General features: G+C 34.3%; 2 protein-coding genes across 2 annotated transcripts; both read left to right on the forward strand.

The window, feature by feature from the left end:
- The first annotated feature begins 15,263 nt into the window (after nt 1–15,263).
- LOC133796035 (coatomer subunit beta'-1-like) lies at nt 15,264–17,641 on the forward strand. Its single transcript, XM_062233516.1, has 10 exons — nt 15,264–15,417; nt 15,656–15,679; nt 15,805–15,866; nt 15,955–16,009; nt 16,114–16,150; nt 16,248–16,573; nt 16,666–16,797; nt 16,882–17,030; nt 17,117–17,185; nt 17,283–17,641. Exons 1-10 carry the CDS (start codon nt 15,415–15,417, stop codon nt 17,374–17,376), a joined length of 951 nt encoding a protein of 316 aa, XP_062089500.1. The 5' UTR covers nt 15,264–15,414; the 3' UTR covers nt 17,377–17,641.
- A 28,477-nt stretch (nt 17,642–46,118) lies between these two features.
- On the forward strand, nt 46,119–48,691 carry LOC133796036 (coatomer subunit beta'-1-like). The gene is made up of 10 exons (XM_062233517.1): nt 46,119–46,243; nt 46,529–46,552; nt 46,659–46,720; nt 46,811–46,865; nt 46,986–47,022; nt 47,131–47,456; nt 47,549–47,680; nt 47,765–47,913; nt 48,014–48,082; nt 48,167–48,691. The coding sequence occupies exons 1-10, from the start codon at nt 46,241–46,243 to the stop codon at nt 48,240–48,242; spliced, it is 933 nt and encodes a 310-aa protein (XP_062089501.1). The 5' UTR covers nt 46,119–46,240; the 3' UTR covers nt 48,243–48,691.
- Nucleotides 48,692–72,089: the final 23,398 nt, after the last annotated feature.

Below are 72,089 nucleotides of genomic sequence, written 5' to 3' on the forward strand. Positions count from 1 at the left end.
GCACAAAAATATTCAACAAATCAATCAAACATGCATAATTATCATATTACTAAATCTTAAAAAAAATTGGGCAGCATTTTCTATATTTCTATCTTATTTCCCAAAATTTAAATAAACATATATTCATCACATAAATACAACAAACAAATTAATCAATCAAACATGCATAATTACAGCCTTATATCACCACAACACATAGTCTCAGAACCTATCTCCACTATTTTATAATTCAGACATTCCATTAAGTTCAATATCTTAACTATATATTAAGGTTTAAAATATTATCTCTAATATAAAATCCTCCAAAGCTTGATCTCACCAACAAAGTTGTCAACAAAATACCTACTCAAATATAACAATAAACATAAAAATAATAAAAAAGTTGACAAAATATACAGAAAAATATTTTAAAGCTATATTGTAACTAAATAAACAATAAAGTGCTTAAAGAAAACAAATAATTTGTTATATGTACTCATTTAAATACTTAAACCCGAAATAAAATATTTTTTTTTAAAAAAAAGTTAGCAAATCACATAAAGAAAAATCCACTATAAATATCATAACTAAATCAATAATAAAATACAACTTAAAGAAAATAAACAATTTAATATATACATATTTAACCAATTAAACCCAAAATTTAAAAAGTTAACAAAATATAAACAAAAATTTACTCAAAATATTCAAACTAAATAATTAATAAAGTGAAACTTATACAAAATAATTACATTAATATATATATATAATCATTTACATAAGTAAATCCGAAATTAAATTAAATTTAAAAAAAAATTGAAAAAGTTAACAAAAAATAAAAAAATAAAATATTAAAATGCAAAGTTTAAACCTAAAACAATTACATAATCATTAATATAAAACTATCCAAAAATTAAAAAATTTGAAATATAATCAATTTACAAAAAAAAAAACAAAAATTAAATTTAAATCATAAAAAATAATAAAATTGCACTTATTTGTGGTAATTGAGCAATGTGGGTTCTTGAAGTAGAAAACCCAAAAAAACTAAGAAAGTTTATGAGTTTTCAAACAATAATCTTCAAAAATACAGAATATATACAAAAAAATTAAAAAAAAACTATATATAAGGCTCATAAACATATATACATCATTATTTTTACATTAAAATTAAAATAAAATGATAAAAACTTACCAAAATGAGGGAAAACCGAAGGGGGCGCCGCTGGTTTTCTTCAGTTTTTTTTGTTTGAAACTTGTTAGGTCAATGTGGCTGTTTGGGACGAAAGGGGGGCTTAATTCACTTAACGCGCGTTTTACTTTGGCGTTTGCGTCAGTGCCCCACTGACGCAAACGGTCCCGTTAACAGCGCCAGTGGCCTACTGACGCAAACAATCCCATTCAACGCTGTCAGTGTATGTTATGACGCAATTGCCCCCGCATTTGTGGCAGTGCCCAACAGCTACAAATGTTAATTCTTGGTCAACAGCGTCAGTCAACTGCGTTGACTAATGTGTTTGACTGACACAATTGTCCTTTTTTGTAGTAGTGCTCTCTTTATTTTTTATCTTCCACCAAAACGTTTTTTTTCTCAATTTGTCTGTGTCTTCTTTTTTTCTTTTTCTACCTCTGCCTACAAAGAAGGTGATTAAAAGAAAAAAAAAAAAGGCTAATATGAGGGTTTATCGAGTATCGTGCATACATATCCAATAAAATAATGATAAATTTATATCTTTTCTATATAAAAAGTGTGTAGTTAACGAAAATTCCTGATTTTAACGGTTTATTCTTGGACACGTGAAGCAGATTGGGCGGACCCCCCCAACAAGTTGGTCGGTGTAGACCTACAGGGTATACGACAAGTTACTACTTGGCATGCCATTTCCAGAGGCTCAGGTTCTCGGCAGGACCCCCAGAAACTTGCTAGTCTGTATGACAACTATAATGCCCCAAATTTCCTAATAAGGTTTAGGACCTTGATTAGGAGACCGGGAGGGCCATAATTGATTTAATATGTTATAAAATGAATATATGCATGTTAATGTGAATTATATTATTATATGATGATAAATGCATGCGTATGGGAGTATTTAAAATGATAAGGGCATTTTGGTAATTTGGCCTGCTGAGGGCATATTTGTAAATTGGGTGCATATTGTAATATGTGAATGAGATTTCATTATTATGGAGATATATTCGAGCTATTCGACATGAGACGGTCATATATAATGGATTAGCGGTTTTGTCATAACGGGGTCAATTTTGGGGTAATAGAAATGTTATTTGGTGATAGATTGGGAATATTTGAGATCAGGGTGAAATTTTGGAAGTTTTGACTATAGTGTCCCCGGGGGTGTTTTCGGGACCCCGAGCACTAGGTTTTATTTAAGGTTACTTAAGCTTGAAGTAGCTTGACAGATAAGAACATACGTTAGAAACTTCTCGTTCTCTCTCAAAACAGTCTGTTTTACCGTTTGAGCCTTTTTGAGGAAATCTTGAGTTCTAGGAGTCGGAATCAAGCGAGGGTCGAGGCATAGCGATCCCAGGAAAGATTAGAAGCTTCTTAACCGAAGGATTTGACGAGAAACAACCCAATCGAAGGTAATCTAAGTTTGAAGTTTTAAGTTTTTAAAGTTTTAAAGCTTAGAATTGGACTTTGTGAATTGTTGAGTTTTTGGTTGGTTTGAGCTTTGGGTTTTGAGGGTTTTGGAGTATTGGGAAGCTTGGGAACTTTGATTTGATGATTGGGGAATGTTTGGGTATGTTTTTGGAAGATTTGGAGTGTTTAAAACGCGTTTGGGAATGGCCCAGGGTTGGGGGCCGCGGCCCTAGTTCGAAGAAGCAGGTGTCAGGGAATTGTCCTTGCTGGGCGCCGCGGCCCTAGATGGAGGGCGCCGCGGCCCTTGCCTCAGAGAACCCTGGGGGCCGCGGCCAAGGTGCTAGGGCCGCAGCCCTTGCCCTGTTTTCGCCCCGTTTGCTCGTTTTGACCCCGGGAACTTAGTTATGGGCCTCGGGAGTGTCCCTACTACTTGGATTAGTTTGGATTGATCTCTTGGGGGCTAGATATTGGTGTGGAACCTTTGATTATCATGTTATTAATGGTGTTCCATATATGGTTATGATTAGGTGACCGCTAAGGACTTAAAGGTTGATCGTTCTCAAGGATCGTTCTTATATTGGTACTAGCTCGAATCTGAGGTAAGAAAACTGCACCCTGTGTATATGTGACATGCATGGCTATCATGGATGCATGTTGGTTGATTATTGAGCATGACATGCATGGCTATTATGATGCATTTTGATTGGCTATTGAGTATGACATGCATGACTATGATTGATGCATGTTGGATGTTTAAATGCAAACATTGTTAGCATAATGAATGCTTGGAAAATCTTGCCCATTTGCATATGACTGTTGTTGAGGCATGCTGGATAATTTAGTGTGATGCATGTAATGCACGAGAAACATGTGATAGGGCATGCCATGAACGATGAATATGAGATTGGTCAGAGCTTGAGTCTCTGAGTTTGTGCATGATCATGACTGTGCTAGAAACTGTTTAGTAAGCATGCTGAATGCCCTATTCTTGGATAACTGGCATATGATACATATTGATAGCATTGCTTACTTGTGTATGGACTGAATACAGAATCGACAAAAGTGTTAGTATCAGCTGTGAGGTTGTGACTTACTTGTCAGGCTCGGCAGTGTTACTGGACACAGGTCAGGAAGCGCTGACTTACTTTTCAGAACGGCCTTAGCGTGAATCACGCAAGCCAACAGAGATTAGATCTAATCGATTACTAGCATTGAATGACTCAAGGAGCATTAATGCCTGACCGACCCTGAGGGTCGATGAATAAACAGAGCCTGAAGGCTAGTGGCTTACCTATCAGCCACTCTCTTGCTAGAAAACAGAGCTTGAAGGCTAGTGGCTTACCTATCAGCCACTCTCTTGCTAGAAAACAGAGCTTGGAGGCTAGTGGCTTACCTAACAGCCACTCTCCCGCTAGAAAAGAGAGCTTGGAGGCTAGTGGCTTATGTAACAGCCACTCTCCCTCTAGAATCATGTGATGTGCACCCATTGGTTTGAAAGCTTTATATTCAGTGTGATTATAATGATAATCATTTGATAATGTTTATGAAAAGTGTTATGTTTTCTTGCTGGGCTTCGGCTCACAGGTGCTATGTGGTGCAGGTAAAGGCAAGAGGAAGCTGGACCACCCTTGAGTTGGAGAGCTTAGGTGATGACGTGTACATATGCGGCTGCTCGACCGCCGCGGTCGAGGTTTAAATTGGAACTAGGGTTGAACCCTGTTTTGCCGCTTAGAACGGCCTGTTGTAAATATTTTCTGTAATAAACTCTGAATTATATTTTCGGGATCCCAATGTGTATGTTAAACGTTCTAGTGAAACGTTATATCTTAACCAAAATGTTTAATCCCTAAACCGCTAATCATACTTAGATCATGATTTTGGCCAAATGTCTCGATTAGCGAGTTTAGCACTTTTTACAAGGCACACCGTAACGGTCCCAGGAGTTGGGGCGTTACAACTTGGTATCAGAGCGAGCCAAGGTTTATGGTTCCTGAAGACAAGCTGGGCATGTACACTCATCACTGAAGATAGCTTCACTCAAGGAATGGTAAATATTTCTGTAGCTATGTGTATAGCTGTTTGAATAAAATGTGAATGCTTTACCTGTACATTGTATTAGGGAGCATGAGATTCTGATAGAGCCTGGCTCTTGACTATATGATTATATGCTCCGTGAATATTTATATGACTGTGATCATATGTTTGCCTGCTCCATGAATATATAATTGTGTTATTTGCATGCTGGGATTTGAGGCATGGTTTGAGTATTGGAAGAGCAGGGAATATGAGTAAAGTATGAATGCCATGGGCATGTGTTGCAACACTGCAAGTAGACTATGATTGTGGTGCGGTAAGATTTATCCCATGGGGAAAGCCCTTGATATGGTTATTGTGACTAATGGGTCAAGTTATTGACTGCAGATTCAATCAGCAGGTTTATATTCAAGGCAGGTTATGAGGCCTGGTGATAGTTATACAGGGGCTGGGAGTTACAGCCAGGGTATTAGTTCTTCGTCTGCATCTCTGAATGTTCAGCAGACGCTTGCAGACTTGCAATTAAGATTGCAGAGGCAGGAGGAAGAGATCAGGTATTTGAAGCAACAACGGAGTCTGTTGGGTGGTACCTCTTCCTTTGCTATGCCAGGGGTGGCATCAGTTTCAGCTCAGCCTAGGGTTGAGAATAGATGGGAACTTATCTGTGAAAGATTCCTGAAGTTTTATCCTCCAATCTTTGAGGGAGGCCTAGATCCATTCAGAGCTGAGCAATGGATGGGCATGATCAGCTACATTCTTAATAGTATGGGACTGGTAGGTCATGATAGGGTGATCTGTGCTACATGTGTATTGCGGGATGATGCCCGGACATGGTGGGAGGTAATATCCCAGACACGGGACACAGCTGTGATGGACTGGAAAGAATTCAGGCAGCTGTTCAATGAGAAGTATTATTGTGATGTAGCTAAGACTGCCAAGATGAATGAGTTTCTGAATCTTGTTCAGGGAAATGCATTAGTGACTGAGTATGTTACTGAATTTGATGAGTTGGCCAAGTTTGCCTTAAGCATGGTACCCACAGATATGGTTCGAAAGGAAAGGTTTATTCAGGGGTTGAATCCTGGAATAGTTCAGGGCATTAGAGTTGCCCCAGTGCATGAAGTCTCTACCTATGCTCAGGTGGTAGAGAAGGCTCTTGCTGTTGAGAGCATCAGAGATGAGGAAAAGAGTGCCATGAGGCATGGAGCCCAGATAGTGGTACCTCCACTTATTGGAGCAAGTAAGAAGAAAAGCTGGCAGACTCGTCCAGTATGCACGCGGTGCAAGAGGCGACATTTGGGGGAATGCCGAGCAAGGTCATGTTTTTCTTGTGGCATGCTTGGGCATTTCAAGAAGGATTTCCCAAGGCTAAGAGAACTTGAGCGAAAGGGGATAGGCAGCTCGATTCCAACTCGAGTGTTTATTCCAGGACAGTCAGAGTCTGAGACTGAGACTGGTTCCTCAGGGATGGCAGGTTAGCTTTCTGGTTCTGATTTCTAAGTTATGCTGTTTGGCTTTGGTGCCATGTTGTTCTTTTGTTGATGTGTATTTAGAGAAGGGTATATTGATGGTATATGTAGATCACATGGTTATGTTGTGATGGGAAAAGGTAAGATGGTATTGGCAACTTAAGAAATAAGTTGGGTTATGGCAAGGACTCATCGTTGGTTTAATGAGTTAGTTATGACTGGCTATGGTTGACCTAAGGTGTGGATCGGTTACACAATTTTAGAACAGTTTTGAATAGCAAGGAAAGTATAGTAATTCTTGAGCTTGTGAGCAGAAAGTCTCGTGACAATTGGCACTGTGCATGGATTCAATATATTTATGATACCGGATGTGAGGGCTGAAGTTTGTGCAGGGAGGTGCATGAAGCTCTTAGCCAGTGTGGTGGATACCACCTAGATTGTGTTAGTGAGATCAAGACAGATTGGATTAGTCTGTGGGTTTTTAAATGTGTTATCAGATGGTCTGTTAGGGCTTCTTCTTATAACAGGAAACTAGAATGGTGATTGGTTTAGTGCCAGAAGCAGAATGAGATGTAAACACAGTTTTGAGTGGCTCAGTGGGGTTGTAAGAATTAAAGAGTTAGTTGCTGAGTAAGATTGAATCCTTTAGGGTGGAACTTGGATCTGGTTAAGACCAGTTATAGATCAGAGTGAGAAAATTATGTAAAGGATTGTGCTTGTATCAGATTAGAGCACTGTGAGTGCTGAGTATATTTTGGGAATTGGGTTGATACTAAGTGTTTGTGAATAAGATGAATAGTGCATTCAAGGGTGGATTTGAATGGGGTTTGTGATCGTCTTGGACGATGGTTTAGTGGTGTTTTCTCTGTGGAGAATTGCCAAGAGTGAAAAGTGCCTTGGGGACAGGAGTGTCCATGAATTGGAAAGATACTTCAGGTGCCTTGGGGAGAAAGTGCTGGGTCTTTATAGACCAGGACCAGTTAGTGGGTTGTTATGACATCCTAGTGGCAGAGAAAAGGTGATTGCCTATGTAACATGTTGATTAAAGAATCAGACCAGGACTGGATAGAGTTTCTGGCGGGCCGAGTGGCCAGTTCATTGTGTGAGATTATTATCTCAAGAAGGATAGAAAGGAAAGATAGTTGAGTGAGCCACAGACGGGCAAGATTGAATGGAAAGCTTTAGCTGGATTGGCTAAGGGTTGTGTAGCGACAGACGTGGATTTATGGTGGCATAGAGATCGGACTAGGGATCCGATGGACATTGAGATTAACTGGGAGATTCTGGATGAATCTCATGCTATTCTTTTATTCGTTTCATTCAGGCATCGTGAAAGGGTAACATGATATGGGAATTTTATAGTGATGGCCTGAGATGAATGGGCATATATCGAGGCATGTATAAAGTTCTTAACCTGTTAGCAGGTCGAGACAGTGTGTCAGGAAACAGCAAGGCCATTACAGCCTTTGGGTGTTTCATAGTGGGAATGAGTGAGCATCGCGATGGGTTTCGCGGTGGGATTCCCAGGTTGATGGATTGAAATGATTTAGCATTAAGTTATTGTGGACTGGTAGTCCAAGTGAGTCTAGTGTATCAGTAAGGACAGGTGAAAAGTATAGCTGATCTATATTTGAGTCTCTTTGTGAGAAGAATAGATAGCCTTCATGAACTCAAGGTCTATCTTATCAGATGAAGACTCTAATGTTACTTCCAGGTTACGGAAGGGGTGAAGGGAAGGCAGTGAATATATGGGTGGAATTCAATGTAGTTCATTAGTCTCAGACTGATGATAATCAGAGGGAGAATTGTCCAGAGTTGAAAAGGTACCTTATGAGATAAGGTATGGCGGAACATGTTCGTCACCCTTTCACTGGAGTGAGATGGGTGAGATGTTACATCTGGATCATGAGATGGTCCAGGGAACCATAGAGATTATTAGAGGTTGGAGCAAGGATGCTCACTTCTTAGATTGAATGGAAAGTGATACTAAACTGAAAAGCAGGAACATGGAGTTCCAGGTAGGAAGTTATGTCTTCCTAAAGAATCACCATGGTAAGGGGTGATGAGTAAAGGCAAGTTGAGCCTAGAATGGTATGACAGTTTAAGTCCTGGATAGGACTGGTCAGATTATCTTTTGTTGGACCATAGTTTGGGTTCTGATAGTTGTACATTGTTTTGTGCATTTCCATGCAGTGGACATGGGTTGAAAGAACTCATGAGTTGAGTTATGAGGTTCTGAGGAACAAAGTATACCTTGATTTAATGTATGTTGCAGAAACAGTGAGGTCAAGAGAATGACCTGGGAAACTGGAATTGGTTGTGCGGAATTCTTATTCCGGGCTGTTCAGATAAATTTCGAGGACGAAATTTCTGTAAGGAGGGGATAGTTGTAATGCCCCAAATTTCCTAATAAGGTTTAGGACCTTGATTAGGAGGCCGGGAGGGCCATAATTGATTTAATATGTTATAAAATGAATATATGCATGTTAATGTGAATTATATTATTATATGATGATAAATGCATGCGTATGGGAGTATTTAAAATGATAAGGGCATTTTGGTAATTTGGCCTGCTGAGGGCATATTTGTAAATTGGGTGCATATTGTAATATGTGAATGAGATTTCATTATTATGGAGATATATTCGAGCTATTCGACATGAGACGGTCATATATAATGGATTAGCGGTTTTGTCATAACGGGGTCAATTTTGGGGTAATAGAAATGTTATTTGGTGATAGATTGGGAATATTTGAGATCAGGGTGAAATTTTGGAAGTTTTGACTATAGTGTCCCCCGGGGGTGTTTTCGGGACCCCGAGCACTAGGTTTTATTTAAGGTTACTTAAGCTTGAAGTAGCTTGACAGATAAGAACATACGTTAGAAACTTCTCGTTCTCTCTCAAAACAGTCTGTTTTACCGTTTGAGCCTTTTTGAGGAAATCTTGAGTTCTAGGAGTCGGAATCAAGCGAGGGTCGAGGCATAGCGATCCCAGGAAAGATTAGAAGCTTCTTAACCGAAGGATTTGACGAGAAACAACCCAATCGAAGGTAATCTAAGTTTGAAGTTTTAAGTTTTTAAAGTTTTAAAGCTTAGAATTGGACTTTGTGAATTGTTGAGTTTTTGGTTGGTTTGAGCTTTGGGTTTTGAGGGTTTTGGAGTATTGGGAAGCTTGGGAACTTTGATTTGATGATTGGGGAATGTTTGGGTATGTTTTTGGAAGATTTGGAGTGTTTAAAACGCGTTTGGGAATGGCCCAGGGTTGGGGGCCGCGGCCCTGTTCTTGTGCGCCGCGGCCCTAGTTCGAAGAAGCAGGTGTCAGGGAATTGTCCTTGCTGGGCGCCGCGGCCCTAGATGGAGGGCGCCGCGGCCCTTGCCTCAGAGAACCCTGGGGGCCGCGGCCAAGGTGCTAGGGCCGCAGCCCTTGCCCTGTTTTCGCCCCGTTTGCTCGTTTTGACCCCGGGAACTTAGTTATGGGCCTCGGGAGTGTCCCTACTACTTGGATTAGTTTGGATTGATCTCTTGGGGGCTAGATATTGGTGTGGAACCTTTGATTATCATGTTATTAATGGTGTTCCATATATGGTTATGATTAGGTGACCGCTAAGGACTTAAAGGTTGATCGTTCTCAAGGATCGTTCTTATATTGGTACTAGCTCGAATCTGAGGTAAGAAAACTGCACCCTGTGTATATGTGACATGCATGGCTATCATGGATGCATGTTGGTTGATTATTGAGCATGACATGCATGGCTATTATGATGCATTTTGATTGGCTATTGAGTATGACATGCATGACTATGATTGATGCATGTTGGATGTTTAAATGCAAACATTGTTAGCATAATGAATGCTTGGAAAATCTTGCCCATTTGCATATGACTGTTGTTGAGGCATGCTGGATAATTTAGTGTGATGCATGTAATGCACGAGAAACATGTGATAGGGCATGCCATGAACGATGAATATGAGATTGGTCAGAGCTTGAGTCTCTGAGTTTGTGCATGATCATGACTGTGCTAGAAACTGTTTAGTAAGCATGCTGAATGCCCTATTCTTGGATAACTGGCATATGATACATATTGATAGCATTGCTTACTTGTGTATGGACTGAATACAGAATCGACAAAAGTGTTAGTATCAGCTGTGAGGTTGTGACTTACTTGTCAGGCTCGGCAGTGTTACTGGACACAGGTCAGGAAGCGCTGACTTACTTTTCAGAACGGCCTTAGCGTGAATCACGCAAGCCAACAGAGATTAGATCTAATCGATTACTAGCATTGAATGACTCAAGGAGCATTAATGCCTGACCGACCCTGAGGGTCGATGAATAAACAGAGCCTGAAGGCTAGTGGCTTACCTATCAGCCACTCTCTTGCTAGAAAACAGAGCTTGAAGGCTAGTGGCTTACCTATCAGCCACTCTCTTGCTAGAAAACAGAGCTTGGAGGCTAGTGGCTTACCTAACAGCCACTCTCCCGCTAGAAAAGAGAGCTTGGAGGCTAGTGGCTTATGTAACAGCCACTCTCCCTCTAGAATCATGTGATGTGCACCCATTGGTTTGAAAGCTTTATATTCAGTGTGATTATAATGATAATCATTTGATAATGTTTATGAAAAGTGTTATGTTTTCTTGCTGGGCTTCGGCTCACAGGTGCTATGTGGTGCAGGTAAAGGCAAGAGGAAGCTGGACCACCCTTGAGTTGGAGAGCTTAGGTGATGACGTGTACATATGCGGCTGCTCGACCGCCGCGGTCGAGGTTTAAATTGGAACTAGGGTTGAACCCTGTTTTGCTGCTTAGAACGGCCTGTTGTAAATATTTTCTGTAATAAACTCTGAATTGTATTTTCGGGATCCCAATGTGTATGTTAAACGCTCTAGTGAAACGTTATATCTTAACCAAAATGTTTAATCCCTAAACCGCTAATCATACTTAGATCACGATTTTGGCCAAATGTCTCGATTAGCGAGTTTAGCACTATTTACAAGGCACACCGTAACGGTCCTAGGAGTTGGGGCGTTACAACAACAGACATATACCTGCTCGGATGAAAGCAGTTACACTCTCCTTTAGCACTCTGCAAGAATCGTCTAACCACCCACAAAGAGCGCCTAACAGCCCTAAAAACTTTCTCAAGGTTCCTGAAGAATAAAATAGCAACTACCTGCGAGAATAATGAGATATTTTCCCCATCAGTTATGCTAAGGCGCTACCCTTGGACGAGAGAGACAGTATACATACAAACTCTCCACCACAGTGGAGGGGGTTCAGAAAAATAGTCTACCGATCAGCACCAAGAAAATACCGAGCAGCTTGGCTTGGTACTCAGCAAAGATTTTTTCATATTGTATTGTCTTTTACACATAGAAATCTACTTGTAATCCCTTGTGATCTTGTGTAAACCTTCAAGATTAATACAAATCTAAGAGCGCGTAGGTCATTATCAATCTTTGGGGCCGAACCTCTATAAATCTTGGTATTCTCTATTATTTATTGCTCATTTTTACTAGGTTTTTGGCTAATTTATGGTGTATTGATTGTCTAATTGAAAGCTCTCTAATTAATTATTTGACTCCGCGTCAGTTGGCTAAAAAACCAGTCAACAATAATAGATAGTAAAAATTATCATTTATGTTTAAACATGTTATCATATTATATATATTTAAAAAAAATCACGAACAATATTTTTGTTTAATTTTTCATTTAATATGTTTATTTCATTCTTTTATATATAATATTGTTTATTTATTTGAAATGTATATCACAATAGTATAAATTTAATAAAAATAATTAATAAATTATATAAATAAATTATATCTAGTATATATATAAATATATTCTATATATTTGAGATTATTAGAAATTATTTCTAACCATTTATTAAACCCTTCTTTTGCTGTATTTTTTTCCTTTTCTAATGTTAATCCAATTAAACGACATTGTTTTTAAAGTATTACGTAAAAAGACAATAATTCGAAAAAACGACAGCAATTTAATAACTCAGCAATAAGTCAGAACGACATCATTTTGATAAAACGATTTTAACTAGAAAAACGACATCATCTTTAAAAGGCAACTATAATATCAGAAGAAGTAGTCCTGCTTTGCATCAAATCTTGTGCACTGTGCAACCTCAAATGACGGACCACGTTGAGTATCATAAATTCTATTTCTATCCAATAATAATAAAATTAAATGTTGAATTCATATTACTATGCTATCCAAACAAACAAAAACTATAAATGAAAATTTGCACAAAATAAAAAAAAGATAATAACTCAATATTAGAAGCAATCGGGAAAAAAAATTGAATATATAAAAGATATAAATAGTAACAATTGTGAATGCAAAAATTTCATTATCTATAATATGAGCAGTAATTGTGACATGTTGTTATGTTGTTTTAATTAGATGTATATATTTTAAATGAAACAAATTATCCAGATGAATGATTATAAATATTTTTATAACGTCAGCAAATATAATTTGAGTATAATTTAAAAAATATATGTATATATAATACAATATTTGTGTTTATTCTCTCTATACTAAGAGCCTATATACCTTTCTAATTGAAAAAAAAAATCGTCTAATCATTTATTCTATTTCCAATCATATCCCTTTTTTTGTTGCTTACTTTGCATAATTTAATTATTTGTATAAATAGTAATAATAATATCTTATCAAGTTTTTTTTTGTCGTTTAGCTCATCTTTTTTTTTTTAAGATTTAGCTATATAAAATTTTCAATTATTAATTAAATCAAATATTTATATATTTTGGTAGTTTGAAATATTAATAGGTACTAATACTAACTATTACTATTTTAATAATGCATGCATATATCCTTTCAATCTTAACATTTTTTTAACTCATTTTTTCTGTAGTTTTAAAAAGTTTTACGATAATTAATTAAAATTTGATCAAATTAAAAATTTTAAACTTTCTCAATATTTTATTAGATTCAAATTCATAAGTATGTGGTCTTAGAAAATATATAATTGTTTACTTTAAATTAAAACTCACTACATATAACATATAAACTACAATATAAATTGTTGACGCCGTTTTTCGTCAACTTAAAAAGGAGAGCAATTAAACAAAGATATATCAAAAGAAATAAAAGAAGAAGAAAACATGATCTTTTTTACGTAGTTGCCCAGAGTTTTCTCTCAAAATCTCAGAATTTTTGTAAGTTTTCTTCTTTATTTATAGAGAAGATTTCAGAATTCATTGCCACATATTTCGGGAAAATATTTTGTGAATCAAATAATATAATGTCATTTAATGCATTATTTCCTAAGTACACGGGAATATCCCATAAAATGGGGGATTGGATAACAAATTATATAATATCCCTTAAACATTGGGATTTTACAACAATAAATACATTCATATGTAACCGATTAACTCAGATACGGGGTCCATTTCAACTCTGAGACTATCTGTCAATCACAAGCTCGTTATCTTACTTCGCATATGTTTATAGAAAGTATCCATTGATGAAGTCATCACATTCGAGCTTACACTTACCAAGCTCGAACCATCTCATCTGAAGATGAGAGATGCATCAAGAAATATATACAAGTGTTGACCCATGGTTTTTGCTAGCTGAGAACATAATCGAGGCTACACTCTCTTTGAGCTTCAAGGTCATTATTTATAGCAATACAGTCTGACTAAAGGATCATATGACGACCATGCATATTTCGAGCTTACACCTAACGAGCCTAGATTTCAGGATCATAACTTCTCATGCTCGAAATCTGGGTATAGCATAAACAAATACCAAAACTTAAATGCACTATTAAACTTAAAACTAATGAACAACATCACACAATTTATTTTTTAAGCAATAAACAAATTAACTAATTTAAAATTTAACAAAAGAAAAACGTGTTTTAAAAATTTTAATGCTATGAAAAAGATAAAATAAACTTTTTTATATTTTATGTTGTATTATTTGGTTTGATTAGTACATATTACACCTAAACTTCAAAAATTATTAACTAAACCATATATCTAAAATCTTATTTTTTTTTTTGGTATAAAACCAATCACTTTAAACTAATAAATTGTGATTTGGTACATGAATTTTTTTTACTTCAAAAGTATTTCATATTTGTTGTTCTTATTTTAACCAAAGAAAAAAAAAATAAACAAACCAATTTCCACATCTATATTTAATACACAATCAAGATTTATTGATTCATATAGTGATTTCAATATTGCACCTATTCTCCACCACAATCTTTTTTAAAATATTTTAAATTTTGCTTGAATATTTGTGACAAACACCTACATGTAGGTCTTCTTATTATAAATGAGATCACAATCATTATTTGTTTTGAATTTTCAATTATTTGTATATTATAGCTATCTAGTTTTGCCAATTTTTGAACATATTCTTTTTTTCTTTATTTCATGTAACTTTGTCATTGTATTCAATTTTAGTTGCAAATAACTATTTGTATAGAGAAAATTATGTAATAGTTATTCTAATATAAATTAAATTTTATCATGTACTTTGCTTATTATTATTTATATATTTACATATTTTTTTGTCTATATAAATATATTTTTTATCATAACAGCAGCTCATGCCTTGCATGAGCTTCAATCACTAGTCTATCTAAAAACTAAACATTAACATTTCATATAAAAAAAATCACCAATTAATTCAAAATGGCCAATATAACGTATGTAAATCTGTCTAATTAATTAATGGATTTATTTATTTTTTGTCAGATTAATGGATTTAATTGCCACAAAATAAGAAATCAAATCTATTAAATGTTTTTTTTTCTTGGTCACCCACGTTGGGACAATCCATTAAAAATAAGGATGCTATAATAAAAGGTAGTCTAAGTTTAACGTATGTTGTTGACGCGTTGAATATTCTTCATTTTGTAACTTAATATGCATCTCACAAGTACCTTCTTGGAGCTTTGAATACTCTATCCAACGTTTTATTATTTCTACGCACATCCCAATCTCATTATATTATCTTGTCAAACTAAATGGATATTTGATATTAACTTGTCGAGCCATCTCCACCGTTCATTCTTGAGCAAGTAAATGAATCGACGGTAGGCAAGCCATCCAATGACACCATGAAAATTTTCTGACTCTGAAGCCATCAGGAATCTTCCATATAATTCAAAGATGATCACTGAACTTGTTTTCTTAACTAAGAAGCTTTTCGATCTATATATATTCGTATGACAAGGTTTTGATCTCGTAGCCATCTCCATCAATTTTCAGCATTAACTTGTTCCAAGTTCAAAAAAAAAAAAACCCCTTAGCTTTGCTAATCCAAACTCAATCACTAAAATGGTTAGTTATTCTTCTTCCCTTAAAAAAATTGTTATTTTCATTTCACTGATGTTAGTATATATTTTGCTAAGTTTTACATTATAACTTATGTGTAAACTCTTTTTCAAATGATTTTTTTAGGCAATTAAAATTTGTAGTTAGAGATAATAATGTGGTAATCACACTTATTACAATAAGAATTTGTTTAATTGGAACTAACAAATTGTGTTTGTCACTGACTTACATGTGTGGTCTTCAGGAGAATCTAGCACTAAAAATTGAGGTACTGCAGCTGTTATTTTATATTTTAATTTTATAACTTTTTGAATTAAGAATTTCTCTGTTTTAAATATATTTGTATTGTTGAATGCCTTGATAACTAATCTACTGATCATTATTTTTTAATAGAAAGAATTTACTCAAATCTCTGAGAGAGTGAAATCAGTAGATGTGCATCCAATTCATTCATGGTAATTACACACACTTATCTTTGAGTTTTAAACTACATATTCATAAATATTAATTGATTACAAATGGTTAGTCTTGCTTTTCATGCAGGTTTTTAGCAACTTTATATTCTGGAACTGTTTCTTTATGGAATTACCACTCCAGAGTAAGGGGCCAAACAAGGCATTTCCATTTATTACTGAACTCTAAAACCTACATAATTTTACTTTGTTTAAGCATACTTCTAATAACTTGTGCACACTGTTTCAGAAATTAGAAAAGTCTCTCAAAGTCACAGACTCACCAGGTACATGTTACATTAGTAGTCATTACACATTCAAAACTAAGTGAATTTTTCAAAGGAGTACTAATTAAAGAGATTTTTTTTTTGGTTGCACATATAGTGAGAACAGCAAAATTCATAGCTAGCAAAAACTGGTTTGTTGCTGGATCTGACGACGGATTCATTCGTGTTTACAACTATGAAACAATGGAGAAGATCATAGAGTTCGAAGCACACAAAGACTACATAAGATCTGTGGTTGTCCATCCAAATCTACCATACTTGATATCAACATCTGATGACAAGTCTATAAAGCTTTGGGACTGGGAAAAGGATTGGATATGCACTCAAATTTTTGAAGGACATTCCCATTATGTGATGCAAGTGGCCTTCAATCCAAAAGACTCTAATATTTTCTCTACCGCCTCGCTTGATGGAACCATTATGGTATTACTTCACAGAACACAGAAGTCAAGGTTTAGTTTGTCTTCATGTTTTTTTAGCTGACAAATATTCTTGGTAATGGCTCATTTTGACAGACATGGAATATTGGCTCATCTGCTCCAATTTTTACCTTGAATGATCATTTGAAAGGAGTGAATTGCATTGCTTACTTCAATTCTGGCGATAAAACATACTTACTAAGTGGCTCTGATGACTTTACTGCTAAGGTTTTACAACTATATCAGACTCTCTTTTTATAGACATTCAGTGAGTTTAAGAAATGTAGTTACTTATAAAATTGATGAAAATAGGTATGGGACTATGAAACACAAACTTGTGTTCAAAGCCTGGAAGGTCATTTGAATAATGTCTCAGCAGTTTGTGCTCATCCAGAGCTTCCTATAATAATTACAGGCTCTGATGATGGAACTGCTCGTTTATGGCATGCTGCTACTTATGAGTAAGTTTTTTCATATTCAATCACATATATTTTCGACTTGCTGTATATATAATTCTCTCTCTCTCTCAATTCATTTTGATTTACAGGCTAGAAAACACTCTGAATTATGATCTTGGAAGAGTTTGGGCCATTGGATGTATCAAAGAATTGAATCAGTAAGCTTAATATTTGCTTTTGTTTCTACTTGTTAATTTCCTCCTACTTTTATGGTCTCATCACATGTACTAACATTACTTCTCCTTGCACTTGCAGGGTTGTCTTTGGTTGTGACAATGGATTTTGCATTGTCAAAATGAATGGTGGAGATTCTGTAACAGGGCCAAGCTTAGAAGGAAGGAAGGAATAAATAATATTGTTGTGTGTGTGTGTTTAAAGTTGTTTGTCAATTGTTGTCTCGAACTCGGTATATGTTGTTGTGTGATATGTAAAACTTACTAGAAATAAATAATATTTCTTTCTGATGTATCTTGTTGTAATAATCTTCTAAGAGAATAATGTACAATTTTTATTTGACCAGACTGCTAAGCCTAAACTCTAATACCTGTATTAGAGTGTAATGCATGTGTAATATGTTTTTTCATATAAATAAATTCAAGACAATTACGTACCAAGTTGCATACCACCATATCAGCATCAATAAATTTCATTAAAGATAGTTTATGTCGTCGGCCAGCTTTTTCATCATTTTTGAAAGTGAAGAAGGAAAAAGAAGAAATATATCAACTGGCAAGACAGATCCAAATCAATTAATGACAGTACTAATACCTCATAAGTTGGATTCTTATTTATGAGAATCCTTGTATATTAAAGACTCTTAAAAGATAGGTATGGTAAAATCACAGACAAACATTGAATTTCTTGAAAGGAGATTGATTTATATGTATATATATTAGAGAGAAACTACTTCAACTCAAACCACATCAGCGAAAAGCAAATTTTCTAGGAAAGTAAGAAAGAAAATTTAGAAGTGTAGCAAATAAAGGCATTCAAATGTGTAGCTTTTCTTCTCGTATAAAAGTCAATAAATGTATAAAATTGATTTTGCAATTTTTTTTAATCCATGGCTGTTTTGAATGTTTTAATATATATTTTATTTCATTTCTTTGTAATATTCTCTTTTAAATAATAATTAGGGATATTTGCGACGAAAGTATCTTAATTATTGTGTTTGTAGTACTTAAGTTATTTTTTTGACAGCAAAAGTAACTTCCATCAAGTTTTTGTGCAATTTCGTGCATATGTTTGTTTGTTTTACTGTAAAGTACTAAATTTCATCAAAACATGGACAAAATGTACTTTCGCCGTTAAAAAAATAACTTGAATACTGAAGTGCTAGAAACATAATAAATTAGATACTTTCACCACAAATATTCCTAATAATTATAATTGAATTTCCCTTCCCTTCCTAAAGTCCATTGCTGTAATATGTTTCAATGTTTTTTCTGTTAGGAAATAGAATTATACAGTGTGTACATAATCATTGTATTTAATGCATTGATATACAATCTGACAGCCTATCATCAGTTTGTTAGAGAATCCCTAATTTCTTGGAACAGTTTTCTTCTATGTGCTGTCATTCTCTAGAATGTTCTGCATATTGTATTTTGGCTCTATAAATATCAATATACATAGCAGCCACTGTCACTGTGCTGCAGTTACTAAAAAAATACTGTGTTATATCATTTTTTAAGTTGGTATCAAGAGCCAGGCCAGACGTTAGTCATGTCGACCGGCGAAACTACACCACCCAGCAATGGTTCCGCAGCTGCTGGAACAACCCCACAACCACAGTCCTCAAACACTACCCAAACTCAGACCCCAAACATAGCCATACCTCATTTCAGAAGTGCCCTGAATCAACCCTTTGCACTTAAACTTGATCGAAACAATTTTTCACGTTGGAAGACAATGGTATCTGCCATTGTTCGAGGACACAAACTTGACGGCTACCTCAAAGGAACCAAAACCAGACCAATGGATTTTATCAAGATGTCTACAGACGGCAACGATGGAGAAAACTCAAACGTACTGGAGGTGAATCCAGAGTTCAAAACCTGGATAGTAAATGACCAATTGCTACTAGGGTGGCTCTATGGCTCAATGAAAGAAGGAATCGCAACAGAAGTGATGGGATGCGATTCATCCGCTGCTCTTTGGCGTGCCCTTGAAGCCCTTTATGGCGCACACTCGAAGTCAAAAATGGATGAGTACATAATGAAGATTCAGATGTCAAGGAAGGGAGCACTCTCAATGGCTGATTACCTAAGGCAGAAACGAAAATGGGCTGATGTACTCGCCCTTGCAGGTGACCCATACCCTGACGCACAGCTTGTAGCAAATGTACTCACTGGTTTAGATGCCGAATACTTGCCTATTATTGTTCTAATTGAAGCTAGGCAGTCCACCACTTGGCAAGAACTTCAGGATATACTTTTGAGTTATGATAGTAAAATGGAAAGAATCAATGCTCTATCTGGATCAAAGACTCTCAATGGCCTTGCTAATCCTACTGCCAACTATGCCAACAAACCAAATAATCTAGGAGCAGGTCAAGGATACTCTCAAAATGACAATGGATCTGGCAATAGAGGAGGCAGCAGCAGTAACAGAGGTTGTGGCAGATCCAGAGGTCGTGGTGGTCCCGAACAAACCTGCCAAATCTGTGGCAAGTACGGTCACTCGGCAGCTCACTGCTACAATCAGTTTGATGAGAGCTTCATGGGTTCAGGTCCATCTGCTGGAAAAACTCAGGATAAAGGACATAATGCTTCAGCCTTCGTGGCTACACCTGAGATGCTAGATCATGAAGCTTGGTATGCTGATAGTGGGGCTAGTAACCACATTACTGCTGAAGGAAGCAAGATGCAATCTGTAACGCCCCGGATTCTCTGTTATGGTTAATGGCTGGATTAGTAGGCCGGGAGGGCCTTAATTGTTTAATTATGCCATTAAATGTGTTTATGCATGTATATGTGAATTATATTATGATATGATGTTATATGCGTGCATGTGGGTCCACATTTAAATAATTATGCTATTCTGATAATTTGGCCCATTGAGGGTGAATTTGTGTGTTTGGCTGCATAACTTGATTTGTGAATGAGATCCCATTATTATGGAGATATATTCGAGCTATTCGGCATGAGACGGTCATATATGATGGATTAGCGGTTTTTTCATAATGGGGTCAATTTTGGGGTAATAGAAATGTTCATTTGATGATAAATTGGGAATATTTGAGATCAGGGTGAAATTTTGGAGGTTTTGACTATAATGTCCCCGGGGGTGTTTTTGGGACCCCGAGCACTAGGTTTTATTTGAGGTTACTTAAGCTTGAAGTAGCTGTCAGATAGATCGTACGATAAGAAAAACCTCTTGTTCTCCCTTTTGATAGCCCGTTTTACCGTTTGAGCATATTCGAAGATATCTCGAGTTCTAGGAGTCAGAATTAAGCAAGGATTGAGGCGTAGCGATCCTAGGAGAGATTAGAAGCTTCTTAACTGACGGATTTGACGGAAAACAACCCAATTGAAGGTAATCGAAGTTTAAGTTTTGAGTTTTTCCAAGTTTCTAAGCTCTGAATTGATTTTGTGAATTGTTGAGTTTTCGGTTCGTTCGAGCCTTGGGTTTTGAGGGTTTTGATGTATGGGGAAGCTTGGGAACTTTGCTTTGATGATTGGGGAATGTTTAGGGATGATTTTAGAGGCTTTGAAGTGTTAGAAACGCGGTTGGGTTTGGCCTAGGGTGGAGCGCCGCGGCCCTGTTCTTGAGGCGCCACAGCCCTTCTTTGAAGAAGCAGGTGGAGGCTTTGTGCTTGCTGGGCGCCGCGGCCCTTGATGGAGGGCGCTGCGGCCCTTGCCTCTGGGAACCCTGGGGGTCGCGGCCCAAGGTGCTAGGGCCGCAGCCCTTGCCCTGTTTTCGCCCCGTTTGCTCGTTGTGACCCTGGGAACTTAGTTTTAGGCCTCGGGAGTGTTCCTACCACTTGGATTAGTTGGGATTGATCTTCCGGAGGCTAGTTATTGGTGTGGGAACCTGTGTTGATCATTATTATTAATGATATCTCATGTTTGGTTTTAATTAGGTGACCGCTAAGGGACTAAAGGCTGATTGCTCTCACGGGCCGTTCTTTTAATCTTTCTAGCTCGAATCTGAGGTAAGAAAACAGTGTATGAATACAGTTGCACCCTGTACAGGTATATGACATGCATGGTTGGATATTTGAGGCATGTTGGTTGGTATATGTGGACATGGATTGCATGTTAAATGCTAGTGAATGCTGATTACCTGCTTGAGACACTGACTAGTCAGGGACCGACTCTAAAGTCGATGATCACGCGTTGAATGACTCTATGGCATTAATGCGGGACCGACCCTAAGGTCGAAGAACTTATAAGCGCTTGCCTGGTCTACAACCAGATGACTATAGCCAAGGTGTATGACCCCGGTGACCGTTTGTCACATGGCTAAGGGACGTTGTCCATAGTTTCGACTCTAGAGTCGTGAGGAAGGTTATGTTGGTGACTAATCACCATGCACCTGTCCTGAACAAGCTTATGAAAGAAATCACCTATCAGTTAAGCCCTGGTGACCCTATCGTCACTTGGCTAGAGGGAGCGATGCTCATTATTGTGACTTTTGGCTATTGTCACCTATTTGTTGGACTGATAGTCCTGAATGGTTATTATGATCGTTGTTGATATTATATCATGCTTTATTGTGTTTTCTTGCTGGGCCTTGGCTCATGGGTGCTATGTGGTGCAGGTAAAGGAAAAGAAAAGCTTGGCCAGCCTTGAGTGGAGAGCTTGGGCGATGTGATGTACATACAGGGCCGCTTGACTGCCACGGTCAAGGAGTTCTCAGAGGAACTAGGGGTTTACCCTACTTTTGCCGCTTAGGCCGGCGGGGATTGTAAATCAGAAACTGTAGCGACTCTTTTGTATTATAGACATCTTGTAAACGTTTTAAAAGTCTCATGAGCAGTTTGTTTACTTAATAAAATGTACCCTTTCCTTTTACTGGTTTTCACCTTAACCTGGTAATAACACTTAGATCACGTTTTTAACCAAAGGACTCGGGTAACGAGTCAAATTTCCGGTTCACCGTTCACCGTAACTGTTCTGGGGTAGCCAGGGCATTACACAATCAAAGGTCGAGTACAATGGTAAGGAGTCTCTAAGTGTGGCTGATGGTAATAAGCTAACTATCTCACATGTTGGAAATGGAGTATTGCCAACACAACATCCTAAATCTCTTTTATTGAATGATGTTTTGCTTGTACCTAAAGTCACAAAAAATCTCATTAGCATCTCCAAGTTGACCTCAGATAATGGATTGTAGAATTTACTTTTCATTTCTGTTTTGTGAAGGACAAGGCAACAAGGAGGGTGATGCTCAGATGAGTGCTTAAGGATGGACTCTATCAACTTCTTCCACCTATCAATAAGTCAGCTACATCAGCCAAACACCAGTCTCAGTCGTGTCTTTCCTGTTCTTCTAGTTCTTCAATTCCAGTTAGTTATCATGTAACTCGGCCCATGGCTGAGAAGTCTTCTTCTGTTTCAATCAAGAATAAATGGCATCAAAGATTGGGTCATCCATCCAATAGAGTTTTAGAACTAGTCTTGAGTCAATTGAATGTAAAAAATTTCAGCAATAAAAATGAGTTTTTCTGTGATGCTTGTCAGCTTGGTAAATCACATGCCCTTCCATTCAAAACTAATCATTCTTGAGACGCTTTTCCTCTTGATCTCATCCATACTGGTGTGTGGGGACTAGGGCTGAGCATTGGGCAGGATGGTCAGGTTACAAGAAATTTTTACCCGTCCAATGTCATAATTGGGTTAGCAAAGGTGACCCGTAACTTGCCCAATTAAGATTTTTTTTAACCCGTCCAATAATTTGGGCGGGTTGGTCGGGTTAACCCGCCCAAACTGAAATTGTATTTTTTTTTGGCGGGTTGGTCGAGTTGGGCGGGTCAACCCGCCCAAACAAAAGTGGTATTTTTTTTTTTAAACATTTTTGTAATTTTTTTTCTTTTAAATACTAGTACTAATAGTGTGAAGTTTATATTTTTAAGCTTAAAACAATATTTTAAACTTATAGTAAAAAAATTAAAACAAAACTTAATTAATTTATCTATTTATTTGAATATATTAAAAATAATAAATTCTTAATTGGGCGGGTTGGGTTATATTGGGCGGTTTAAATTTTGGTCGGTTTATTCGGGTTGCGTTTTTTGGCGGTTTTTTCGGGTTGGTTTGGGCGGTTTATTCGGGTTGTAAAATTTTTTGCACAGCCCTAGTGGGGACCGGCACCAATCATGTCTAATACAAATTTTCGTTTCTATATTCACTTTGTTGACGACTACAGTCGCTTTACTTTGATTTACCCCTTACGAGCCAAATCTGAAGCCTTAAATGCCTTTATTCAATTCGAGACTCTTGTTGAAAATCAATTTGATAGGTGTATCAAGAAACTTCATACAGAATGGGGTGGTGAATACCAATCCTTTACTCGCTTTGTTCATGAAAATGGCATAAGCTTTCAACACTCATGTCCACACACCTCTGCTCAAAATGGTAGAGCAGAACGCAAGCACAGACACATCGTAGAAATGGGTCTCACTTTGCTTGCTCAAGCTGGTGTTCCCCAAAAATATTGGTGGGATGCTTTTCAAACATATGTCTATTTAATAAATAGACTTTCTACACCAATCCTACTCAACAAATCCCCTTTTGAACACCTTTTCTCTAACACAACCAGATTACAAATTTCTCAAGGTCTTCGGTGCTGCGTGTTATCCTTGTCTTCGTCCCTATCAAGCTCACAAGTTCCAATATCACTCCACCAAGTGTGTTAATCTCGGCTACAGTGACAGCCACAAAGGATATAAATGTCTAAGTAGTACAGGTTGACTTTATATTTCTAGAAATGTGGTATTCAATGAAAATGAGTTCCCTTTTAAAGCTGGTTTTCTAAACACTCACCAACCTGAACAATCCATTTCTGTCCATATCCCTTCCTGGTTCATGTTTCCTACTCTAGTTTCCTCCTCTCCACACACTCCATCTTCTTCAGGTGGTCAAGTTGATGGTACTTATCCGGAGCATACCAACAGTGCATCATCCGAATTGGAACCTCATACTCCACTAAACAGTCAGGTAAATTCCAATGAACACTCTGCTCCTAGTTAAATTTTTTCCCATGCATCTAGTAGCTCTTCTACTGCCTCAAATACGACTCACATCCCACCAGGTGCCACTACATTTGACACAACTACTGACCATGAGCAGCCAGTGATCCAACCTAATGAAGGGGCCTCAACACTTCCCATGGTGACAAGATCAAAAGCTGGGATTTATAAACCAAAAGTGTACCTTGGGCAATCACAGTGGCAGCGTATTAGTGAAGAACCGCATTCAGTAGAAGAAGCTCTGTCTCATGAAGGATGGAAACAAGCTATGATGGAAGAACATAAGGCACTAATGGATAATGGGACTTGGACTTTAGTTCCAAAAACAGCTCATATGAACATTATAGGCAACAAATGGGTATTCAAAGTAAAAAGGAACTCGAATGGATCATTTCAAAGGTACAAGGCACGACTTGTAGCTAAAGGGTTTAACCAAAGACCCGGAATTGACTTTGGTGAAATTTATAGCCCCGTGATTAAAGCTTCAACAGTTCGGGTTATCTTAACTATAGTTGTTGCAAAAGGATGGGATGTGAGACAATTGGACATTAATAATGCCTTCTTGAATGGACATCTTGAAGAGGACGTGTTCATGAATCAACCTCAAGGATTTGAAGATAAAAACAAAGATGGTTTTGTGTGCAAGCTGTCCAAATCTTTATATGGCCTATGACAGGCCCCTCGGGCTTGGTTTAATAGACTAAAAGCTACACTCATCAGTTGGGATTTTAAGAATTCTAAGGCTGATCCATCACTCTTTCTCTTCAAGTCTTCAACACTGATTATTCTTGTGCTGATATACTTGGACGACATCATTGTAACTGGTAACAACACTGCCAAACTTAAGCAATTTACTGAGAAACTAAATCAGCCCTTTGCCTTGAAAGATCTCGGTCCCCTTCACTATTTCTTGGGAGTAGAAGTTAAACGAGATGAAACAGGGATGTACCTAACTCAAGCAAAATATGTAGAGGAATTGCTACAGAAAACAGGAATGCTACACCTTAAGTCATGTCCCACACCTATGACAGTTGGTAAAGTTTTGTCAATCACTGATGGAGAGCCTCTTCCTAACCCAACAGACTATAGGAGCATCATTGGGGGCCTACAATATCTAACACACACCAGACCTGATATATGTTATGCAGTAAACAAGTTAAGTCAGTTTCTCAAGGCACCAACCACGACACACTGGAGTGCAGCAAAAATAGTGCTGAGATATCTCAAAGGGACACCACTTCATGGACTGCACATCAAATACAATGAGAGGCTTGGCTTGACCGGATTCTCAGATGCAGACTGGGCGTGTTGCCCAGATGATAGACGTTCTATAGCTGGGTATTGTGTGTAACTCGATGATACTTTGATCTCGTGGTCCTCCAAAAAACAACCAGTTGTCTCACGCTCAAGTACAGAATCTGAGTACCGAGCCTTAGCACAAGTGGCAGCAGAGATGTCATGGGTTCATGCTCTACTCAAAGAACTTGGTTTTCCTCTGCCATCAATCCCAGTAACTTGGTGTGATAATATGGGTGCCAGTGCTCTAGCTTCAAATCCAGTTTACCATGCACGAACAAAGCACATAGAACTAGATGTTCATTTCATTCGAGACAAAGTTCTAGACAAGTCCTTGGATATCAGATACATTCCTTCTTCAGATCAGATTGTCGATTGCCTAACCAAGAGCTTGTCTCATTCTCAATTCAATTTCCTTATCAGTAAACTTGGAGTGGTTCAAATCCCACTCAGTTTGAGAAGGGATGTTAGGAAATAGAATTATACAGTGTGTACATAATCACTGTATTTAATGCATTGATATACAATCTAACAACCTCTCATTAGTTTGTTAGAGAATCCTTAATTTCTTGGAATAGTTTTCTTCTGTGTGCTGTCATTCTCTAGAATGTTCTACATATTGTATTTTGGCTCTATAAATATCAATATACATAGTAGCCACTGTCATTGTGCTGCAGTTACTCAAAAAATACTGTGTTATATCATTTTTTAAGTTTTTCAATATATATTTTTTTCATTTCTTTTATATTTCCCTTCGCTTTGCTTTCGTCGTTTTGAATCTGTTGCAATGAACAAACAAATATCCTCGTTTTTTATTTAGTGTTGCTTTATTACTAATGTCGTTTTCTCCATATAAAATTCATGTCGTTGTTCATAGTATTGTCGTTTTCGAATAATTATGAATATCTAAAATAATATTTCTTTTATACAAATAATGTTGTTTTTCAAAATTATTGTCGTTTTACATGATATTTGTCGTTTTTTAGAAATGATGTCATTTCTCTCTCACTTTTTTTATTATTATTTTTTTAATGTTGTCTTTTTTTTTTGTGAGGATTCTTTTTAGTGGTCTTAATTGGATTGGAATTTGGAAATCGTGATGCTCGTATGTGAATTTGCGCACGAAAAAAAAATTGCTGACGAGATGGTTTCGCATCTTTATTAGATATATGCTAGTGAAAATGATACACGTAATGGATTAAAACATTATTTGTTGACGCTAATTATAGAGTAATATTTACGAAAGTTTTTTCACCCTTTAAACGAAAATAGCAGTGTTTTGTTTATTATAAATAAGAAAAACGTAGCTTTAAAGGGTTGTGGGACGAATTAGAATATACATTAATTATAGTGATTAAGAGAGTATTTTTTCACTGATTAAACGAAAATAGCAGAGTTTTGTTTATGATAAATAAGATAAAAGTGCTAATTTTTTAAAGAGAAGTGTACATAAATATGGGAAATATATATATAGTTTCTAAATTTATGGGAAAAAAAATAATTGTACAAAATATGGTAAGTTTTGGAAAATTTTTTTAAAATATGGTAAATAAATTACCATAAACTTAATTCTCTTATTTTCTCTTCTCTCCTCACGATCTTTCTCTCTTCTCATTTCTTTCTTTCTCCTCCCCCATTCAGTGTCCATCTCAGATTTCTTCCGGCGATGCTACTTCCGCCGCTGCAGCCGACGACGACGAACTGGTTTTTCTTCTTCTTCTTTCTTTCTTTCTGTAACGTCCCTAAGGTAGGGTACGTTCGCCACATACTCGTAATTCTAGAGTTTACGAGTATGTTAGGCACTTGACCAAAAGAATTAAATAAAATGATACGAAGAAATACAAAAAAATTTAAAACTTTTATATAAACTTATTAGTAGAAATTATTACACGTATGAATACTTTAAATTTAAGGCAGCCATATGAAAACTCTAAACCATTATTGTATTGCTACTGAATCCGTGCTCCACAAGTTGCTTAACAGCTAAAGCCACACCTGGAAAAATATTGGAAAATAACATAATGAGTTAACGCTCAGTAAGCAAATCTCATGCATACACATACACATGAATGTCGTGAGTTTGTTGTGCACATATACTAATATGCTGACTTATATACTTATGCATTTCATTTATTGCTCATGCACTTTCAAACTTTACTTTTATGCTCTTTCTTTTAGTTTCACATTTTTATGGGCCCAATATCACTTGTGCATATTGTTTGATTCGGCCAATGCCTGCAGGGCTTGTTACACATATCATATAGATCCCATGGGTTCTCCTCCGGCTAGCCATCATCACAGCTAGGCTTATCATAATGCTCATTTCATCGTTGCCATAGCTGCCATACTTATTACACATATGGAGGAGAAAGACGGAAACATGGCAAACACATCTGAATGGTCAACTCTGACCTAGCCCACACTAGTGGGCAGCCACTCTAAGTCTTATAGACTTCCGTCTTCTTTACTGAACTTACTTGATTGCTTCATCAAAACAGTGGCACCCTTTTTAAACATCTTATTATCACTTTGCTTAAGCCTTGTGTCATTAAAATGTTCACTTCACATAAGACATTTCAAGGCATTTCATAAATTTCCTCATATTTATATGCATGGTCTTATGTCACATAATAATGTATCACATAACTGTACATGCCATGCATACATGCTGATGCTGAAATGTCAATGTTCATGTTCATGATTCATGTTTGATGGTATTCAATCAAGGCATTGTATCACATCTCATATAACTCAAAACATCTTTAGTCATAATACATGAAGCTTTGGGTTGGTGGCGTTGTTATACCTTAACGTAGAGCTATGACTCAGGTCTAAGGTTTCCAGCCTAAAAACTTAAACGCTTCATATATCATAACATATAACAAATCATGAACATAAAGTAATCCACATATCCATCAACATAAGAACGCATACTTGCACATAATTCATATCATTCTTAACCAAGTAAGACATCTTTCACATATCACGGAATTCATCAATTACATATCACACAACACCCTTATGGTGTTCATATAACCATTATTCACATACTTATCATATGCATCATCATCATACCATACTTAACTCGTCAGATGTACACAATCAATGTAGTCATGCATCTTACACTTAAGCACAAAATGTGAGATTTACTTACCTTAGGTCCTTAGCTTATTTTAAAATTGCTCAGCAAGAGTCAATCAATCAAATCCATACAAATCCTATTCAAGGCACATCATTTATTAAATTCTATCAAAATCGTAAATATACACTATTGATAGTGTATATTAACAACACCATAAACTATATGAATGATAATAATAATTATTATCAACGTAATGCAAATAACTCTTCATATAAAACATTGCTCATTTAATAATGTACTCTCATGATAATAATAATAATAACAACAACAACAATAATAATTATCATCTATAAATAAAGTTATTTCAATAATAATAACAAAATACCTCAATAACAATACATATATGAATGTATATATATTCAAATAGTCATTTTATAAAAGAAATCATATTTTTAACATAAAATTGTAATAATCAATATAATGATAATAATATAAATATAAATATTTATATTATTATTAATTAGTCATAATATCAATTCCAGTGATATAATAAATATACTTTCTCCAAAATTCACTGGTCTTACAAATATCAATAACTGTAAGAAACTAATATTTGATATTATTTTAATATTCAAATATTAATAAAAATATTAATATACAATAATAATGGTTAAATAATAGGTTTACTGTAATGCCCCAAATTTCCTAATAATGTTTAGGACCTTGATTAGGAGGCCGGGAGGGCCATAATTGATTTATTATGATATTTAATGAGTATATGTATGTTTATGTGAATTATATTATTATATGATGGTGAATGCATGCATATGGGCTCATATGTTAAATGCAAGGGCATTTTGGTAATTTGGCCGTTGGGGGCGTGATTGTGTAATTTTATGCATATGGGTGAATTATAATTTTACCACATTATATGTGGTTTGGTTCGAGCCTTTCGACGTGAGACGATCATGGGAAAGCAAGTTTTCGGTCTAGTCATAACGGGATTAAGTTCGGGGCTCGGGGTGAGTCTCGAGATGATATTGATGGTTATAGCGTTACTGGGGATTTTAGGGTAACAGTATATGAATTATTGGAAATTGAAAATATGGAGATTAGTGGGAATTGGGAAGCGTTAATTATGATTAACGGGATAGGTGGAAAATACCAATTTTACCCTTGAAATGGTTTAGAGGCTTTTATTGGCTTAAGGGTATTTTGGTCATTTTGGGTTTTGGATATATATGACTTAAAGGCTGCTGGCTGTGGAAAGTGGTAGATTAAAACAGAGATAAAACAGAGGTTATCCTCTTCCCTTCCCGTACACTACCTTCCCTTCATCCTTCTTTGGTGTTCTTGAGGCCATCATGAGGTTTTGAGCTAGGAAATCAAAGGTGGCAGCTAGGGGACTTGTTTCAATCATTAAAGGGGATTCAAAATCGTGTTTGAGGTGAGTTCCAGTTGTGAATTTACTAGTGTGCTCTGTTTTTAAGTTCTAGTTTTCAGCTTTTGGTTTCTTGATGGAGGTATGGATTTGAGGAGGTTTTAAGTGAAGTTTAGGTTGGGTTTTGATGAGGGGAAGTTATGGGTGATGTTTAGAGGTTTAATTGTGTGTTTGGAGGTGATTTGAGACAGGTTTGAGGGGCTGGTTCTAAGGGAAAACGCAGGGGGGAAATCTGGTGTGCGAGTTGTCATTTTGGCTGAACTGGGGGTTGCGCTGCGGCATGGCCAGGGAGAGCCACGGCCCTTGGAGCAAGCTGGGTTTGGGCGCTTCTGTATGAGGGGCGGGCCGCGGCATGGCCAAGGAGGGCCGCGGCCCTTAAGGTCATTTTTGCCAAAGAAGGGGTTTTTAGCTTGGGGATTCAAGCCTTAAGCCTCGGGGTTGTACCTAGTACCCGGTTAAGTGGAGATTAATGTCCCGGAGGCTAGATATTGATTTGGGAACTTAAGTTGATCATTTTTATTGATGTTACCTTATGTTTGGTTATGACTAGGTGACCGTTAAAGGACCAAAGGACTGATCGTTCTCAAAGGTCGTTTCTTTTATTAATTCTCGCTCGAACCCAAGGTAAGAAAACTGCACCCTGTGTATATGTGACATGCATGGCTATTATGGATGCATGTTGGTTGATTATTGAGCATGACATGCATGGCTATTATGATGCATGTTGGTTGGCTATTGAGTATGACATGCATGGCTGTGATTGATGCATGTTGGATGTTTAAATGTAAACATTGATAGCATAATGAATGCTTGGCAAGCTTTCCCATTTGCATATGATTATTATTGAGGCATGCTGGATGATTAAGTGTGATGCATGCGGTGCACGAGAAACATATGATTAGGGCATGCCATGAGTGATGAATATGATATTGGCCAGAGCTTGAGTCTCTGAGTTTGTGCATGATCATGATTATGCTAGCAACTGTTTAGTAAGCGTGCTGAATGCCCTATTCTTGGATAACTGGCATATGATACATATTGATAGCATTGCTTACTTGTGCATGGTACTGACTAATTAGTCAGATTTGGCAAAGGTGCTAGTATCAACTGTGAAGCTTTGACTTATTAGTCAGGTTCGGCAGTGGTACTAGGCACTGGTCACGTTGCACTGACTCGTTAGTCAGAATTGGCAAAGGTGTTAGTATCAGCTGTGAAGATGTGACTTACTAGTCAAGTTCGGCAGTGATACTGGGCATTGGTCACATAGCGCTGACTGACTAGTCAGAACGGTCTTAGCATGGTTCACGCAAGCCAACGGAGATTAGATCTAATCGACTATTAGCATTGAATGACTCAAAGAGCATTAATGCAAGACCGACCCCGAGGGTCGATGATTGAGATAAGCACTTGGAGGCTAGTGGCTTACCTAGCAGCCACTCTCCCTCTTGAATCATATGATGTTCACTCAATGGTTTGGAAGCTTTATGCTCCGTGTGATTATAATGATAATCATTTGATAATGTTTATGAAAAAGTATTATGTTTTCTTGTTGGGCTTCGGCTCACGGGTGTTTTGTGGTGCAGGTAAAGGCAAGAGGAAGATGGACCATCCTTCAGTTGGAGAGCTTAGGTGGTGACGTGTACATAAGCAGCTGCTCATCCGTCACGGCCGAGGTTTAAAGTGGAACTAGGGTTGAACCCTGTTTTACCGCTTAGAACAGCCTGTTGTAAATATTTTATGTAATAAACTCTTAAATTTATATTTTCGGGATCCCAATGTATATATTAAACGTTCTAGTGAAACGTTACATCTTACCAAAATGTTTAATCCCTAAATCGCTAATCACACTTAGTTCACGATTTTGGCCAAATGACTCGATTAGCGAGTTTAGCACTGTTTACAAGGCACACCATAACGGTCCCAGGAGTTGGGGCGTTACATTTACTATAAATCACACTGTTCACATATATATATATGTATGAATCTGTATTCTTGATTTACTTAACAAAATAATAACAATAATAATTAAAATTAATTAATCATAATAATTTCCATATTAATGGAAAATCAATTAAATATGTATTTTTATAATTTATTTAATATTTAATATTTTCTTTCTTCTTATTCTTCTTCTTCTTCTTATTCGGTCTTTCTTATTCTTCTTTTTCTTTCTTCAAATCTAGTTTTATTCTTTTTCTTCTTTTTCACATCTGATTTTGAACTTCATATTTGATTTTTCTGGTTTTTTTTTTTTTCAAAATATGTTTAAGTAACTAGGTACTTGTCTTCATATTTGATTTTTCTGAGTTTTTTTTCTAAATCTGTTTAAGTAACCAGGTACTTGACTTCATATTTGATTTGATTTAAGAAATGTACTTAAGAAAAGTTGACTGCTATTATTTAGTGTAGACTAGGGTAGTATAAGAAGCTAGGTAGTTGAATATTTTAGGGTACTTTTAACATATGAAAGCTTGGGTTGGTTGATTAGTTTTTTTTGTTGAAAAAGGCAAAAGTTGTCAAAAAGTTCTTCCCTGTGATGTTTAGATCAATTGAATATAGGTTTAGCAGCCAAACGTATATCAAATAAGGTTCTAACATAAATATTTATGTGTTTATTAATTATTTAAAGAAATAGAACTAGAACGTTTGCTCAAAAAATGTATCGATAGGTTTACAAAATTTATTTAGAATACAAATACAAGAAATAAAAAAACAAGCAAACAAAACTTTTGATTTTTCTGGGTTTTTTTTTTCCAAATCTGTTTAAGTAACCAGGTACCATGACGCCTGATTCATTTTATTCATATCAGATTTTTTTTAGACCTAGGTGTAACCAGTTACAACAACGATTAATTTAGATTCTTTTGTTTAGATTTGATTTTGTTTTCACACCTGACTAAGCAACCAGGTACCATAGCAATTGGTTTTTTTTTTTAGATTTGATTTTTTTTTCAAACCTCGCTGTAACCAATTATGATTAGTTTAGATTTTTTGTTTTAATCTTATTTTTTTCCAAGTCTGGCTAAGTAACCGGTTACCATCGCAATTGTCTCTGATTTTTTTTCATTTTTTTTCAGACCTAGTTGTAACCAGTTACCTTCACCATCAATTTAGTTTATTTTTTTCATATAATTTTTTTTTCTTCCAAATCTTACTAAGTAACCGATTACAATTCAATTGATATTTTGATAATGGTACATTACTTAAAAAAATAAAAATTATTTTTATAGTTGTAACCAGTTACTACAACACCTCTCAAATAATAAAACTCATTTTTACAGTTGTAATCGGTTACCACACATCATTAAAAAAAGTGGACAACTTGTTCTATCATAATCGCTATGCACAGAAATAGGAATAGCATACCACTTGATTAAATAGCTAAAACAACAGACATAACATACCATTTTCCACTGAAAAAATATTGAAATTGAATCTTTGAATGCCTAAGGTACCTGGAGAGAAAACCTCAGCACTGGCGTCCTAGTCATAGTGTGGTGGTTAAGGATATTCAAGATGTGAACAAGATGACAATAACTCTGTACGTTACTCATACCATAAATTTTCAGAACTATGGGGACAAGAGCAGCCGAAGCTCCGATCTAGTATTAGAATTGAAGAGAATATTTGAAGAACTTGGCATAAAATACTGGCTGCTGCCTCAAGAAATTCAAGCCAACTTTGTTGGTAACGCCATTGCTGAGCATTGCATTCCACATGGCGATGATCTTAAATCCTTTCCTCTGCAAGTACTTCTTCTTCTTCTCAAACAAATGACTAGTCTTTTCTTTCTTTTGATTCGTCAAGAGTTTCAAATTATCTTTTTTTTTGTGGTCCTGAGACCTTCACCTTGTGCAATGCCTTCAATCTTGGGTTATATGTTGCTAGTCCTTATCTAGATATTTGGTGGTAAAATATTTTATCAAATATAAATGATAAAAATTAACACAAATAAATTAAAATTATAAAAAATAATCTCAAAATAATAAAAAATAGGTACTAAAAAAAGTATAAAAGATAAAATATGGTCTACAAATAAAGTTTTACAAATATTTTATCTAGATATTTGGTGGTAAAATATTTTATCAAATATAAATGATAAAAATTAACACAAATAAATTAAAATTATACACAACTAACTGCGATTCTTTCCGCTAGGGTTTGCACGTTCCTCAGCGATAAGCTGTTTCCATGGCCGGGCGTGGTCGACCTCGGAAGAATGCGAGATCGGAATCGAGTAACAAGAAAGGTGGCAAGAAGAGAGGGCCGACGTCTGAAGACCCTGTTCTCAAAACGAGATCCATGGCTGAGGTGTTAGGCATTCAAGCTTTGGAAATCTCGGATTCTGAGAATGATGCTGACGATGATGGATCTTTGAAGTTTTCTGATTCTACACTGGCGCCGACGGTGATGATGGAAGGGCGGAGGTTGACTTCAACGGACCTGAACTCTGATCAATTGCGTCCCGTCTCTGAGATCCCATTGTCGGAGCCGAGATCCTTGGGTGTCGAATTAACAGAAAATTCTTCTAGGCCTTTGGTGAAATCTCCTTTAATCGGGCTGACTCCTGATGAAATTACTGGTGCGAAAAGAAAAATTTCCTCCTGGATTGGAGCCATAAAAGCTTCAAACGAATTGAGAAAATCGGGTATATCCCCAGGCCCTTCCTCTTCCCCTGTTTTACATGTTGATCAATCAAGGTCTATGGAATCTGGGAAGAATGATCGAGTTAAAATTGTAATGGAGGATATTGCTGAAGAAATTTCATACTGGAGTTCTTCTATAGTCTGTTATGTGCTAGGTGCTAATCCACCTTTACAAGTTATGGAAGGATTTTTTCACCGAATTTGGAAGGATAAAGGGATTGACAAAGTATCCTTACTTGCTCATGGTATCTTCATTGTTAGATTTTATAATGAGGAAGACAGGAACAAGGCTTTAACAGGTGGTTTTGTTTTCTTTGATAAGAAACCAATTATCATGAAATCTTGGAATGCCCATGATAAATTCTAAAAAGAAAACTTGAGCAAAATTCCTGTGTGGATTCAAATTTCTAACCTCGATATTAAGTATTGGGGATTAGGCACTATGAGGAAAATCCTTGCTCAAGTTGGAAGTCTCCTCAAACAGGATCAAGCCACTAGTAACCGAGATCGACTTGTGTATGCTCGTGTTATGATAGAAGTTTCACTTAACCAAGAATTACCTGAACAGATTGCCTTTGAAGATGAAGTTGGAGAGGTTGTCTATCTTAATATCTACTATGAATGGAAGCCCACTATTTGTAAGGGATGCAAGAGACTTGGGCATTCTCAAGATCAATGTAAAAAAGGCACACATAAAGACCCGAAATGGCTTCCTAAAGTGTCTGCTAATAAGGTTAATATTCCTGATCACACTAAGGAGGTGGTTTTCCCTGATTACATTGAGAAGGCTCCGGCCAAAAAGCCTGACAATACGGAGGAAAAGGATAAAGAGGTGACGGTGCAACCTCTTGGAAATGTAAAACAGAGAAATGGAATTTGGCAGAGAAAGGAGAAAATCTCTGAGGATAAAGAAGAGGATGTAATCCAGTTGAGCAATAAATATCATGCCTTAAATGTGGAGACCGTTGCTGAGTTACAAGTGGGACAGATATTGTGTGAAATGTTGGCAACAGGTGGGGGAGGAGGAATTCCTCCCGAACCTGATGGATAAGATCTTGTGCTGGAATGTCCGGGGGATAAACGCAACTTGGAAGCATCAAGAGGTGAGGAAACTCATTAATAACAAGCAAATCAGTGTTGTGTGTCTCCTGGAAACAAAGGTTAAAACTCATAACATGGGAGTTTTATACCTTAGTCTCTTTAGAGGGTGGTGTTTCACTTCAAATTCTGCTCATCATCCTAATGGTCGAATTGTTCTTGCTTGGAACCCGCTGAGTTCTGATGTGGATATTCGTGGTTGCACCAGCCAATACATTCACACTATTATTAAACCCAAGCATGCAGACCCGTTTGAGGCGAATTTTCTTTATGCTTCGAATGATTCAAAAGAGCGAAGTGGCCTTTGGAATGATCTTATGGTAATTTCTCGAACTCAAACTAGTCCTTGGATGCTCCTAGGGGATTTTAATTCTGTTATGTACCCGGAAGAGCGTGTTCGTGCTGAAAAGCCTACAAAAGACCTCAATGTTCTTAGAAATTTTGTGGAGAACTGCTCTTTATCTGATGTGAAATATACAGGGTGTTTTTTTACTTGGAATAATAAGCAGGAAGGCAATTCTAGGGTCTTTGCTAAACTGGACAGAGCTCTTGCTAATCAGTTGTGGTTGGACAGATTCACTAGTGCAGAAGTCCATTTCTTCCCGGAAGGGAATTTTGATCATTGCCCTCTGCTCTTGGCTGTTTATCCTTCTTATAGCAATGGCTTAAAACCATTCAGATTTCTTGACATGTGGTGTTCCCATCCGGACTTTAACAAGGTGGTTTTGGAGAGCTGGAAGGAGCCGGTCATTGGTAATTCCATGTACTGCTTGTGTGTGAAGTTGAAGCATGTCAAGACTATCCTTCGTGAGCTAAATAAGAAAGGGTTTGGTGATGTGGAAATTACAGAGACTAACTCGAGAAAGCACCTTTTGGAGTGTCAACTTGCTGTCAACAAAGAGCCCCATAACCATGTTCTTATTGAGGCTGAATTAAAAGCTAGAGAAGACTATAAGGAGGCTTCTAAAAATTATACATCTTTCCTTCAGCAAAAAGCTAAAATGAATTGGCTCAAGGATGGAGATAGTAATACCAAGTTTTTTCACTCTAGCATCAAGAAGAGAAGGAAATGCAACACAGTTTATGCCATCAATGATTGCAATGGTATATTAATGGACAATGCTGAGAATGTTAACAAAGCATTCTTAGATTTCTATTCTAATCTTCTTGGTTCTAAGCTAGAGCACAGGAAAAAGGTCTCCATTAAGATTGTTCAAGCAGGGCCGACCTTAACAGACCAGCATGTTCAGTACTTGAAGCAGCCTTATTCTCTTGCGGAAATAAAAGAAGCTCTATTTTCCATTCCGAATGAGAAGGCTCTGGGACCGGATGGCTTTAGTAGCGGTTTTTTCAAGAATTCTTGGGAGATAACAGGGAATGATTTTCTTGAAGCTATCTTATCTACCTTGAATTCGGGCAAGCTCCTTAAAGAGGTAAATGCTACTACTTTGACTTTGATCCCTAAATTGAATTGCCCGAACAGTGTTAGTGATTTCAGACCCATTGCTTGTTGCAATGTGGTCTATAAAACTATCATGAAGGTGCTTTGTACTAGAATGAGACAGGTCCTTCCAAGCCTTATAGTGGATAATCAAGGAGGGTTTGTACATGGCCGGTATATTGCTCATAACATTCTTATTTGCCAAGACCTTGTTAAGCTGTATGGTAGGCAATCTGTTTCTCCCTCTTGCATGATCAAGATGGACCTCAAGAAAGCTTATGATACCGTGGAGTGGGAGTTCATTCGGGAAATGTTAGATGCCCTTTGCTTTCCCACTATTTTTATTAATCGGATCATGGAATGTGTCACATCTCCCAAGTTTTCCTTGCTCATCAATGGCTCGTTACATGGCTTCTTTTCTTCTAGAAGGGGGATTCAGCAAGGAGACCCTTTGTCTCCTCTTCTTTTTGTGATTGGCATGGAATACTTATCCCGTTTACTGTCTTTGATCGCTAAGAAGAAGGAGTTCAAGCACCACCCGAGATGTAAGGCTTTAAGATTGAATCACCTTTGCTTTGCTGATGACGTTTTGCTTTTCTCTAAAGGTGATACTTCGTCCATTCTTCTTTTGTTGAGAGCCTTCAAGAGGTTCTCGGACTCATCTGGACTGCAAGCAAATCCCTCCAAAACTTCCATATATTGTGTTGGGATGAAGAATGATGATGTTGAATACATTCTTAATGCTTCGGGGTACTCTAAGGGCCAGCTCCCATTTCGGTATTTGGGGATCCCTATTTGCTCCAAAAGATTTTCCAAGGCTGATTGTGAAAGTATAATTGAGAAGATGGTAGCTCGAATTAGAGTTTGGAGCTCTCGGCATATTTCATATGCAGGTAAATGTACTCTCATTAATTCTGTCCTGTTGACCATACATACTTATTGGGCTTAAATTTTAATTCTTCCAAAGTTCATCCTTGATAGAATCAATAGCATTTGTCGTGCTTTTCTTTGGAAGAGTAATTCAAACTCTTGTGGTCCGGGTCTTGTTGCTTGGAAGAATATTTGCCTTCCTAAAGATGAAGGGGGGCTGGGTTTTCGTGATATAGATCACTGGAACATTGGAGCATTGAGTAGGTATGTTTGGGATATAGCCAAAAAGAAAGATAACCTCTGGGTTCGTTGGGTTCACTCTGTTTATATCAAAGGTGATTGTTGGTGGAGTTATGAGGCTCCTTAAAGTGCAAGCTGGTATTGGAAAAAGATAGTTATGGTTAAGAACATCATCAAGAACAAAATGGAAGAATCTATCTTCACCCAAATGAACTTTAGTATCACTAAAGTTTGCTCTTTGCTTTGGCTGAAATCAAATGTCAGGAAGGTTTGGTTCTCTTCCATTTGGAATCGGCTAAGTACTCCCAAGCACAAGTTTATCATTTGGCTTGCTTGTTTAAACAGGTTACAAACTAGAGAGAGACTTCTTAAAATTGGACAGATTGTTAATGCTAATTGTCTTTTTTGTGGTGCTCATTTGGAGTCACATCTTCACCTCTTCTTCAGCTGTCACTTTAGCTCTACTGTGGCCCAAATTATCTTTACTTGGGCAGATTTCAAAGTGTATAAATTGGAACTTGAAGCTTGTATCAAAAAGATCAAGAGGTCGAAGCATTCCAAATTCCGAAGAGAGGTCTATCTTGCCATTGTGAATAGCCTTGTATATAATCTTTGGGTAGCTAGGAACAATACTCTGTGGAATGATAATGTGTATACAGTTCATACTCTTGTACAGAAAATTAAAAGAGGAATTTGTAATAGGTTTTCTCTTTTTAAAAATGAGAAAACTAGTCATAGTGATTGTAATTGGTTTGAGCAATTGAGCCATATCTAGGTCTTTGTTCTTGAGTTTGTAACAGGCATTGTTGAGCAATAAATTGATCCTTATTCATCAAAAAAAAAAAATTAAAATTATAAAAAATAATCTCAAAATAATAAAAAACAGGTACTAAAAAAAGTATAAAAGATAAAATATGGTCTACAAATAAAGTTTTACAAATATATGGAAAAAAAAAGCACCCATAAAAATGTAAATAAAAAAATATGCCATAAAATTTTTTTAAAAAAAACTGCCATATTTTTCAAAGTTTATAAAAAAATCCTATATTTAGTGTAATTTTCTCTTTTTTAAAATAATGGATTTATATCAATAGAGGTCTCCAATTTTTCTAAAAAATATTATTTAGGTTGCTAAATTTTATTTTTTATGCTTAAGTTTCAAACTTTCTAAATGTGTATCACATAAATTATTTTGTTTGCAGCATGGCTGACGTCTGCCTTTCAGTCTCATGATGGGGATCAGTTGAAGGTCATTGCTATGATATGTTGGGCACTTTGGCGCGTGCGGAATGACAGCGTGTGGAAGGCTAAGCAAGCGAGAGTGGTGAGTGTGTGCAATTTGGCTAAGAATGCACTGTTTCAATGGACTAAAGCTCAGGATAAGTTGGAGGTTCCTACTGCTGCTTTCTTGACTAAAGATGATGGGGCAGAAAAGTGGACAAAGCCAGCAGAAGGTGTGATTAAAGTCAATGTTGATGCCGCTCTGTTTCCGGATGAAGGAAATTTTAGCTTTGCTTGTGTTGCACGCAATGATCAGGGGCATGCCATAGAGGCCATTACATGCTGTAAGCAAGGGGAGACGACCCCTGAAATGGCTGAAGCTATTGGGGTAAAGGAAGCATTGAGATGGATTAAAAGGAAAGCATGGAATCAGGTTATTATTGAGACTGATTGCCTTACTGTGATTCAAGCTCTTCGAAGTTCAGTCGCAATGGACTCTTACTTTGGGAGTATTATTTCTGATTGTAAGAGTTTATGGAAGGATACGCTTATTTCTATTTCATTTGTTAAACGATCTGCTAACTGTGTTGCTCATGCCCTCGCAAGAGCATCCCGTTTGGTAGATGATCGTGTTATCAGGAGTGGTGATTTCTCTCCTGCTTTGCTTGATGTAATGTTGAAGGATATTTGCTAATAAAATCCTTATTTCAAAAAAAAAAAAAATGCACAATAAAAACTAATTTATGTCCCAATTAATTACAAAAAAATTAATTGAGTTATAAATTACTTTCCATTTGATTATAAATCTTGTTCTACTATACATTTTGTAAATAATTTTCCAATTAAAAAAAAGCTATGTGATACACATGTAAAAATTTAGGTTCTAAATAATACAAAATAAAATTTGGGGATGTTTTTCAGAAATAGTAGGGACATCTAGTGATATAAACGCTAAAATAATTTTTTCATTTGAGTTCAAAATTTCTGAAAATTTATTTAATGGTTCCTTTTTTTTTTTTAATGCCCCTTCAATCTCAAATATTAATACACATTTCATGACTGTGGGCTATATTTAGCTTCAAATGAAAGACTGGAAAAACCCACGTGGTGGGCAAAACACACTAATTTTTGGTATAAAAGCTTTTAAACAACTTTAGTTTTTAAAACGACAATTATTAGAAGTGATATTGAGTCAACGACAATAATTTTATAAAACAACAACAATATCAGACATGATATTCAGTAAAGGACAAAAGTTTCAAAATGGCCTATAATTTTTTTTTTAAAACGACATTAATTTTTTTTTTGGACATGAAACGACATCAATTCCAAACATTTTATTGCACGTGATGAGCCTACTTGGCAATAAAAAAAATGATAATAACACAAAATTATTAGTAATCGGAAAAAAAAATGTTGAGTAAATAAAAGATAGAAATAGTAACAATTGTGAATACACAAATTAATACATTATATTTAATATATATATATATATAAAAATCGAACCTAATATATATATATATGAGCATAAAAAAAAGTATATATATATATAGGGGAATTCTTCCATCCCTCGGTTTGTTTTGAAGGACTTAGTCCTGTGTTGATTTTGAGCCTTTGGATTTATTGTTTTAGAAAATGGATGGTCAGATTTAGTTATTGAGTTTATTGGGTGTCAAAGTACCGTTATGCCCTTAGTCACCCCTTAGTAACCGGTCACCTTTTTTTTTGTTTGATTCGTGTCTTCGCCTGTTTAGGCCATTCTTCTCCTTTCAAAAGGAAAAGTCCCTCCGAATCCAAACAATAACTGTTTGGAAGGAAAATTCCCTCCCATTTAGTCCATTTTTCTCCCTGACGAATTCGGGGTAGATTTTTTTGTTTGGAGTAGTGGGGATTTCGATTGAGCTTGATAATTTTTTCCGACGTGGTTTGGAGGTGTTTGATTCTACATGCGCGATGTTGTTTGCCGTGAGTTTGAAGGACCGAGTGCCCACTTTTCTGATGTAAAGCATAAATCCCTGCATCTTTGTGTCGAGTTCTTCGGGTAAGTTCTTATAGCACATTTACTCAATATGTTTTGGGCATTAGCTATTTAGGCAACAAATTTTGTTTGGCTTCATTTTTTTTTGTAATGGTGCACTCGAGTATTCAGTGCCCGATCATATATAATGGTGACCACCTCATGTTTGAATTTTTGTTTGAGAGAAATTATAATAGCAATTCCGTCAAAATGGAAGTCAAAATACATGAAAAAAAACGTCAAAATGGAAGTCAATTCCGTCTCCATTCTTATTTTTCTCAGGTACTGTGCTCCCAAAGGTCCTCCCACGTAATACCACTCACAACTCACGTGACCATGACGTGCTAAAACGCAAATTCTAATTCTCCCCACGTAATACGTGACTGCTTCCTTATGTTTCTAATAATAGCATACTTTATGTAATTTTGACTGATGTGCAACCCTATTTTTGATAAGTGACAGTGCATTAACTACTCCACCATTTACAAGAAGACCTCACCTTACACTTACTTGATCCACTCCTCCATGCTTGTGTTTTCTATATGTATATATATGTGTGTATGGATCATGTTGACCTTAATTCAATCTCCACCACCTTACATGTATACTTGTCTATCCTCTTTTTCTCTCTAAAATGGACTCCACACCTTTCCCAATGAATAACATCGTTAACTTCTCGTCGTTTGATGACAATCATCTTGAGAAAATGTAATACATTAACCGAATTGTGCATGACAATGTCAGGCTGGCCACCGAGCGGAACGAATGGGAGAGGAGATACAATGCGTCTAACATCCAGAACGCTTTCCTTAAGTCTGACCTACAGTCCATCAAGATGGTGGTATTAGAGCTGAAAGAGAAGTCGGTTGCAACAGAGATAGCCTGGAGAAAGGAAATGGAAGTTGTGGCAGCCGCGATCGATGAGCTCCGGAGTGGCTATATCAACATGTACCCACTATACATCCAAACTCAGAAGCCACCTAATCAATAGATATCTATTTTGTTATATGTACTCAGTTTGGTCTACACTTACTATCAATGGAATCACTGAATATGTATCTTTTCAAGTTTTAATGGCTTTACAAGTCACTTTGCTATAATACGGTCTTTTGGATCGTACTTTTGGAAACTCTTCTCTTTTGTGTACCCCTACTATGATTAAGGCTTTTTGATCAATGTGTAAGGGGCTCTTGCATGTGTAATGCAAACTATCCTCTATGTATATATTAAATGTTATGGTTTCAGTTTTAACAAGTCTTCTCCATTTGACTTCGTATGTATTGTGTAACACCGACTAATACCCTGTATGGCCGATTACTCCTAGTGTTTCTCAACTCCTATGGTTTCTAAATGAATGTTGATTACTAGATGACATCTACCATTAAAAAAAAGTATGTACTACCTTTTACACATTAAAGAATAAAAATCTATATTTGTAGGTATATGTATATATATGGTGTCTATATATCATCCACCACTTCATGTAAGAGTCCCAACAGCTGTCACCATTTCCATTTTCAACTCAACAAAGATGATTCATATAAGTCAATCACTACACTTAACCTCTATAATATATTAATTCGTATTACATCGGGTAACCTCTGTAATATATGTTGTTTGACCGAAGAGAATAAGTACTACAATAATTAGTTGATCCTCTCATATGGTAATTTTGAGGATCCATGATCTTACGCCAGTATTATACGTTAAGGAGTGATCATCTCAGATATGTATTATAAATGCATCACTATAAGAGATGGAATGAGTGAATTGCCAAGTAAATTACGACTTTTGAGGCCTTTATTAAAACCTTTTTTTTTTTTTAAATTTTCAGATACATATATTAGGAAGATACGTTAGCGAGTAAGAGTTGATAAGTAATTTGAAAGTTGTAGTGCGTAACTCAAAACTCTTACCTCGTAATAAAAACTGCTACTTTATAATTGTTCAGTATGACTATTCTATTTTATTTACGTGCAAAGGCTTTATTTGTGTGATTTAGGATGATTGAATCATCAACTATATTAGTTACGGGACAATATTTTATATATTCTGGTTATATTATAACTCGTTATATATATTTGTTCTCCTGTGATTGATATCTCAATTTGATTTAATTAATCTATGAAATTAGTTGGCCAACATTAACTAGAAATGATAGAAAATTTCAGTCATGATTTTTTTTATAAAACAAAAGAAATTCCTAAAAGAAACAGTGACGTATAAAAACAACTAGTAAAATGTTACGAAGAGATTGCTTTTCAAATTGATTAAAAAAAAATGTAAAAAAAAAATGTAAGTTAAACCATGTCATGAAATGCATTAACAACACAACATAGTAACTGACATTCATAATAGCTGAATTGGTTCATTGCGTACATGCTTATAAAACAACTTCAAAATAGTCCATTGAAATAAAACTACCAACCTAACTGTTTCGTTCCTCATCCAACAAAACTATAATAAAGGACTGCAATAAACACAACAACACAATGAACAAAATACATTTCGCTTCAAATCATTGATGATATATATATCAGTTTTATTTACGTGGTTATTGTTGCGTCTCACTCAACATAACATATAAATCACTTGGCGGAAGCACAATGCTTACGTTACCAAAATCGTAAATATCCTTATTGTTGAGGCCTTTATTAAAACCTTTTTTTTTTTTTAAATTTTCAGATACATATATTAGGAAGATACGTTAGCGAGTAAGAGTTGATAAGTAATTTGAAAGTTGTAGTGCGTAACTCAAAACTCTTACCTCGTAATAAAAACTGCTACTTTATAATTGTTCAGTATGACTATTCTATTTTATTTACGTGCAAAGGCTTTATTTGTGTGATTTAGGATGATTGAATCATCAACTATATTAGTTACGGGACAATATTTTATATATTCTGGTTATATTATAACTCGTTATATATATTTGTTCTCCTGTGATTGATATCTCAATTTGATTTAATTAATCCATGAAATTAGTTGGCCAACATTAACTAGAAATGATAGAAAATTTCAGTCATGATTTTTTTTATAAAACAAAAGAAATTCCTAAAAGAAACAGTGACGTATAAAAACAACTAGTAAAATGTTACGAAGAGATTGCTTTTCAAATTGATTAAAAAAAATGTAAAAAAAAATGTAAGTTAAACCATGTCATGAAATGCATTAACAACACAACATAGTAACTGACATTCATAATAGCTGAATTGGTTCATTGCGTACATGCTTATAAAACAACTTCAAAATAGTCCATTGAAATAAAACTACCAACCTAACTGTTTCGTTCCTCATCCAACAAAACTATAATAAAGGACTGCAATAAACACAACAACACAATGAACAAAATACATTTCGCTTCAAATCATTGATGATATATATATATATATCAGTTTTATTTACGTGGTTATTGTTGCGTCTCACTCAACATAACATATAAATCACTTGGCGGAAGCACAATGCTTACGTTACCAAAATCGTAAATATCTCTCAAATTCATATTAAGTTTACGATTAAGTCCTCAACTGTACATATATTTTGGACAGGGAATTATTTTTTTGCCCCTACTTTTTATATCCACATCACCAGCAACTTTCCAACCGGTTCACACAACCGGTCATTGCAAGTCAAAAACAAATGTGGAAAAAAAACTTACTCCCGTAGAATTTGGACAATTGGCAAAAAATTGGACCCTACACTGAAGGACTGAGTCCTGTGAGGGACTGAAGAATTCGCCATATATATATATATGATTGATAAGTTGTTTAAGATATTTAAAATGAAGCATATTATACGGATGAGTGATTGAAAATAGATTTAAGGTTAGTAAATATAATTTGATTATAATATCTTTTAATGTTTGAATACAATATTGATATCAAATAAAAAAAAAGGAACCAAATCAACTAAATATTTCTATTAAAATATAAATTACGTTTTTTTTCTTGAAAAATACAGAAAATCTCATTAATCGACTTTCTTTATCATTTTTATGAAAAACTATATGCTAATTGTGTAATTAACTATAATAGAATAGCAAAAATTATATAATTTACAACATGTAAGAGAAAATTTGTACAAAAAAATACAACTCTCTCGGAGGTTACAAAAAGCATTCTGCCGATGTATAATAATTAATATATTTGTTATTAATTTCCATATATTAATTTGAAATATTTCTCATTGGCTCAGCCACGTTGGGACAATTCATTAAAAACATGGATGTTATAATGGTCTAAGTCTAATTTTAAAAAGTTAGATAATCTATATGTTGTTGACGCGTCGAATATTCTTAATATTGTAGCTTAATTAATTTGCATCCACCGCAGGTGCCTATTTGGAACTTTGAATAGTCAAACTTAATTGGCTATTTGATGTAACTTGTAGAGTCATCTCCACCGTTCATTACTGATCAAGCAAACGAATTGACGGTATGCAAATCATCGAATGACACTGAAAAATGTCTTATTATTTTGAATCTTACCTACATGACACTAGCTGTAGGAAGAAAATTCACATATGATCTGAACTTGTTTCCTTAACTATGAAGCTTTCTGTTCTATATATATTCATATAACAAGGTTTTAGTCTCATTCATAATCATCTCCATTAATTCTCAGCATTAAAAATTAAAGGTTTTTTTCAGCCGAAGTCAAGTACTAAAATGGTAAGTTATTCTTCTTCCTTTTATTCTATTTTCATTTTTCTGATCGGTATTTTGCCAAGTTTTACATTTAAAACTCATGTATAAAAACTCTTATATAAGTATTGGATTTTTTAAAATAAAACTGTGCTTTATATCTAATATAAGCGTTACGAAAAATAATCCATTATTGTCTAATTGTATGATTGGAGATACATTACCAAAAATTACTTGTTTAGGCATTTCAAATTTGTTTAATTGGAACTAACAAATTGTGATTGTCACTGATCTTACATATGTGGTCTTCAGGAGAATCAAGCATTAAAAATTGAGGTACTAAAATTTTATTACTTTTTGAGTGAAGAATTTTTCTTTTTGAATATTTCTGCGTCGTTTAATGCTTTGATAACTAATCAATTGATTATTATTTTTTAATCAGAAAGAATTTTCTCAAAACTCTGAGAGAGTCAAATCATTAGATGTGCATCCAACTCATCCATGGTACAACACACATTTATCTTTGAAATTTAAACTACACATTCTTAAAAATGAATTAATTACTAAAGGATAATCTTGATTAATTTAATGCAGGATTCTAACAAGCTTCTATTCTGGAACTGTCACTATATTGAATCACCATTCCAAAGTAAGGGGCCAAAAATAAGGCATTTCCATATATTACTGAACTCTAAAAACCTATACCAACTTTGGTTCAAATTTTACTTCATATAAGCATACTTCTAATAACTTGTTCACACTGTTTCAGAAATTAGAAAAGTCTTTCAAAGTCACAGACTCACCAGGTACATGTAAAATTCGTAGTCATTACCCATTCAAAACCAAGTGAGTTTTTCAAAGTAGTACTAATTAAAGAAAATTTTCTTTTTTTTTTCTTATGGTTGCACATGTAGTGAGAACAGCAAAATTCATAGCTAGCAAAAACTGGTTTGTTGCTGGATCTGACGAAGGATTCATTCGTGTTTACAACTATGAAACAATGGAGAAGATCGTAGAGTTCGAAGCACACAATGACTTCATTAGATCTGTGGTTGTCCATCCAAATCTACCATACTTGATATCAACATCTGATGACAAGTCTATAAAGCTTTGGGACTGGGAAAAGGGTTGGATATGCACTCAAATTTTTGAAGGACATTCCCATTATGTGATGCAAGTGGCCTTCAATCCAAAAGACTCTAATATTTTCTCTACCGCCTCGCTTGATGGAACCATTATGGTATTACTTCACAGAACACAGAACTTAAGGTTTAGTTTGTCTTAATGTTTTTTTAGCTGACAAATATTCTTGGTAATGGCTCATTTTGACAGACATGGAATATTGGCTCACCTGCTCCAATTTTTACCTTGAATGATCATTTGAAAGGAGTGAATTGCATTGCTTACTTCAATTCTGGCGATAAAACATACTTACTAAGTGGCTCTGATGACTTTACTGCTAAGGTTTTACAGCTATATCAGACTCTCTTTTTATAGACATTCAGTGAGTTTAAGAAATGTAGTTACTCATAAAATTGATGAAAACAGGTATGGGACTATGAAACACAAACTTGTGTTCAAACTCTGAAAGGTCATTTGCATAATGTCTCAGCACTTTGTGTTCATCCAGAGCTTCCTATAGTAATTACAGGCTCTGAGGATGGAACTGTTCGTGTATGGCATACTGCCACTTATACGTAAGTTTTATAAGCGCCATATACATATAAATATATATATATGCTGCCACCACATCTATTTTTGACTAGCTGTTAATAGTTCTCTCTTTCTGATTTACAGGCTAGAGAACACTCTGAATTATGATCTTGGAAGAGTTTGGGCCATTGGATGTATCAATGGAGTGAATCAGTAAGCTTATTATTTGCTTTTCTATCTACTTGCTTCCCACTTTTATGGTCTCATCACATGTACTAACATTACTTCTCCTTGCAGGGTTGTCTTTGGTTTTGACAATGGACTTTGTATTGTCAAAGTGATCGGTGGAGATTCTGTATCAGGCCAAGCTTAGAAGGAAGGAACAAATAAAAGAAAATAAAGTGAAGTTCTATATTTACTACTACTAGTAGTGTATATATAGAGTTGTTAGTCAATTGTTGACTAGAACTTGGTATCTATTGTTGTGTGATATATATATATATATATATGTAAAATTTACTAGAAACAAATAATACTACTTTCTGATGTGTCTTGTTACAATCTTCCATGAGAAGTACAATTTTTATTTGGTCAGACTCCTAAGCTTTACTACCTGTATTAGAGATAATATGTTTTTACATATAAGTAAATCTAAGACAAAACCAAAGCGTAGCTGACGTTTGCAGTCTCATCAAAGAAGTGAAGCAACCATATCATCATAGCAATAAATTTCATTAAAGATAGTTTATGTTGTAGGCTAACTTTTTCATAATATTTTAATGTGAAGATCAAGGAAAAAAAAATCAAGTGGATCGTTATTTACGAGAGTGCTTGCATTAAAGACTTTTAAAAAATAGGCATGGCAAAATCACAGACAAGTATTGAATTTCTTGAAATTAGATTGATTTATATATAAACACAAACCATATACCCGCAAAAACCAAAATCTCCAACAAACTAAGAAGAAAAATTAAACATGGAACATTGTCCTCTTTTTTATATAGTGTTGTTTTATTACTAATAGCGTTAAAAAAAAATGCCGTCATCTAGACTTTTGTCGTTTTGTTTGTTTTTGTCGTTTTTCATTATTATTGTCGTTTCGTATGATTATTGTCGTTTTGTAAATAATGTCGTTATGAATAATATATATTTATTTTCTATAAACTGTAGTGCGGTTTATATTTTTTATGTTTGTTAAATACTGTCTTAATTGGATTGGCCATCGTGATGTTAACATGTGAATAAATAAATTGATATGTTTTAATGATCTCAGATACACAATAAAAGATTACTTCAAAAATGCTGCCAAAAAAAAAAATTACTAAAAACAATGCAATAAAAAGATGTTGTCCTTGTAGAGATGACGGTCGAATTAATAATATTAAATATCCATTAAGTTTGATCCATATTAACACGCCAATAAAACTTTAAATAATAGTTACCGCTATTTTACGCTGTCAAAAATCAACTTTTGTTGTTGATTTTGGGTAATTTGTCCGGAAAAGTCACTTTTGACAGCGCTTTTACGAAAAGTATCGACAAAAGTCCTCACCATTTGGCGATTTAGATTTTTGCCAACGCATTTCGCAAAAAGTGCTGGAAAAAGCACTTTTAGTGACGCATTTCGCGAAAAGTACTGGGAAAAAGGACATTTAGTAGCGCATTTCGCGAAAAGTACCGGGAAAAGTGCTTGCAAATTTTATAAACTCGATGTCAATCATTGCCAATCTTATCCTTAGGTAGTAGTTTCTGACAACCTTAGCTAATTATTGGATATTTTGGATCTAATAAACGGTTTGATTACCCCTGGGATGTTCCAAGATACACAATTTTTCTAATAAAGATTGTTCTTGTTGATTGTTAATTGTCAAAGTTTTGCTATCGGTGTGAATCATAGTCGATCTCACACCCTGGTAGTAGCTTCTTGCAACCTTAGCTAATTATGGGGTATTTCAGACCTAATCAACAGTCTAATTGCCTACGGGATGTTCCTAGATAAACACTTTCACTAATCAAGATTGTTCTTGTTGAATGTTAGTGGTCAAAGTTATGCTATTGGTGTGAATCATATTCGAACTCAACCCGAGACAGTAGTTTCTGTTAGAAAAAATATTGTTTTGCCTCAATGGAAATGATTATAATATTACAAATCTATATAAACAAAAAAAAGGAAGAAGATAATGATGAAGAAGAAAATTGTGGAAATACAACTCAAAGCAAAATGTTACAAGTAAACTAAAATGTTTGAAATAAAGAAAAGAAGATTACAACCTTTGAACAAGAAATACAAGTAATAGGAACAAGATAATAAGTAGAAAACAATGCAATAGAAAGAAGAACATAAACATAAGTAATCTCTCCCTTACACAACCTAAGTGAAGAGAATTGGGGATCACCAACTTGAACAAGGTATAAAACATTTGTCCAAAAGCTTATTTCCCCCTAACTCAAGCACTAAGGGATCTCTCTCAGATATTGGAAAAGCTTTCTGGAATTATCAAGTCTCAAGGTGTTTCTAGCCAAGTGCTCTAGTGGATAGAAAAGTTGTGTCTTACAAGTGAGTTATAGGCTCCTATTTATAGAGTTTAGAGACACCCTTTGAATTTCAAATTCCACCAACTCCCATGGTTGTTACCAATGTTTAATTGGATTAATATGGAATTAAAAAAGAGATTTGGGAGTTATTTGGGTTTTTTGAGTCATTCAACAAATATTGAAAAAACTGAAAATTTGGTCAGTTGTTGGCCTGTGGGCGCGGCCACTGGTCTCTGACCCACAGGCCGCGACCACAGACCAAATTCAGCACAAAAATTGTGCTGTTTTTCCAAACGGTTCCAAATCCTCCCAAATGATTTTGTAACTCCCAAAACACATTATTGGGGTTAAAATCATATCTCTAACAGCCATATCACATATGGCTTTTATGAAATTCATCTCAATATTGTGTAACAACAATTTACACAATAAATGGTAATATTTGGAGGTTACAAATTTGTAACACAAAATATGTTACATTATTTGGATATATCTCATATATCTAAATATTGTAACTCTCTATTATATGTTACAATATGTGACACACTTTGTCACATTTATTTAATCTAAAACATTATATTATAATATAATATAATTTTACATTATATTATAAAATAATATAACAGTTTCTTGCAACCTTGGCTAATTATGGGGTATTTCAGACCTAATCAACACTTTAATTGCTCGCGGGATGTTCCAAGATTAGCAAATTCACTAATCAAGACTATAATGCCCTGAATAGTTAAGATCGTTACAATGTGTACTTTAAATAGTGCTAGACTCGCTAATCAAGTCATTTTGGCCATAAAAGTGTAACTAAACGTGATTAATGGCTTATGGTTAAAAAAATTGGACGAAACAAATAATCATTTTATTGAAACGTTAAGTTCGTACATGGGATCCCAAAATAAATATTAAAAAGGTTATTTACAACTCAAAAGGTTACAACAAGCCAGTCTAAGCGGCAAAATCGGGTTTAACCCTAGTTCCTCTGAGAAACCTCGCGCGTGACAATTGAGTGACCGCATATGTTTATGTCGCCACTGAAGCTCTCCAACTCATGGCTAGTCCAACTTCTCTTTCCCCTTACCTGCACCACATAGCATCCGTGAGCCAAGACTCAGCAAGAAAACTTAAACATGCTCATAAACAGTTAACAACATATTACATAATCATAATTAACATGCCTAGCAGTAATAACTTTACTCATACATTCATTATACTCAAATAAGTGACTATAAGGTCACACCAGGGGCCCGTTACCTTAAAGAAATGACCATAGAGTCATACTGGGCCCGTCTCCCTAGGATAAGTGATTATAGAGTCACCATGGGGCCCAATGCCCTATCATTTGTATAACTAGCCTTAAGGCTAGCCAAGCGTACCTAGCGCTTTATTTTCTAAGCGACCATAGGGTCGGTCAAGCGTATACCACGCTCCTGATTAGACCTAACCATATCGGCTAGCGCTCAGCGCGCAATTTCCGCCCTTGACTTATAAGTTAAGCCTTTTCAATCAAAGAATGCAGAGAAGCATACATCATTAAACAATTATCCAAATACAGAGCATTCAAGCATGCTTAATCAAACAATCACATGCATAATCATAATCATACTCATTCACAGGGGTCTGGACCCTAATCATAACCATGTTCAGTAATCGGGCCAAGTCCTATTCACGTATATCACTTATTGGGTGCAATTTTCTTACCTTTGGTCCAAGCGCAAGCAAGCAAGCATGACTCCCCAGAACGATCCTCTCATGAGCTATAGTGGTAACCTACTCACAACTCATAAATAATGTTCTCATTACCATTTAATTCCATAAATGAACCTCGGGACCAATCCCGTGCTATCAGGACCTCCAATTCCACCACACGAGGTGGTGAAATCATCCCCCGAGCCCCTAGGCCTATGCCCTAAAAAACTACAAAACTAAGGCCCTTGAAAATGTCCTGGCGTCGCGCCACCCAGCCACTACCACTTTGCCCTGAATCGCCCCAGTGTCACGGCGCCCCTGCGCGAACCCAAATTTTCAAAGTTTTCCACCATTTTCTCTGAGCCAAAACTCCCAAAATCTCATCCTAAAGTTGTACCAATGTCCCAGATGAGTCTAAGACTCTCAACAACACATCATAAGCAACATAAACACCCCAAAAACCAAGTCAAATCCTTAACCCAAATCAAAACCCAACCATAAGTTTAAAACTTAACTAAAACTTAAACCACATCAGAATTTCACCAAAAACTAGAGCACAGTCTTACCTCAATGAATAATCACGACCCTAAGTTACCTCCTACTCCAATCCCAACTTCAATCCTCCAATTTCCAAGCTTTTCTTCCTCAAAATTCAAAAGTTTCCCCCAAGTGTTATGGAGGGAGAGAGAGTGTGTGGGAGCTGAGTGTTATCATTTTGATTCTACTAGGTTTTAAGTTGGCTAAGTGTACTACTCGGGACAGTAGTTTCTTGCCACATTGGCTAATTATGAGGTCTTCCAGACCTAATTAATAGTCTGATTGCCCATGGGATATTCAAGATTAACAATTTCACTAATCAAGACTGCTCTTGTTGACTGTTAATGGCTAAAGTTCTACTAACGATGCAAATCATAGTCGATCTCACCCAGGATAGTAGTTTCTTGCAACCTTGGCTTATTATGGAGTATTTCAAACCTAATTAATGATCTAATTGTGGCCAATGTGATTCAAGATAAATAATTGCACTAATCACAGTTATAAACTTTTAGTGGCGCATTTCGCAAAATACGCCAGGAAAAATACTTTTAGCGACGCATTTCATGAATGCGTTGGGAAAAGTGTATGAAAAAATTGTAAACCCTGAGTAGGAAAATTCCTGCCATTGGTAGTTGGGCAGACTTTTCTCCGTGCATTTCAACGTGTTTGGAAAGGCCCAAAACGCACCGGGAAAAGTTTCATTTATCAAAACGACGTTGTTTTAGTTTAGGTTTTTTCCGAAGGTTTTTGCCGATGCAAAATTTAATTTTACTGCCACAACAGAACGCGACAGTATAAGTAATATGATATACCACCACCGCTTGGGCCTCTTCTTCCCCATTTTCGTATTTCTTCCTTCTCTCTCTGCAAAACCAGAAGCAAAAAAAAAAAAAAACGCTCACCCACCTCACAACCCCCTATCTCATTCTCTCCCACTCACCCACCTCGCATCCACTTTCTCATTCTCTCTCGCTCACCTTCTCTTTCACAATCAATCTCTTCCGTCTTCCCTCTCTATCAAAACCCCTTTCTCTCACAACCCCCCTCTCTCGATCTCACCAAGAAAAACGCACCTCTGACTTCATTCCGAGCCACTGAAGTGTCGTGCCTCCCTTTGTAGAGCATCTCTGGTATGGTTATTTTTTTTTTACTTTTTTATGCATTTTTATTTTGTGATTTTTTGTTTCTAAATGTGTCGAGCCTCTGCCCACAGTCCCCGCTGATCTCATGCGGAGCCTCCCGACTTATTTTACCCCCAAGCCCCTGCATAACCAACGCCCATAGTCCACATGCCAAGCCATTAGGGTTTTTGTTGTTCACTATTTTTATTTTTAGTTTTATATTGTGGATTAAAATTATAAAATAAAATTAGTTTGTTAGTTTTTTTTTTTTTGTATTTAAATATTTGTATTGGAGAAGAAATTTGGGATTTGAAGAACTCACAAATTAAAATAAGGGAATATACTTATTTAGTACCCTGTGTTTTTGCAAAGTATCATTTTGGTATCCTCTGTTTTCAATAATGCTCATATGGTACCCTGTATTTTAAAATCGTACATATTTGGTACCCTAAACTCAGATTTGATAGATAAAATTTTGTCAATATGATCAAACTGTCATTAGTTATATGTAATTATGTAATTAAATTTAAATTTGTAACTTACATAATTGACAGCAATTTGATTAAATTGACAAAATTTTATATATCAAATCTGAGTTTAGGGTACCAAATATGTACGATTTTAAAATACAGGGTACCATATGAGCATTATTGAAAACAGAGTGTACCAAAATGATTCTTTGCAAAAAGACAAGGTATCAAATGAGTATATTCCCTTAAAATAATTGTGAAAATGTATGTTTTTATTTTTATATAGATTTTTTAGGGAACGTGAAAATGTATATTTAATTAGGGTTTATGATATGTTTGAATGTAATTAATTTGTATGATACTATATATTTTTTGAATTTTTTGGATTAGACCATGAAACTTTTTTAAAAAATTATATTGTTAATGTATGTTCTTTTGTATTTATCATTATTTGTAAGAAAAAAATATGTGCACTTATTTAAAAAATATTTTAAAATAATTGTATGTAGTTTGTCTTGAATTATATTATTAGAAAGTTGTTAATGTATAAGTTGTAATAGGTTGTTTTATTTTATTTTTTAAATTTGTATTATTATCTATAGTATATTTTGTTATTTTGGATGTTTTGAAATTGTTGTTTGCTGGTTTTAAATTTTTTAGGTAGGTCAAATTTAAGTTGTTATGCTATAAATTTTTATAACAAAAATTATATACACAAAACTTAAATTAACTACATTTAAATAACTAATAAATAAATTTTTGTTATTATTTTTATATATGTTTATTAGGTAATGACTCACAGGCAGGCATTGCAAAATATGCCAACTGCCTCGTTTGCTGCTTCCTGAAGACGACGATCATGCTTCCGACTTTTAGAACTACTTTTTTTTTATATGAAGAGAATTAACTATCATAGTGTTATTTTTTTTAATGTTTGACAAACAATTTAATTATGTTGTATTAGCTAATTAATTATGTTTGATATACAATTTGAAATAATGCAATGTTTTTATATCTTATTAATCTAATTAATTATCTTTGATACTATTTAATTTTAATTTAATTTTTAAAATTTAAATTATAAAATTATATATAATAAAATAGAAATGCTTTTCCTAGCGCGTTTTTTGCGCCGAGAAAAAAGCCTTTCTAAAAAATGTAAATTGATTTTTCCTGATGCCAAAACGCGCTGTGAAAGGTCTATTTTTGCTTACGCGTAAAGATGACTTTTCTCGGCGCAAAAATACGCCGACAAAGGTTGCAGCAATTGCCGGTGCAAAGATGCGTCGGCAAAAGTGTTTTTCCCAATTTCGTGCAAACTTGTTTTTGTCGGCGTGCCCTTTTTTGCCGATGCATAATTGCGCCGGAAAAAGTTCAAGTATCGACGAAGCTTCAGCGATACCCTTTCCTAACTTAAAAAAATGTGTCGGCAAAAGTCGTTAAGTCAAATGACTTTTGCTGGTGCAAAATCATGACTTTTGTCGGCACAAAAATGCACCGGCAAAAGTTGTCTTTTTTGTAGTGCATACACGCTCATGCCCACGTTTACTACCCTTAAGAATACCTTATTTCTCATCTATACCATCACTGTATGTTTCTTCTTCTCTTCTTCCCCTCCATTCTCCCTTGATGTGTTAATAGATAAAGTATTGATTCTCATAAATATGAAACCTTGAATCCTTTTCTTCAACAATGAGAGAAATATTTCATATTCAAGGAGGTCAATGTGGTAACTAAATTGGTTCCAAGTTCAGGAAGTAATCTGTAACGAGCATTGTAACGTCCTAGATAGCCAAAACTGTTACATTGTGTATTCTAAATAGTGCTAGACTCAATAATCGAGTTATTTGGTTATAAATGTGTAACTAAAGGTAATTAACATATTAGGGTTAAAAATTTCGGCCAAATGAATATTTACTTTCATTAAAATGGTTAAGTTCTTACATGGGATCCCAAAATAAATATTTAAATAGTCATTTACAATTCAAAAGGGAGATTACAACACAAGCCGGCCTAAGCAGCAAAATTAGGGTTCGACCCTAGTTCCTTTATGAATCCTCGGTTGTGGTGGTCGAGCAAGCTGCATATGTACACGCCGCCACCGAAGCTCTCCAACTCATGGCTGGTCTAACTTTCTTTTTCCCTTACCTGCACCACATAGCACCTGTGAGCCAATACTCATCAAGAAAACCTAAACATGATCATAAGCAGTTAATAACAAATCACAGAATCATAAATAGCATGTCTATCAGTAATATTTACCCAAAAAACGGTTGTTGATGACGTGGCAAGGATTTCTTACACGTGGTTGACGTGTGGCAGGGTCAAGACAAGGAGGTGCTGTTCGATGATCAACCAACTACACATTGGTTCATCATACCTCACAATTAGATACGACCAGTTTGGTCGTATGATTCAGTTTATCTCCTTGAAAGATTGTAATCTTATAATAATTATGTTGATTATTTCTTCTTTATTATCTTAATACACGTATATTAAGGAAAGTTAAGGCACATTGGCCTATGTGACCCCCTTGAGTCTATAAATATGCACGAAAAAACTCAACGAAGGGATAACAATGGAGCAAACAACTAGTTTTCAACCAAGAATTCCAAGTGATTGTAGTCCCATTATTTCTTGCTCACTAAAATTGAAGTCAGCACTACTAATGGAGGATATTGTGTTATCTTTTTAAGTTCTGACAACGTTAGACATACAAACTTGATGAATACATCTACTTTTGTCTGTATATATATATATTCTATCCATTTAAGATTATTTGAAAAAAAATCCAGCCATCTATTCAACGTTGCCTCTTTTTCTTTCTTTCTTTCTCTTTCTTTCTGATGCTCTTTTGATTCTCAAATATTAATATCATGATTGTCAACCCAAGTTATTACAGTGGGCTTTATTTTGCTTTAAATGGACCGACACAGTGAAGAAAAAAAACCCAGTGGCCTGGCCTGTGGAAAAACTTAGATTAGCTAGCTTGGCGGGGCGGGTACAACACAGCCCACGTACTTTTTTTTAATCTTAAAAAAGACACTATTGAGATAAAATGACATTGTTTTAGAAAATAATTTGTAACAACAAGAATTTCATAATTCGACATTTACTTTTAAACGATAATAATTTAGGAAAAACGACAACACTATCACACATGATATTTAGTGAGGACAATAATTGAAAAAAACGACGTCATTTTTAAAAAACGAGCTTTAACTTTATAAAAACGACAATGATATCATATGTTAATATGTAATATTCAGCAAACGACAAAAGTTAAAATGGCTTATAATTTTTAATAACGACATCAATTTTTTTTTTTTTACAAAAAGATCAATGCACATTGATAAAACTTGTTCATTACAATCAGTCAAAATACAAAGCTAGATATAATATGTCAAGTAAACTCATTATTATGCATTAAAATTATAACAGAATGAGAGATAACGACCTTAATATTTAAACAAGAGTAAAAGGGGGCAGAAATACATCTTTATAAGCAAGATATTATCTTATGAAGAATGAATTACAATTCAAAAAAACACAAAAATATCATTTGAAATTAATTATGCTCACTTTTTTTTTAAGAATTATGCTATCTTTTAAAAAGCATAAAAATAGTAAGAACAATGTAAAAAAATAAGTCAAAATGTCTTTGAAAACAACAACAACAATAATTAAATCGAATTCTTCTAAATCTTTCAACTCATTTTTTAATTTTTATTCAACCTCCGTTACAACAAAAAATGTCATTTGTGTCAGTTTCTAACTGTCACAATTGAGTTTTTGCGTCAGTTTTATATGTGACGCGAAATCCCATGACACAAACCAAACTGGCATTTGTATCAGTGGGGCACTGCCACAAATGCCAGATTTGTGACAGTGCCCCACTGACACAAACGCTAGCATGGTTTGCGTCAATGGGACACTGCCACAAATGTTAAAAAGAGTATTTTTTGCGTCAGTTGGGAACTGTCACATAAAGTATTAATCAGGAAAATTGCAAATCTTTATGCCAATTTCCATGGCCTATTTTGATAAAAAAAAAAAACAGCAACAGAAACATAAAAACAGCAGTATAAATAGAAAAACAATAGTATAAATTTTTTAAATATTTATCTAAAGTTAACATTTATCATAAAATCTATAAAAGTAATTCAGATTTCAAAGTTAATCTATGTATATAAGTACTCTTTTGTTCTAAATTTCTAAGTATTAAACATACTTAAACTAAAATTTCCTCACCAACTTGCTCATTTGCTAATTGAGATATGCCATAATTTGATTCAGTCCACTCATCCCGCATCTCGTTGATTTCGTGAGTCGAATATGGTGTCGTATTCGTAAACTAATTAGAAAATATTTAAAATAATAAGTTAGAAATCATCCAAATAAAATCATGAACGATAGTTTAAATTAAAATTAGAAGGTAAAATAATACCTCATTTTTCAAGTAGGTATTTGGTCTAGGCTGTGAAATCAACTCTCTAGCAAAGTTCAAAATGTAAAAGCCACACTCAGTCGGCCCAGTTTGGTTTCGACACTATTACAACATAGTTATCCAAATTTAAGTATTATATTTAGCAAGTTTTTATAATAAAAATACATCAAAAACTTTAATACGATAAGTAATATAATTTACTTACCTTAGGAACACAAACTTTTAGATTGATTGACTCTTTTTGTCTTCGGTATGTATCATATTGATCAAATGTCCTGCACAAAATATTAATATTTACCCAGTTATGAGTTTGAAATGAAATCATAAATTAATTAAGTAATATGTATAACTTACATGATAATTATCTCCTTTATTTCCGGACGAAAATGTGAGTTTACAGGATCCAAAAAAGGTACCGAATGACTGTGTGGCTGAATTAATACTAACATCCAATGATAGCTGATGGACCCAAAACAGGTATGTTTTAAATATTTATATCGCAAGCGTACGAATCGTTCATATAGAATAGTGATGGTGTAAGCAAGGATGTTGAACCCAAAGGAGTTGACTAAAATCGAAAAGAAAACTATTTTAAATCAAAATTAATAAATTCTAACCTAGCTCCAAAGATTGAAGAGATTTTTGAATAATGAAAATAAAATAAAAGACAATAATATAGAAATTAAAGACAATATATATTACTAAATTAATAATTGTAAACAAGATGGTAAAATAAAGATTATTAAGATAATAGAATCTACAAAATGTAAGTTTAATAATATTTAAAAGTATATTGATTCTCAAGTTTTAGTGATAGTTAAAATAAATCAAACTATCATTTTCAAAATAGATTTATAATTTTAAGCACAAATTACTTCTAAAAAGATATGATTTTTCTTCACTTTTCAAAATTATAATTTCAAAGTATTTAATGTGAATCAACCTAATGAAACAACAAAAAATCAAATAACATTATTTATAAGGCAAAACATAATATTTTTGTTCTAAGCATAGATGTGTACAATTTAATGACACGTCTTATACAAAGAATATTATGTTTTTGCAAAATGAAGAACAAAGTGCATATTATCTAACAATCCAAAATATGAGATATTAAAGATGAAAGACATATATGAAGAAGAAAAATCCATAAACTTTGTTGCACAAAATGGGAAATCAACATACAAAATAAATACTATCTAGTTACATATTGTTTCATCATCACCTTAACAATCTTAAAAAGATTAGAAACTCATAACTAAAATAGCAAATACAAACTAAAAATTACAAACATAAATAGGAAAATTTGGAGGAGAAACCCCCAAAATTTCCTCTAAAAATACATAGAAAATAACCAAAAAGAAGAAGAAGATGAAGAGAATAGAGATGTTTTGAAATGTGTAGAATTTGTGGTATGGTAACCTCTTCCAAAATAAGAACCTAAACTCCCTTATTTATAGCCAAAAAATGGTATTAAAATAATCAATTTAAATTGATTAAATTAATTGAATTAATAATAATATAGCAAATATAGGTAAATTATAGGGTATAATGATGATGTTTTGGGATAAAATGTGTAGAAAAGTTTGGATAAAAAAAGTATTTTTAGACATAAGAGGACAAGGGTACATTTTGCTTTTGTTGGGCTCAAAAAAATGGAATAAAGGTTGGTGGGATAACTTGAAAAGTACCCAGATTTAGGATTAGTTAACCAAAAATAGCTACTAATAACATTTAGTTGAATATTACCCACTTTTTTAATCACATTCCCCATATTACCCTTAAAACACTACTAGAAGTCCAATGTAAAAGTCTCAATCTTTGCCTCTATCGTGCTATTTACTTCCCTCTTTAAATAATCTTCTACCAACTCCACTAGTTCAATATGAAATGAGAGGGATGTAATAGATATGTTAATGAAATATTGGGTATTAAGGTCAAAATCTAAAATAATGGGCGAAAATGAAAGACGTTCCTTTAAATTGGGTACCACATCTAATTTCTACCTGGTTGGTGGCTGTTTTCAGCTGGCTTAGGGAGTGGGCCGGATTGGGCCTGGGCTGAATGGAGTGGAGCAGGCCCGATTGTTGGCAGCTTTGTGTTGCACGACTGGGTGAAGGCAGGTGACTGCTGAAGGCTGCTTGGCGTGAGCTAGAGAGAAGCTTGGACGTGTGGTGATGCTGAAGGCTGCTTGGAGGTTGAAGTCGGTTTGCTAAAGGAGGCAGGTTGGTGTTTGGAGGCTGCTTGGCGTTGGCTGGCGGATGCAGCTGGGCTCGGCTCTGGTGGAGAGGCAGGCCCACGGTGGCTGAATGGAGGCTAGCTGAAGTGGCAGGTTTCGGAATGGGCCTCGCAAGTGGGTTGGTGGCTGCTATACCATTTTTTCTTTTCTTTCCTTGAAAATGCCATTTCTTTTCCTTTATTTTTCTTTCTTTTCAAGAGCAAAAGTGCCATAAATTTCCCACCAAAATAAATATAAAATAAATCATAATAAAATATTTTCAACTATAAAATAAATCAATTTAATTATTTGAAAATATTAATTATAACTTAATTTATATTTAACATTTAATTTCAATAATACAACATTTTTTTACCTCAAACTAACAACAATAATTCAAATAATTAACTATAACATTTTACAACAAAATAACTATAAAAACACACAAAAATATATAAAATCAAAATAAACCTAATAAATTCAAAATTACTTAAAAACTTAATAAATCAATTAAAAACTCAAGAATTAAGCAACAATTCGCACATAAAAAGTGGTAAAATAACTCTATTTTGTAGAGTTATCAATAGCTACAATAAAAAAAACTTGTCTAAGATATTTATCAATAAACAAAATATATGAATATAAAATTAAATTGACTTATTTGTTGTTCTAAGGACAAATTATAAACTGTGTCTCCAGCTCCATCTATAGAAACCGATCGAAGAGATATGTTCAAAAAAAATTGGGCAGCATTTCCCCTATTTCTATCACATTTCCCAAATTTAAAACTTGCATATATATAACACATGATATGCACAAAAATATTCAACAAATCAATCAAACATGCATAATTATCATATTACTAAATCTTAAAAAAAATTGGGCAGCATTTCCCATAATTCTATCTTATTTCCCAAAATTTAAATAAACATATATTCATCACATAAATACAACAAACAATTTAATCAATCAAACATGCATAATTACAGCCTTATATCACCACAGCACATAGTCTCAGAACCTATCTCCACTATTTTATGATTCAGACATTCCATTAAGTTCAATATCTTAACTATATATTAAGGTTTAAAATATTATCTCTAATATAAAATCCTCCAAAGTTTGATCTCACCAACAAAGTTGTCAACAAAATACCTACTCAAATATAACAATAAACATAAAAATAATAAAAAAGTTGACAAAATATAAAGAAAAATATTTTAAAGTTATATTGTAACTAAATAAACAATAAAGTGCTTAAAGAAAACAAATAATTTGTTATATGTACTCATTTAAATACTTAAACCCGAAATAAAATATATTTTTTTTAAAAAAGTTAACAAATCACATAAAGAAAAATCGACTATAAATATCATAACTAAATAAATAATAAAATACAACTTAAGGAAAATAAACAATTTAATATATACATATTTAACCAATTAAACCCAAAATTTAAAAAGTTATTGAAGTGGTAATTGAGCAATGTGGGTTCATGAAGTAGAAAACAAAAAAAAAACTAAGAAAGTTTATGAGTTTTCAAACAATAATCTTCAAAAATACAGAATATATACAAAAAATTAAAAAAAAAACTATATATAAGCCTCATAAACATATATACATCATTATTTTTACATTAAAATTGAAAAAAAATGATAAAAACTTACCAAAATGAGGGAAACCCGAAAGGGGCGCCGCTGGTTTTCTTCTGTTTTTTTTTTAAACTTATTAGGTCAATGCGGCTGTCTGGGACATAAGGGGGGCTTAATTCACTTAACGCGCGTTTTACTTTGTCGTTTGCGTTAGTGCCCCACTAACGCAAACGGGCCGTTACCATCAGTGGGCCACTGACGCAAACGGTCCCGTTAACAGTGCCAGTGGCCTACTGACGCAAATAGTCTCATTCAAGTTATTCAACGCTGTCAGTGTATGTTATGACGCAATTGCCCCCGCATTTGTGGCAGTGCCCAACAGCTACAAATGCTAATTCTTGGTCAACAGCGTCAGTCAACTGCGTTGACTGATGTGTTTGACTGACACAATTGTCCTTTTTTGTAGTAGTGCTCTCTTTATTTTTTATCTTCCACCAAAACGTTTTTTTCTCAATTTGTCTGTTTCTTCTTTTTTTCTTTTTCTACCTCTGCCTACAAATAAGGTGATTAAAAGAAAAAAAAAAAGAGGCTAATATGAGGGTTTATCGAGTATCATGCATACATATCCAATAAAATAATGATAAATTTATATCTCTTCTATATAAAAAGTGTGTAGTTAACGGAAATTCCTGATTTTAACGGTTTGTTCTTGGACACGTGAAGTAGATTGGGCGGACCCCCCAGCAAGTTGGTCGGTGTATACCTGCAGGGTATACGACAAGTTACTACTTGGCATGCCATTTCCAGAGGCTCAGGTTCTCGGCAGGACCCCCAAAAACTTGCTGGTCTGTATGACAAACAGACATATACCTGCTCGGATGAAAGCAGTTACACTCTTCTTTAGCACTCTGGAAGAATCATCTAACCACCCACAAAGAGCGCCTAACAGCCCTAAAAACTTTCTCAAGGTTCCTGAAGAATAAAATAGCAACTACCTGCGAGAATAATGAGATATTTTCCCCATCAGTTATGCTAAGGCGCTACCCTTGGACGAGAGAGACAGTATACATACAAACTCTCCACCACAGTGGAGGGGGTTCAGAAAAATAGTCTACCGACCAGCACCAAGAAAATACCGAGCAGCTTGGCTTGGTACTCAGCAACGATTTTTTTCATATTGTATTGTCTTTTACACATAGAAATCTACTTGTAATCCCTTGTGGCAAGGATTTCTTACACGTGGTTGACGCGTGGTAGGGTCAAGACAAGGAGGTGCTGTTCGATGATCGACCAACTACACATTGATTCGTCATACCTCACAATTATACGACCAGTCTGGTCGTATGATTCAGATTATCTCCTTGAAAGATTGTAATCTTATAATAATTATGTTAATTATTTCTTCTTTATTATCTTAATACACAGATATTAAGGAAAGTTAAAGCCTATTGGCCTATGTGACCTCCTTGAGTCTATAAATATGCATGAAAAAACTCAACGAATGGATTACAATGGATCAAACAACTAGTTTTCAACCAAGAATTCCAAGTGATTGTAGTCCCATTATTTCTTGCTCACTAAAATTGAAGTCAGCACTACTAATGGAGGATATTGTGTTATCTTTTTAAGTTCTGACAACGTTAGACATACAAATTTGATGAATACATCTACTTATGTCTGTATATATATATATATATATATAAATATATATATGTATAAGGGTGCACTCTTAATGGTTACTACCCATAGATGGTTACTTTAATATTAACCGTTGGATTAAGATCAATGGTCCATATTTATAGTTGTTAATTAATATTTCTAAAAATAAATTTTGATTTTTTCAAATTTTTGGAAGGGTTACTTGATGAAAAACATGTATTTCTTATGAAAATATAATATTATAAAATTTTCATTTTTCAAATGCATGTCAATTTCTAAATATAGCTAGTGTTTCTCATTGGTTGGAAACACCATTAATTTCAAAATTAGTGTAAAAAAAAAAATTACTTGTTGGTGACTTGTTATACCAAGTTACTATGTTACCACATCATCATAATTGTTAGTACCCATTTATGGGTAGTAACCATTGAGAAGTCTTCCATATGTATAAATATTCTATCCATTTAAGATTATTTGAAAAAAATTCCAACCATCTATTCAACGTTGCCTCTTTTTCTTTCTTTCTTTCTCTTTCCTTCTGATGCTCTTTTGATTCTCAAATATTAATATCATGATTGTCAACCCAAGTTATTACAGTGGGCTTTATTTTGCTTTAAATGGACCGACACAGTGAAGAAAAAAAACCCAGTGGCCTGGCCTGTGGAAAAACTTAGATTAGCTAGCTTGGCGTGGCGGGTACAACACAGCCCACGTACTTTTTTTTAATCTTAAAAAAGACACTACGGAGATAAAACGACATTGTTTTAGAAAATAATTTGTAACAACAAGAATTTCATAATTCGACATTTACTTTTAAACGATAATAATTTAGGAAAAACGACAACACTATCACACGTGATATTCAGTGAGGACAATAATTGAAAAAAACGACGTCAGTTTTAAAAAACGAGCTTTAACTTTATAAAAACGACAATGATATCATATGTTAATATGTAATATTCAGCAAACGAAAAAAGTTAAAATGGCTTATAATTTTTAATAACGGCATCAATTTTTTTTTTTTACAAAAAGATCAATGCACATTGATAAAACTTGTTCATTACAATCAGTCAAAATACAAAGCTAGATATAATATGTCAAGTAAACTCATTATTATGCATTAAAATTATAACGGAATGAGAGATAATGACCTTAATATTTAAACAAGAGTAAAAGAGGGCATAAATACATCTTTATAAGCAAGATATTATCTTATGAAGAATGAATTACAATTCAAAAAAACACAAAAATATCATTTTAAATTAATTATGCTCACTTTTTTTTTTAAGAATTATGCTAACTTTTAAAAAGCATAAAAATAGTGCAATAAGAACAATGTAAAAAAATAAGTCAAAATGTCTTTGAAAATAATTAAATCGAATTCTTCTAAATCTTTCAACTCATTTTTTAATTTTTATTCAACCTCCGTTACAACAAAAAATGTCATTTGTGTCAGTTTCTAACTGCCACAATTGAGTTTTTGCGTTAGTTTTATATGTAACGCGGAATCCCATTACACAAACCAGACTGGCGTTTGTATCAGTGGGGCACTGCCACAAATGCCAGATTTGTGACACTGCCCCACTGACACAAACGCTAGCATGGTTTGCGTCAATAGGACACTGCCACAAATGTTAAAAATGAGTATTTTTTGCGTCAGTTGGGAACTATCACATAAAGTATTAATCAGGAAAATTGCAAATCTTTATGCCAATTTCCATGTCCTATTTTGATAAAAAAAAAAAAAAACAGCAACAGAAATATAAAAACAGCAGTATAAATAGAAAAACAATAGTATAATTTTTTTAAACATTTATCTAAAGTTAACATTTATCATAAAATCTATAAAAGTAATTCAGATTTCAAAGTTAATCTATGTATATAAGTACTCTTTTGTTCTAGATTTCTAAGTATTAAACCTACTTAAACTAAAATTTCCTCACCAACTTGCTCATTTGCTAATTGAGATATGCCATAATTTGATTCAGTCCACTCATCCCGCATCTCGTTGATTTCGTGAGCCGAATATGGTGTCGTATTCGTAAACTAATTAGAAAATATTTAAAATAATAAGTTAGAAATCATCCAAATAAAATCATGAACGATAGTTTAAATTAAAATTAGGAGGAAAAACAATACCTCATTTTTCAAGTAGGTATTTGGTCTAGGCTGTGAGATCAACTCTCTAGCAAAGTTCATAATGTAAAAGCCACACTCAGTCGGCCCAGTTTGGTTTCGACACTATTACAACATAGTTATCCAAATTTAAGTATTATATTTAGCAAGTTTTTATAATAAAAATACATCAAAAACTTTAATACGATAAGTAATATAATTTACTTACCTTAGGAACACAAACTTTTAGATTGATTGACTCTTTTTGTCTTCGGTATGTATCATATTGATCAAATGTCCTCCACAAAATATTAATATTTACCCAGTTATGAGTTTGAAATGAAATCATAAATTAATTAAGTAATATGTATAACTTACATGATAATTATTTCCTTTATTTCCGAACGAACATGTGAGTTTACAGGAACCAAAAAAGCTACCGAATGACTGTGTGGCTGAATTAATACTAACATCCAATGATAGTTGATGGACCCAAAACGGATATGTTTTAAATATTTATATCGCAAGCGTACGAATCGTTCATATAGAATAGTGATCGTGTAAGCAAGGATGTCGAACCCAAAGGAGTTGACTAAAATCGAAAAGAAAACTATTTTAAATCAAAATTAATAAATTCTAACCTAGCTCCAAAGATTGAAGGGATTTTTGAATAATGAAAATAAAATAAAAGACAATAATATAGAAATTAAAGACAATATATATTACTAAATTAATAATTGTAAACAAGATGGTAAAATAAAGATTATTAAGATAATAGAATCTACAAAATGTAAGTTTAATAATATTTAAAAGTATATTGATTCCCAAGTTTTAGTGATAGTTAAAATAAATCAAACTATCATTTTCAAAATAGATTTATAATTTTAAGCACAAATTACTTCTAAAAAGATAGGATTTTTCTTCACTTTTCAAAATTATAATTTCAAAGTATTTAATGTAAATCAACCTAATGAAACAACAAAAAATCAAATAACATTATTTATAAAGCAAAACATAATATTTTTGTTCTAAGCATGGATGTGTACAATTTAATGACACATCTTATACAAAGAATATTATGTTTTTGCAAAATGAAGAACAAAGTGCATATTATCTAACAATCCAAAATATGATGTATTAAAGATGAAAGACATATATGAAGAAGAAAAATCCATAAACTTTGTTGCAAAAAATGAGAAATCAGCATACAAAATAAATACTATATAGTTACATATTGTTTCATCATCACCTTAACAATCTTATAAAGATTAGAAACTCATAACTAAAATAGCAAATACAAACTAAAAATTACAAACATAAATAGGAAAATTTGGAGGAGAAACCCCCAAAATTTCCTCTAAAAATACAAAGAAAAATAACCAAAAAGAAGAAGAAGATGAAGAGAATAGAGATGTTTTGAAATGTGTAGAATTTGTGGTATGGTAACCTCTTCCAAAATAAGCACCTAAACTCCCTTATTTATAGCCAAAAAATGGTATTAAAATAATCAATTTAAATTAATTAAATTGATTAAATTAATTGAATTAATAATAATATAGCAAATATGGGTAAATTATAGGGTATAATGATGATGTTTTGGGATAAAATGTGTAGAAAAGTTTGGATAAAAAAAGTATTTTTAGACATGAGAGGACAAGGGTACATTTTGCTTTTGTTGAGCTCAAAAAAATGGAATAAAGCAGCTGGTTGGTGGGATAACTTGAAAATACCCAGATTTAGGATTAGTTAACCAAAAATAGCTACTAATAACATTTAGTTGAATATTACCCACTTTTTTAATCACATTCCCCATATTACCCTTAAAACACTACTAGAAGTCCAATGTAAAAGTCTCAATCTTTGCCTCTATCGTGCTATTTACTTCTCTCTTTAAATAATCTTCTACCAGCTCCACTAGTTCAATATGAAATGAGAGAGATATAATAGATATGTTAATGAAATATTGGGTATTAAGGTCAAAATCTAAAATAATGGGTGAAAATGAAAGAGGTTCCTTTAAATTGAGTACCACATCTAATTTCTACATGGTTGGTGGCTGTTTTCAGCTGGCTTGGGGAGTGGGCCGGATTGGGCCTGGGCTGAATGGAGTGGAGCAGGCCCGATTGTTGGCAGCTTTGTGTTGCACGACTGGGTGAAGGCAGGTGGCTGCTGAAGGCTGCTTGGCGTGAGCTGGAGAGAAGCTTGGATGTGTGGTGATGTTGAAGGCTGCTTGGAGATTGAAGTCGGTTTGCTGAAGGAGGCAGGTTGGTGTTTGGAGGCTGCTTGGCGTTGGCTGGCTGATGCTGTTGGGCTCGGCTCTGGTGGAGAGGCAGGCCCACAGTGGCTGAATGGAGGCTAGCTAAAGTGGCAGGTTTCGGAATGGGCTTGGCAAGTGGGTTGGTGGCTGCTATGCCATTTTTTCTTTTCTTTCCTTGAAAATGTCATTTCTTTTCCTTTATTTTTCTTTCTTTTCAAGAGCAAAAGTGCCATAAATTTCCCACCAAAATAAATATAAAATAAATCATAATAAAATATTTTCAACTATAAAATAAATCAATTTAATTATTTGAAAATATTAATTATAACTTAATTTATATTTAATATTTAATTTTAATAATACAACATTTTTTTAACTCAAACTAACAACAATAATTCAAATAATTAACTATAACATTTTACAACAAAGCAACTATAAAAACACACAAAAATATATAAAATCAAAATAAACCTAATAAATTCAAAATTACTTAAAAACTTAATAAATCAATTAAAAACTCAAGAATTAAGCAACAATTCACACATAAAAAGTGGTAAAATAACTCTATTTTGTAGAGTTATCAATAGCTACAATAAAAAAACTTGTCTAAGATATTTATCAATAAAAAAAATATATGAATATAAAATTAAATTGACTTACTTGTTGTTCTAAGGACAAATTATAAACTATGTCTCCAGCTCCATCTATAGAAACCGATCGAAGAGATATGTCCAAAAAAAATTGGGCAGCATTTCCCCTATTTCTATCACATTTCCCAAATTTAAAACTTGCATGTATATAACACATGATATGCACAAAAATATTCAACAAATCAATCAAACATGCATAATTATCATATTACTAAATCTTAAAAAAAATTGGGCAGCATTTCCCATATTTCTATCTTATTTCCCAAAATTTAAATAAACATATATTCATCACATAAATACAACAAACAAATTAATCAATCAAACATGCATAATTACAGCCTTATATCACCACAACACATAGTCTCAGAACCTATCTCCACTATTTTATAATTCAGACATTCCATTAAGTTCAATATCTTAACTATATATTAAGGTTTAAAATATTATCTCTAATATAAAATCCTTCAAAGCTTGATCTCACCAACAAAGTTGTCAACAAAATACCTACTCAAATATAACAATAAACATAAAAATAATAAAAAAGTTGACAAAATATACAGAAAAATATTTTAAAGCTATATTGTAACTAAATAAACAATAAAGTGCTTAAAGAAAACAAATAATTTGTTATATGTACTCATTTAAATACTTAAACCCGAAATAAAATATTTTTTTAAAAAAAAAGTTAACAAATCACATAAAGAAAAATCGACTATAAATATCATAACTAAATCAATAATAAAATACAACTTAAAGAAAATAAACAATTTAATATATACATATTTAACCAATTAAACCCAAAATTTAAAAAGTTAACAAAATATAAACAAAAATTTACTCAAAATATTCAAACTAAATAATTAATAAAGTGAAACTTATACAAAATAATTACATTAATATATATATATAATCATTTACATAAGTAAATCCGAAATTAAATTAAATTTTAAAAAAAAATTGAAAAAGTTAACAAAAAATAAAAAAAATTATAAAAAAATAAAATATTAAAATGCAAAGTTTAAACCTAAAACAATTACATAATCATTAATATAAAACTATCCAAAAATTAAAAAATCTGAAATATAATCAATTTACAAAAAAAAAAAACAAAAATTAAATTTAAATCATAAAAAATAATAAAATTGCACTTATTTGTAGTAATTGAGCAATGTGGGTTCTTGAAGTAGAAAACCCCAAAAAACTAAGAAAGTTTATGAGTTTTCAAACAATAATCTTCAAAAATACATAATATATACAAAAAATTTAAAAAAAAACTATATATAAGGCTCATAAACATATATACATCATTATTTTTACATTAAAATTGAAAAAAAAAATGATAAAAACTTACCAAAATGAGGGAAAACCGAAGGGGGCGCCGCTGGTTTTCTTCAGTTTTTTTTGTTTGAAACTTGTTAGGTCAATGTGGCTGTTTGGGACGAAAGGGGGGCTTAATTCACTTAACGCGCGTTTTACTTTGGTGTTTGCGTCAGTGCCCCACTGACGCAAACGGGCCGTTACCATCAGTGGGCCACTGACGCAAACGGTCCCGTTAACAGCGCCAGTTGCCTACTGACGCAAACAGTCCCATTCAACGTTGTCAGTGTATGTTATGACGCAATTGCCCCCGCATTTGTGGCAGTGCCCAACAGCTACAAATGTTAATTCTTGGTCAACAGCGTTAGTCAACTGCGTTGACTAATGTGTTTGACTGACACAATTGTCCTTTTTTGTAGTAGTGCTCTCTTTATTTTTTATCTTCCACCAAAACGTTTTTTTTCTCAATTTGTCTGTTTCTTCTTTTTTTCTTTTTCTACCTCTGCCTACAAAGAAGGTGATTAAAATAAAAAAAAAAAAAGGGCTAATATGAGGGTTTATCGAGTATCATGCATACATATCCAATAAAATAATGATAAATTTATATCTCTTCTATATAAAAAGTGTGTAGTTAACGGAAATTCCTGATTTTAATGGTTTATTCTTGGACACGTGAAGTAGATTGGGCGGACCCCCCCAACAAGTTGGTCGGTGTAGACCTGTAGGGTATACGACAAGTTACTACTTGGCATGCCATTTCCAGAGGCTCAGGTTCTCGGCAGGACCCCCAGAAACTTGCTGGTCTGTATGACAAACAGACATATACCTGCTCGGATGAAAGCAGTTACACTCTCCTTTAGCACTCTGCAAGAATCGTCTAACCACCCACAAAGAGCGCCTAACAGCCCTAAAAACTTTCTCAAGGTTCCTGAAAAATAAAATAGCAACTACCTGCGAGAATAATGAGATATTTTCCCCATCAGTTATGCTAAGGTGCTACCCTTGGACGAGAGAGACAGTATACATACAAACTCTCCACCACAGTGGAGGGGGTTCAGAAAAATAGTCTACCGATCAGCACCAAGAAAATACCGAGCAGCTTGGCTTGGTACTCAGCAGCGATTTTTTCATATTGTATTGTCTTTTACACATAGAAATCTACTTGTAATCCCTTGTGATCTTGTGTAAACCTTCAAGATTAATATAAATCTAAGAGCGCGTAGGTCATTATCAATCTTTGGGGTCGAACCTCTATAAATCTTGGTGTTCTCTATTATTTATTGCTCATTTTTACTAGGTTCTTGGCTCATTTATGGTGTATTGATTGTCTAATTGAAAACTCTCTAATTAATTATTTGACTCTGCGTCAGTTGGCTAAAAAACCAGTCAACAATAATAGATAGTAAAAATTATCATTTATGTTTAAACATGTTATCATATTATATATATTTTTAAAAAATCACGAACAATATTTTTGTTTAATTTTTTATTTAATATGTTTATTTCATTCTTTTATATATAATATTGTTTATTTACTTGAAATTTATATGACAATAGTATAAATTTAATAAAAATAATTAATAAATTATATAAATAAAACTAAA

This window comes from Humulus lupulus, chromosome 8 (assembly GCF_963169125.1).
Source record: "Humulus lupulus chromosome 8, drHumLupu1.1, whole genome shotgun sequence".
In the NCBI taxonomy this organism is placed as follows: domain Eukaryota; kingdom Viridiplantae; phylum Streptophyta; class Magnoliopsida; order Rosales; family Cannabaceae; genus Humulus; species Humulus lupulus.

Bases quoted from the DNA above. Each gene is read 5' to 3' on its own strand.
- LOC133796035 (XM_062233516.1), top strand. The intron at 15,867-15,954 runs GTAATTACACAC...CTTTTCATGCAG, and splicing joins GTGCATCCAATTCATTCATG to GTTTTTAGCAACTTTATATT. The intron at 16,151-16,247 runs GTACATGTTACA...TTGCACATATAG, and splicing joins CAAAGTCACAGACTCACCAG to TGAGAACAGCAAAATTCATA.
- LOC133796036 (XM_062233517.1), top strand. The intron at 46,553-46,658 runs GTACTAAAATTT...TTTTTTAATCAG, and splicing joins ATCAAGCATTAAAAATTGAG to AAAGAATTTTCTCAAAACTC. The intron at 47,023-47,130 runs GTACATGTAAAA...TTGCACATGTAG, and splicing joins CAAAGTCACAGACTCACCAG to TGAGAACAGCAAAATTCATA.